Source organism: Crinia signifera, chromosome 9 (genome assembly GCF_055691185.1).
Source record: "Crinia signifera chromosome 9, ASM5569118v1, whole genome shotgun sequence".
Taxonomy (NCBI): Eukaryota; Metazoa; Chordata; class Amphibia; order Anura; family Myobatrachidae; genus Crinia; species Crinia signifera.
Window position 1 is genome coordinate 74512569 of NC_139225.1, and position 60948 is coordinate 74573516.

Here is a 60948-nt window from a genome sequence, read left to right on the forward strand (position 1 = left end):
CTCTGCCTCCTGAACTCTGATCACATAGTCCATAATACCATCTGGTAGGTGGGATTCTCTAGTTTTTAATTCCATTAAAATCTAAGAAATCTATTTCTGGGAACTGGAGATATCTGCAGTCAAGCAAGCTGTCCTCCCACCAGAAAATTATGAATAATAAGCTCACTCCACTATACACCCCTCCTCTGCATATTAAACATCCTCTACCACCCTGGAAGTTATGTATCAGGGCCCCTTCATTCAGCCCAATGCCCCCTTCTCCCACCCCATCTCCCACCTTCTGTGCAGTAAAGGGGTAATTAGTGGAAATTACTGATCCAGGCCCTGCATGCTGAGCGGTTGGTATAATACCCCCTACCACCTGCGGGACATCAAAGCTTCCCCCACCACTGGAGGATTGGTAGGGGCCCCAATACATTGTTATGCCCAGGGGCCTACACTGCTGTTGATGCTCCTGTATGTGTATATATATATATATATATATATATATATATATATATATATATATATGTATATGTATGTATATATACATATAATAATAATAAAAAAATAAAAAAATATATATATAATTGCCAACAGGATAAGGCACTAGTAACTGACAGCTTTCAATAGACGATGCAAAATAGCTGTCAGTTACGAATGCCTTATCCTGTTGGCAATTGCATATCCCCTGTTGGGGTAAAAGCAGCACCGTACGAGTTGTTTCCTTCAAGCAGAGTGCCAGGCATCATCATCTGCGCCAGGTACACAGAATCCCAGCATCCCCTGCGAACATTACCCGGCGCATGCGCAGTTTTAATTTGAAGCTGTCGGAGACCAACAAGTGGCGCCAAACATGGAAAACTGTCCCCCTTATAGCATGTCCCCCCACCTGCCTAACTGTGTCACCATGTTCTGCACTACATAACTACTCTACATTATACTTCATCCCCCTATACTCTGCCCTACATTACTATACTACATCCCCTACATACTGACAGACGGATGCTGAAACACGGACCGAGGAATACTGGCATATATACGGATGCTGTCACATAGACACTGACTGATACTGACACAGATGCCGAAACTTGGACACCATCACATGGACAGATGCTGACACACAGATACAAGGCGGCTGACACACAGAGAGATGGATACTTACACACTGTCAGACGCAGACAGATGGACACTAGCAGATGCTGACAATGGACACACAGACTGAAACACGGTTTCTGACAGACAGTGACACTGCCACACGAATGCTGACGCAGATACTGATACTGACAGATGGGCACTGACATATGGACACACAGATACTGACACATTGACAGACGGGCTCTGACACATGGAGATATGCTGACACAAAGATACTGACACAAAGCTAGATGCTGACCCATAGAAACTGACAGTTGCTGACAGACAAAATACAGCTTACACATGGAAAGATGTTGACACACTGACAATGACATAGATAGACAGGCAGTGACATTCAGACACAAGGATAGACACTGACAGACACTCACCATTATTCATCTCCACATATGTTGGCCATAGCTGCCGGGTACCTGGGACACAGCAGGCTGATGAGAAGAGTGCAGGGGGGCCCCTGTGGGACACTCTGTGCCTGATCTTGTGAGGACACAGCCACTGGGTGCTTCAGCAGGGGGGGGGGGGTGCAGTTGCTGAAGAAAACACCGCCAATGAGGAACACAGCCACCACCCTGAGCTTGGAGGGGGGAACTACCATAACAACAGGGGGAAGAAACACAACCACCAGATACCATTAGGGGGGAGTCGGGCTGGGAGTGCAGCCGCTGGATGTGTGCATGAGTGGAGACGCCAGTTTGTATAGAGCACAGCCGCCGGCAGCCTGAGGGGGGTGGGGGCACAGCCACCAGCAGCATGAGCGGGGGGGCGCGCACAGCCACCAGCAGCCTGAGCGGGGAGGCGCGCACAGCCACCAGCAGCCTGAGTGGGGGGGTGGAGCACAGCCACCAGCAGTCTGAGGGGGGAGAGCACAGCCGCCAGTAGACTAATCGGGGGGAGGGGGGGGCACAGCCGCCAGCAGCCTGAGCGGGGGGGGGGGGAATGGCCACCGGCAGTCTGAGGGGGGGGGCACAGCCGCTGGCAGCCTGAGGGGGAGGAGGTGTCTGAACGGTCTGGGAGAGAAAGCGTGGAGGTGCTAGGTTAGGACGGCAGGTAGGCGGGTCCCGGCTCATTTGCCGCCCTGGGCCCCTTCGCCACCCAGAGCGTGTGCTACACTGGCTCCGCCCTCCCTACACCTCTGGCGGCGAGAGAGAGGAGAGCAGACAGAGGGTGGGAATGGGATTATAAATAGGCCCTGGCATTTAAAGTACACAGACCCACCTTGGCGACAAAAGTGAAGGATGTAGTTGTGCGCTTGCCAAAGGCGCACTCTGGAAAAGGAGGTGTGGCCACTCAAAAGGGGGCATGTCCTTCAGTGTAGTTTACCATACCATATACAACTTCTACACATTATGCAACAAAATACTAGACCCCATTATACTTGCCCCTTACACATAATGCCAAATGGAATGAGCCAAAATTCACATAATGCCACAGGGATTGAGCCAAAATTCACATAATGCCACACGGATTGAGCCAAAATTCACATAATGCCACAGGGATTGAGCCAAAATTCATATAATGCCACACGGATTGAGACAAAATTCATATAATGTCACATGGATTGAGCCAAAATTCACATAATGCTACATGGATAAAGCCAAAATTCACAATATTCTTCATAAACAGGAACGCCAAAGGCGCGCATTAAAAATTTACATCATAATGCCTATTACATGTTAAGCCACATATAATAATGTCCATTACATATTATGCCAAACACCAAAATGCCTATTAAAAATTATGCTACATAAGTACTGCTTACCTACATGCTCATTGCCAAGGGTTCCAGACTCATTGCCAGGGGTTCCATGCTTGTTGCCATGTGGGATTACATGAATACATGCTCACGGTAACTGGGTGACAGCCGCCACCGGGCAGAAGTGACAGACAGGCAGAGAGTGGGAGGCTGATCGACTGTATTCAGAGCATTGCAGGTCCCGGCTATTTGAAATAATACCCTTTTCACACCAGAAAATGCAGGGACTTCCACGGGAATATGGTCTCAGGATCATGCAGATACATTCCCTGGTTGGCCCCTTTTACACCAGACCAAGTCCCTGCATTTTCTGGTGTGCGGGGCAGAGAAAGCCTCCTCCACACCCTTTTAACTGGCTATATCTTCAGAACCAACTGACCCAGTATCATATTGAAGAACTTTTGAGTGGGCTTTGAATGATTTTGGTCCCGTGAAACTGGGCCGTTTGGTTCCAGAGAAATCTACCCTCAAAGAACATGAACAGCCATGAAATGACATTTCAGAAATAAAAAAAATCTGTTTACCCGAGACATCTCCGGAACCAATTGACCCATACAGACCAGGTATCAGATTGAAGGCCCAGCAATTTGTGTTTGAATTAGATCAACCGCAAGTTTTTGCGATGCTGGGGGGAGGAACTGGCAGCTGTTGGAACCGGGGGGGGACCGGAATTAATGGGTCCTATGTTATCCTATGGGGAAAACGTTCCAGTTTTGCCAAGCAGTATCTCTGGTTCCCGGCGGGCTAGCGACGTGGGGATCGGTTCGTTGGAAAGCACCGGCTACAAAATGAGTTATGTCAGAAATGACAAGGTAGGGCACGTACCTGGGTGCAACCCTCCCCCCCCCCCCCCGTATCAGCTGTAGTGTTAAAATAAATAAATCATTTTTTAAAACGGTGTGGGGTCGCCCCTACGGCCATAACCAGCCCCAGGCTCACAGAGACGGTCCTGGTTGTAAAAATTCAGGGAAAAATTTGAATAGGGTTCCACTGATTTTTAAAAACGAGCAGCAGGCCCAAGAGCCGGTCCTGGTTCCTAAAATATGGGAAAAAAATTACTAGGGGTCCCCCATATTTTAAGAACCAGCACCAGGCCCAACCAGCCAGCAGGGTAATGTCACAGCCAGGGTACACTTATTATAAAAGGTTCCGGGGCCAAAATATTATCCCCTGACCGATCAGCCTGGGCAGGGGTCCTTGGGAATGGGGACCCCCCAATGAAGGGGACCCCCCCTCCAGAATTTCCCTATGCAGGTTGAAGCCTGGGGCTGTCCCAGGTAGCCCTGGAGCGATGGCCTCCGGGCTGATAAATGGTGTAAAAAAAATAGATGAAAACTATTGCATATTGCTCAACCCAGGTAAAAACACCTGTTTTTAACACAACCCAGGTTTTAACACCCAGGTTAACAATTTCAGAAATACCAAAATCCTGAATTGATGCGCGTTCATGTGCAAAAACCTAGGATTTTGGATTTTGGATGAATGGGTTAGTAGCCTTTTATGGAGGGAGCATATCAAAGCTTGTAGAGAGATACATATTAAGACTAAAAGATCTTAATATGTACAGTTTAGAGCAGAGAAGGGAAAGGCGGACATGATAGAAACTGTTAAATACAGATGGAGCCGGCGTTGACTTTGCATTGGATGGCGGCAGAATCGCCAGCCGCCATCCCCCGCCATCCGCCATTTGCTCTGCGAAAGGGGACGCATGCGCACGAGATGCGTGCGCGTCCCCTTCCGACGGTGCTTCCCCCAGGTCCCCGCCGGCTTGCCGGCTGTCACCCGGGGTCCCCACTCCCCCTCCCCACCACCGCCTCCCCTAACCCTGTCCGTCTCCCTGAAGCGGAGACGGACAGGGTTCCCGTCGCCCCGCCGCCCGGAAACTGAGACGCACATGTGCGTGAGATGCACGCGCGTCTCAGTCAGATGGAGCGCCTGACTGCTGGCGGATCGCCAGCGAAGACCGTCTGGCGATTCGCCAGCAAGAGGGAGCCCGGCTCCATCTGTATATCAAGGGTTTAACTAGGTACAGGAGGGAGACATTCTTTACAGGAAGAAGAGCAACAGAACACGAGGACATGCACTGAAACTAGAGGGAGGAAGATTCAGGGGAAATTTGAGGAATAATTACTTCACAGAAAGGGTAGTAGATAAGTGGAGGAATCGGTACATCTGTCAGACCAGACTTAGGTCTACAGTCATTAGGTCGACATGAGTTTTTCACAGTTTTTTTACCTGAATGTCGACACAGCCGACATGGACACAGTTGGAGTTGAACCGCAGCCCCTCGTATCGCTCGCTTCGCTCGCAATGCTTCGGGCACGGTGCCTCGCTACGCTCGGCACACTATTTTATTCTCACACCACGCCCTAGTGGATGGTAGGGCATGAAATACCGCCTGTCGGCACATGTCGGCTCAAAAACAGTGAAAAACTCATGTCGACCTAATGACTGTCGACCTAAACCCATGTCGACCTTGGCCCATGTCGACCTTAAGTCATGTCGACCTTGACCCATGTCGACTTTTAACCCTGTCGACCTTGGGGCCAGTCGACCTTCCGGGGTCGACCTAATGACTGTCGACCTAAGAGTGGTCTGACAGATGACCGTTTCCCATATTGATATCCTTACAAAGAAATAAGGATCAAATATGGTTTGTGGTAACATGTTTAAAAAAGGAGCAGACTAGATGGGCCAAGTGCTCAGGGCCGGCTCTACCATTAGGCAGCTTTAGGCAGCTGCCTAGGGAGCCACTCTCTGGGGGGCTCCAACAAGCCCGCCTATCAAAAATTAAGGATGTCTATGAGGATCCTTGTACTTAATGCAGGTGGCATTAAGTACCTCCCTACTTTTCCTTGAGGCATACTTCCCTACTTTGCTGTCCCCTCTTCCTTGTACTCTGTTGTGGGTGGCAAAGGGGGCCTCTAGGGAAAGTGGGGAATTGCCCACCTTCCCGAGGTGGGGCTGGAAGGACCACCCAACTTTTTGTAGCCTCCCTGCTATTCCAGAAAGTTTGTCAAGTATGCCTTAAGGCAGTGGTTCCCAAACGTTTTGAATCACTGCACCCTACAGTATCAGAATATTTTTCACGGCACCCCTAGGCAAAAAGTTTATTACTGAGAATTTCAGAAATAAATATTAAATTAAAATAAATTGGGATTGAATTTTATCCGTGGGTCCAGTTATGTGGTGAGGAACATGATTCAGTTCTGTTTACCCACATATTTTATAATTGGAAGCCACAAGCACTGATTTTGCCTATTTCATTGACCATAAATACAGGGGCGTAACTAACTATTTAGCGCCCCCCGCCGCACGTTTATTCGGCACCCCCCACACACACACACCTAACCTGCCCCCCCTTCTTACCCGCGGTCTGCGTCTCGCCCGGCTCTCTGTCGGGACCTTCCTGACGTCAAGGTCCCGGCCGGCTCCTGCTGCTACAATGAAAACGGACTCTTAGAAAATGGCTGCCCCCATACTGCAGACAGAAAACTGTCTGGGGGGGGGGGGGGCGCTAAATAGTTAGTTAGGATGGTGTGTGTGTGCGTGTGTTGGAAGGGGGCCACCAATTTTATCTTGCCTCCGGGCAACTGCGACGAACTTACGCCACTGCTGATACCGGCCCGTGGGCCACATGCGGCCCGCTAAGGACATTTATATGGCCCGCCGGACTTCCTGCGCCTTTAAATACAAACACAGCCGCTGCCCGTATTTATTCCACCAAAAAGATGGCCACTGGAGGGCTGCACACATGCCTGACTGCACGAAGCTCCTCCCATGGACCTTTTTCTCCAGTCCATGGGCAGGACTGCCCACCTACGTGCGGTGTGTCAGGCTGCAGCAGGAGGCAGGGAAACAGCTCCTGCCATACACCAGGCTCCGCGGCCAAGCAGCCCCGACGCTGGGCTGTATGTCTGGTGGGCTGCAGCAGGAGGTAAGAAGGGAGAAAGCTCCCTGCTCCCTGACCCCCCCAACATGAAGATGCGCTGAGAAGTCGAGGAATGGTGCGCGGCCACATAAAAAAAAACGCACACCACTTTCTCAGTGCATCGGCGCAACACCTCCCTCATGTTTTCCCGTGGCCACTGGCTGCTGCTGGCCTGGGTAGCCTTGGCAGAACAGCGCCAGGCTGGTAGTATGTGCTGGCATGTATTCCTCCGTGCTGTGGGCAGGTGAGGCAGAAAGGTCTGCAGCTGTGGCGGGGGAGCTGTGTAACTAACTAGAGATGGTACACGCAGCTCCCGGCCACTGCTTGTGATCCTAGACATGAGCAAGCGCTGGGGTGGGAGACTGAAGAAGGCAGCAGTGGTGTTTCTGCTGGGAATGCAATGAGCATTTAACCCTTGGGGTACAAGCATGTAAACACCCTGTATAGGCAGATAATAAGATATATGCAGTGTGCATAGGAATTTGTTCTTAGTTTTTGTTTTTACTATAGACCGGCCCTCCAACGGTCTGAGGGACAGAAAACTGGCCCCCTGTTTAAAAAGTTTGAGGACCCCTGCTCTAGGACACCGTGATTCAAGAGAGTTTGGGAACCACTAGCCTATAATACAGTAAGATTTATTTAACAATATTAGTGCACTGTTTCTCATCTATGACTAACTGGTGATTCCTGTTACACAGCAGTTATCAGACTGAGGAAATAAATATAAACTTAAACGAATGTATGCGCTATTAGCTAAAGCAGCCTGGCTGACAGTCCCGCACTGGCTCCACCAGAGGGCGCCGCCTCTTGATTGAAATGACGGCTCATGCGAGTTTCACTTCGTTAATCGAATGCCGATAAGATAAGGTAGTCCAGGCACAGCAGCAGAGGAGAGGAGTGTCGATCAGAAAGAGCAGCAGGATGCAGATTGGCTGCAGGATGGCTCTGTCCACGGGGCTGAGGTGCTGCCAGCGGCTGATCTCCTGGGTGCCAGTGGTCATTATAGCTCTGGTGGTGCTCTGGTCGTACTATGCCTACGTGTGGGAGCTGTGCCTTGGTAAGAAACGGCTGCTTATGTGTCCGGGGGATGGTAATGGGCCACAGCCTGTACCTGTGTCTGTAGGCATGTACACTGAATGAGGAAGTGACCCTTCCGCCTGCTTGCCTCGGCCTGTGTGCCCCCTGTGTCTCTTCCGTCTGTCAGTTACATATGTGTGTACGGCTCTGCATGTGTAGTTCTGTATTGTTGTCTTGTACTATAGACTGCATTCTCTGTAGCTCAGCGAAAGCCCCTTCATGTGGTACAGAAATAATATTTTTTTCTCTATATTGGCTATTTCTACATATCACTATTTGTGATTTAATTCCTCCACTTGTATTAGAGGCTGCAGTCTACCATCTTCCACCTATATATCTTTCACTGTGACATTCAGTCTTCCAAAATGAACCTAGATGTCTGGGGGGGGGGGGGGGCGGGCTAAGTAAAAACTGGAACCAGATGAGACCCCCAGAACACCGGACATCAAATTCTGCATTCCGGAGCTTGTAGGGTCCTGTTGGGGGGATGCTTGTGATAGCTTTCACCGGGAACATGGGGAAGGAGCAATTACAGCCTCCCTGTGTGGTCCGGATCGTTCTGGTTTTTGCTACATGCCCGGATCATACAGGGCATGTAAAGCAAAGCGGAGGTTTTATTCTCTCCCAGGTGACAGATGTCACAGGCAGCGCCCCCTCCCCCCCCTCCGGACAGGACCCCTCCTGACAAGCACCCAGAGACCAGACACAGCAAGCTCCGGAATGCAGTTTGATGTCCAGTCCGGCGTCCCAGGGTCTTGTCTGTTTCCGTTTTTTGCCCATACCAGGGACCCTACAACATCAAAATGAATTCCTTCTGCAGACAATCTAGGCACTAATGGATAGAATATGTGTACAGCACAAACAGTGGGGCAGTTGTATTAAGCCTGGTGAAGAGATAAAGAAGAAGGTTATAACACTCCAGCCAATCATCTCTTAACTGTAATTTTTCAAACATAGCTGATTGGCTGCTGTGTTATCACCTTCTACTTAATCTCTAATTTATCTCACCAGGCTCAATACATCTGCCCTATTGTCCAGAATATGTAGATGACTTGTACTAGATTAGAGGCAGTACCAATTGAGATGATTTGTTTAAAATTGTTTTATTAAATTGTGATTGTATTATTATTATTGGTTACTAGTATGAATATATCCCTTCGTTTTTTATATTTTTATTTTGCAGTGACTATAGAAAACACCTTGGAAAAAGGTAAGCAGCGCAATCATTGCTTGTTTCTCCTTTATCACATGCAAGTTGCTTACTTCGAATCTGTAGACATTTGTTTTAGTTCTTCAGGGCCAGCGTCTTAAATGAGTTACTGCACAGTAATCAGTCAGCACTTTTGTAAGATCCAGGTCTCACTTCCTAGTGTGTGTGAATGTGAAAATCCATTGTAATGGAAAACGAAGCTGAAACGGATCACCTTTTTGAAATCGGCGGCTCACTTGTTCTTGAATGGGATCCGTTCAAAAGATCTGGTTCGTTCGCGAACGAACCATCTTTATTTGTAATATTTTTTACTCTTCAAAGTAGCAAACTTTTTATACTGTAGATCTAAAGCTTAGGCCACAATTAGCCAAAGTGAACGTATACACACTGCAATCTATCTACTGACCGAACATAGTGGCAAGTATTCAATGCGGCTGGCGAGGGGGTTAAACAGTGAGGATTGCAGAAAACCAGCGATCCTCGCTGTTTAACCTCTGCGCCGGCCGCTCGCTCTATTAAATGTTCTGGGGAAATCCTCGCCGTCACAGGACGGCGAGAATTCCCCAAAACAGCGAGACCCGCGGCTAATGCAGAAAACTCGCTGTATTTAGTGGCGAGTCTCGCTGGTTCTGGAGCCGCATACACCAATTCCCCCTCGCTCAAAAAATGGAGCGCGGGGGCGGCATTGAATACTGACAGGGTGAGTGGTGACAGCGAGCAGGAAGCTATGCTCGCTGTCACCGCTCGCCCACAGCATTGAATACCCCCCAATATATCCCATTGTTTGGTACATGTGATTTATCATTGCTGCACTGCTTTGCAACATTTTATTTTAATTTTTTTTATCTATGTAGCATTTTTCTCACACATTCACATCTATAACAATCCTAACATAGTAGCTGCTCTCACTTATTGGATGCTCTTTAATACTTCACTTTCCATCTTTCACAAATGTAATGCCTTATGGAGGTTTGGTTGGGTGACTTCTGGGTGTTCAAGCCCTAGACTTGAACCCCCTAGAATGTTAGACGTAACGAGGGTGATGAGGGGTATTCAATGCGGCCCGGGAGGGGGTCTGTATGGTGAGGGTGGCTTTTCCTCTCCGAAGACGAGCCATCCTCGCCGTAAAACCCCCTTGCCGTATTCAATATAAGGGACAAATCCTTGCCTTGGGAGGACTGCGAAGTTCACCGCAAATGCAGTGAGTCCACTGCATTTGTGGTGAGCCCTACCCTTTTAATGGCCACACTCGCCGTTTCCACCTCGCCTCAGGGAACAGGCAAGATGGAAACAGTGAGTGAAGGGGAGGGAGTTTAATATTGATGGTGAGCTATCGGCACTATTTTGCCGCCACAGGCATTGAATAACCCTCTTGGTGGGTAAGCCTATTATTTTGACCAAAATTATGGAAAACAAACTCTATTTCAATGTAAAATTTATTGTAATTTGTAATATTTTCATAGTGCACCTGCATTATTTCTTTTTTGTCTGCTAAAAATTGTAGGAGCTGGAGTAGCAACTAAGGTACAGGAAAATGGGGTTCAGGAACAGCAGGGAACCAGAAACCAAATGAGAGTTTGAACAACAGATCAGTCTCCATGGGCCTTATTTTGGTTCACTCTTTCTGACAAAATACTTCTTAGATGGACAAAACCATGTGCACTGCAGGGGGGCAGATGTAACATGTGCAGAGAGAATTAGATTTGGGTGAGTAATTTTGTTTCTGTGCAGGGAAAATACTGGCTGCTTTATTTTTACACTTCAATATAGATCTTACTTTGAAGTAAAACCCCACCCAAATCTAACTCTCTCTGCACATTTTGCATATTCTCCCCTGCAGTGCACATGGTTTTGTCCATCTAAGAAGGATTTTGTCAGAAAGAGTGAACCAAAATAAGGCCCCATGTAACCAGCACAAAATAACAAGCAGAGAGGCCTATCTTTCCCCAGGAGACAATCCCAGTGACTGTAGAGCAGTGGTTCTCAAAGTCGGTCCTCAGGACCCCACACAGTGTATGTTTTGCAGGTCTCCTCACAGAATCACGTGAAATAATTAGCTCCACCTGTGGATCTTTTAAAATGTGTCAGTTAGTAATGAGTGCACCTGTCAGGTGACCTGGACTGAATTGTGTGGGGTCCTGAGGACTGAGTTGGAGAAGCACTGCCATAGAGAATCATGCCCCCGAATCCTGCTCGGGGACCATGATCACGTTTACATTTGTTAGCAGTGGCAGGCTGCAAGGAGAGCCATCCCGGCTGCTTTTCACCAGTGCGGACCAGCAGCCAATACAAGCTGATTCTTCATTGTGGCGGCTTACAGTGTTTCACTTGCTTAACAACAGCCAGTACAGAAGTGTTGCTGTGCAATCTATTAAAAGACCAAACTAATTTGGTTATATTTTGGCTGTACTTTTCCAAATTGAGTAGAAATCCCTTATACAGAAAACCCCAGCACTCCTATATAGGGACCCTCGTATCTGTATTTCACCCTCTATGTCATTGACATACATTTTTGATTATATTTATTAATTAGTTAACATTTTTCTAAATATTGATATTATTCTACAACCCTGGTAAAAAATTATTGCTCAGCTACCATATGCTAAAATGTTATTTGTTGCATTATGGCGATGGAATAAACTGACTAGAAAGTAGGTGGACCTCTTCATAGGAGGTGAGGGTTTTATACACTGTATAATTGTGTTTATTGTTAATATGTTCTCTTCTAATACACTTTATTTCTTGTTGGCAGTTGCTTACCTCTTCATCTTTCATATATTTTTCCTACTTTTTGTTTGGACTTATTGGAAAGCAATTTTTACCCCTCCAAAGCAACCAACTAAAAAGGTGAGATTTTCCTGTGGCTTAACAGTTTGTTCCAAGTGATCTATTTTCACTTAGGTGCTATCTGATGTATATATTTTAGCGTGTGTGTATAATATTCTTTCGGGGGTTTACACATGTGTAACTATACATGTAAATGGGTGCGGCATGATATGACAGCCCTGCTGATAGCTGTAGCAGCAGCTTCTGGATCCCAGTGGTCATGTGACCATCACTCTTGGTCAGATCTCCAATCCTCTGGTGTTCCTGTAAGTATTGTTTCCCTAATCCATCCCGCACTCAGTAATATTAATGTTGACGTTTTGACTTTGTAATATTCTAATAATTACTACATCCCAATTAAATGTATAAAACTTACAATGCTGTTTAATGAAATAAAAAACCCGGTTATAAAACTGACATTTTACCAGTGAAATAAAATTAATTTTTTCATAGCCAGCTATTAATGTTGCTCATAACCTGGATGCACATTTCAGTATTGTGTGTTTGTGACCTGAAATGTACGCCAGTGCGTGGGACTATATAAATATACCTGTGTTTCCAGTACTTGCTGCCCTATGCAGAAAAAGAGCGATATGACAACGAAGACCGTCCAGAGGCGCAGAAACAAATACTAGCCGAATTTGCTAGACAGTTGCCAGTTTATACCCGGACAGGGAGTGGAGGTAAGACGCTCCATATATAATTAATACAGATGCCTGCTTTTATCCATGCATCTCACCGGTGTTTGTCCATTTTATTCTTACCTATGAATAGATTTTCTGTTGCCACAATATAGTTTTAATGATATCCCAATTTAATAATCATAAGGCAAAGGTTTTTAAGTGATCCATTTGAATATATTTTTGTTAACCTTGCTGTAGAATATTAAAAGTGCACCAAAATCCTTATCTTTTCTGTCCAGCACAAGTTTGCTAATAAGTTACGCTACTTGCAGGGAGGTTTATTCTACATCATATAAGATTCCAGTGGCACGATTATGTAAATGTGCCCTCCCACCTATGTTTTTAAACATTCAAATGCACAATGTATTAGAAGCCTTCATTATATATTCTCCCTATCTGAAGGTAAAACAAGCAGTAATTTAGTATCCATAAGTATCCAGAAAATGTAAAATAATGAAGTACACTTGGGGCAGGCCTGGGGAATGATCCTCACTGAAGTTGCATGTACTGTGGGAGGAGATGGAAACAGCGCACTCAGAACCTAGAAGAATGAGAGATGGGGATGGTTATGGGTAAGGGAATTGACAAGAGTCGATGTGTGTGTTTTAATGATGAGTGATGCATAGTATTTAGCTAAAATAAAATGTATAAAATGTATTTATCAGTACAACTGTAATGGTTGGTGAATTCAATGGTCTATATAAAGTCCGGACTACTGAGACTGGCCTGTGTCTCCGCAGGAGGGTCTACTGCAGTGTCACTCTGGGGGGATCTAGAAGAGCTGTAAGGGAATTCTTTAGGGAACCCCAGCAACAGCAGCCCCAATCCCTCCCACTCTTTGCCAACCATCCCCAGGTAGAGCACAGTACAAACCCCCTATATTCACTGAAGTTGCAGCTTTCTTTCTAATTAGAAAATACAGTAAAGTGTCTGATATTTCTGAAGCTGAGTAGACCCTAGACCAGGTACGTCCAAACTATGGCCCTCCAGCTGTTGTGAAAGTACATATCCCAGCATGCCTTGCCATTGTTTTATCATTCCCAAATAGCAAAACTGTGGCATGACATGATGGGACTTGTAGTTTCACAACAGCTGGAGGGCCATAGTTTGGACATGCCTGAACTAGACCATATAGTGGACATTTTTGTCGCTTTGAGCTGAATTGGTGTGTACAGGCTATTGCGCTTCTCCAGTGCGATGTCGGATCTGCCTGCACTGCAGCATGCTCCTGGATGTGGTGACTGAATGATATATCACTGTTGTGCAACATATTGCACAGTGTGTATGGCTGAACGACAGCTTGTTCCATCGGACGTGCTCTCGGCCACAATACAAGATTGCACTTTGCTCTTGAAAAGAACACAATGGGGCGTGTTGCACTGCTAGGTATAGTAAAGCTCTGAATAATTCTGTTTGTACAAAATGAAGTCCGACACACTGTTTGAATAAAGTAACAATTTTATAGTTTAAAAAATATATAAAAACACAAGCACATGACAATTCAAAACAAAAAGCTAAAAATAAAATAATAAATAGACCATGAGGTAACAAAATGCAATTGGGTCTCCAAGTTTAGTGTAATTGTATGCTATAAGTGTGTAATGGCATACGGTCACTAAGTGTCAGCAGTAAGAAATCACAGAAATCCACAGAACAATGGGTTAATAAAAAAGAAGTCAAGCAGTGAAGCCAGTCCTTTTAGCATGTAAGCAGACACTCACTTGTAATATCTTGGCCGTATTAGTAATGTGGATAAGGTAGGGTAAGTAACAAGAAGCAGTATGTTTCAGCTCCTCACCCTTAGATCATTTGCATACCCTCCAACAATTCCCATTCCATTAGGTACAAAATGCTCTGTTTCTGGACTTCCTTACCAGTGGCAGTTGTAGAGGTGGGGCTGCAGCACAGTCCACTATTCAAATAGGGGAGCCACACCTAATGCCACTCCAAACATCAATGTCCTGGACTCACTGACAGTTGATGTGACACCCCCCCCCCCCCTCTTTGAATTTTGGATTGTGCTGGAGTCCAACCTCTGTAACTGCCACTCGCAGGGAAGTCCAGGAACAGAGCATTTTGTTCCCTCATGGAATGGGTCATGTTGGAGGGTATGCATTTGTGAATCCTACCGATAAGCTGATCTTGGTATGAAGAAATAATAGTTATTGTATCTCACCCCACTGTCGGCAGCATGCGCCGCTTATTTGTAAGCAGTCTGCTCCATGGGAGGCAGTTGGCAGTCCTCCCGTATGTAGCACGCTTAGGAGTGCCGACAGCAGGTCCTTCACCATGTGCAGTGGGGGAGAGAGAAGCCGGCTGTTCACATCACCGCTGGACGGAGCCCGGGATGTGCCGTTAGGGACAGCGTGTAAGCTGACAGCGCGAGTAGTTAGAGGAGACCCAACGCAGGATTTTTGATGACATTAACGCGTTTCATTTCCCCAATTGCACTTGACATGAGGATTTTAATAACTTTCTTTATGGCAAATAGTGGCCAAGGATAGGATCTCTCAATACACTATAGAGAAATCCCATGCAACTTTGTACACAGGTCGCACAGCATCTGCAGATTTCTGTGGACATGTAAATTTACCTCAATCACCCATCAGAGATGAAAGCTGCTCATGTATGATTATAAAGAGAAAGATTGGTAATGTGCTGTAAGTGAGAGGCTGCTAGATTGATTTATAATGAAATCTTTGGTCAAATGAGGGGCTACTCTACCCTCGCACAATGAAAAACCAGAATATCTACGCTTGAAATGAAGCACAAAATGTTTTTGCCTGGTTCTGACCGCTCCTTTTATTTCAGCCATTCGTTTCTGTGACCGATGCCAGGTGGTAAAGCCTGATCGCTGTCATCATTGTTCTGTATGTGGAATGTAAGTAAATCCAAAGACATTCAGCTAATATTTACTAAGGTTTCATTTTATGTGATTAGAAAAGCTAAACTTTGTGACTGGGGCAAAGTGTAGAATAGTTGGTTTTAAATTGTTGAATGTAGTCTTATTTTACCGTAGTTGCACCAGCAGTCCCATGATCTGCTTTTGACTTAGTTCCGTCATTCTACCGTTTGAAAATTGTACACAGCCTAATGCTGGTGCTGATTATATTCCTCTTTCATTGCATGGACAGCTGGAACCGTTTCCTTAATGATGCATGCTTGTATTTGTTCACCTTAATTGATCTGGTAAAGGCAGTAAGTGTAAAGTTTTCTAAATCTTGTCGTAGGTGTGTCCTGAAGATGGATCATCATTGCCCATGGTATGTATAGCACTTCTCATCCTATTATCAGTAGTAATTCATTGTACCCTTCAAAGTAGTTTATGTTTAGTAATGCCATGCAATTTATCATAATAAATAATAACTTTTTTAAATATGCACAAACAATATTATGTTGCTGTGTAATTTATTAACCTACATAATCAATATAGTTTACTGTATTACAATTTCTTTCCCTTTTTAGTATGCAATCAATTTTGAATTTTTTTTTTTAATTTCTTTGGATAGGAAGTCAAATATTTCACACTATGTAATAATTATGATTATAGATAATGTACAAGTCAGATTCCCCATAATTGGGGATATTGGCCCTGATTCTGGTTAGTGAACGGGAATGCATGGGGGTTCGATGTTGAAGCTTTGCGCTGTGTAGGGCTTTTATGTGGATGCCTACTAAGACTTGCATTGTCTCAGTGGGGGTTGTGGGGGGGGGGGGGGGGGGCGTTCTTGCATTTCCTGGGCGCACCTAGGAAAACACTGGGTGCGCAAAGAAAAATGCTGGACATCCCCATGTGAATCCCCGGGGCAGGCGGCTGACTTAACCGGACCTCAGATGCCCGCCCCACTGTTTCAGAGTAGGATGCCGCAGATCTAAGTCAACAAAGACTGACAGATTTGCAAGCACTACAGAAATCATTTGATGGTCGGCGAGACAACCAAATAGATTTTTGTCCTGCACACTAGCCTGCGAATAGATGTTTATGCAAAACATCCGTTCTCTGTGCGGGGGCGGGCATTCGCATGGCTGGAGGCCGGGGTGGTCTGCGCATGTGCAGTTAGCGCTGACCGCACTGCCTCCTGGGCAGTGCAGTGTGTAGCCTATAGGCTACAATGGGCTATCGCCATCTCAGAATGGCGACAGCCCAGTGGTGCAAACCCGGGCTGCCCGATGTTCATAGGCAGCTTCGCACCCCCCCCCCCCCCCCCCCCCCATAGGAACCTACATACATTCAGGGGATACTTACTATTTGTGGCAACGCCTTTTTTCGGGGATTTATCCGCAAATATTCTTTGATAAATGGGTCTCTCAATCTTTCAAATGGTATATCATTGATTGATTTTGGTAAAGTTCTGAAGAATTGCACATTGTATTGTGTTTTTAAAAACCGAAGTTAAAATTTTGATGTGTAAATACAGCAAGGCCAAGACGGACTTGTACTTCTTTCATCCTACTACAAACCGCTAACCTTGCTATAAAATGACTCATATTTTATATGCATGCAAAATTTTCGCACATGCCACCTAGTATTATACTTCATATTAACTACAAATTAGTGCCATAGATATATAAATTCAGTTGTTCTTCATCTTTCATTCGTATAGTTTTTCTTCAGATTTTGTTGACAGCCTATTCTCTTTTTTTTTTTTTTTTTACATCTATAGTCACTGCCTCACCGGTTATGGAATGTGCTTTAAATTTAAATTGCTCTCATGTCTGTTACTAGATGCTGAGAAAGTTAATCATTGCAGGGAGGTTGAATGGGGGTGTTACTGTTTGAATAGGTTTATAGATGCTGTGCGGGAAAATCTTTATGGGAGCTGATAGTGAATTAAAATGTTATTTTGTACTGGGACATACGCCATGACAAGAGCCTGCTCCGGGCGTCGTAGCTCCACGCCTCTGCGAAGGAAACTGTTTTCTACCTTAGGAAATGGAGATTGCAGTATAACTGCAAAATATATATAACAGCGCCCCTTTGTCAAGGCATACAGTGGTAAAAAGCAATCGATTTTTGCCTTGACAAAGGGGCGCTGTTGCCCCGAAATGTTGGCTCTTCTATTTGCTTGAAATACATGCTTGTTTTCCTTATTGAAAAGACCCTGGAGGGCCATTTGTATTGTTTACAACCTCATATTTATTTATTTTTCTTTTACTTTTATAGTTCAATGTCTCCCAACAATATAATATTGTAAACAGAAAATTAGTGATTGAAAATAACCATTGAATTCTCACATTTCCAGTACAAATTACATAATGTGCGGTACTTGTGTATTATCACGGCGCCCATCGCATACCACTAAATAAGGTATGCGATGGAATGCGATTTTCACGTCAAAACGGAAAAATGTACAATTAAATATTGCATGCCAGCAAATGGCGTGCAATGCGATCGCATGCGATTTTTAATTGTACAAGCACCCTGATGGGTGCATACAATGTTAAATGCCCCCCCCATTGTCAACACGACCCCCCCCCCACTATGAACGCCAACCCGAAGCGTGGCGAGCACAGCGGTACGCATCCTCCGACCTTTTCATACCCCCACTATCCACGTCGGCGTGGAGTTGATTTTAGATAGTGTGGCGAGCGGGCGCTGAATACACGTGAAGTAAATACCGTCCCCTCGCGGGGCTCGCTGCGCTCGCCACACTATCTAAAATCAACTCCACGCCGACGTGGATAGTGGGGGTATGAAAAGGTTGGAGGACGCGTACCGCCGCCCCTCGCTGGGCTCGCCACGCTTCGGGTTGACGTTGATAGTGGGGGTGGCGTTGACAATGGGGGTGCATTTAACATTGAAAGCACCCATCAGGGTGCTTGTACAATTAAAAATCCCATTGCATGCGGTTATATCGCATGCGATGCGATGTACTAAGATGAACATCGTGGGCGCCGTGATAATACACAAGTACCTAATGTGCTAGCACAATATAAGTGAATACTATTAAAATTAAAAATTTCAGCAGTCTTAATTTAACTATAGCTTTGGTCCCTGTACTAAAACCTCTTGGACAACACCCGATGTTACTTGTTAACACAAAGGAATTTAAAACCAGTATAACAGGCACTTACAAAACCAAGCCCTAAAATATTTAGAGCATATATTTTTACTAGTAGATTTACCAGTGTACTTACCCTGAGATGTATCAGTTTTGCTGGTGCTTGCCTCTCCCTGTTGCTGAAGGTATATGATGCTCTGATTCTTATCTGTAGAATAGATAAATTGATCAGAATTAAATGTTCCATACACCATATAATTGCTCGGAGAGGGTGAATTGAGGTATATTCTGTCAAAATAGTCGGCTATATAATAATGGTGAGCAGTAACTTGGCAATGTCCGACAGGATTATAAAGATTTATATTAACAAATCTATACTAAGATTGCAAGGAACAATAAAGTAATTTACCGCTTAGGATGGGTACAAACCTGGAAGACCCACCAGATGACCATGTGACAGATTAAGTAAACTATACATGTTCCAATCATCTTAAATAGCATCCATCACATCGCATGCCTTGTGCATGCGATGCGATGTGATGAAAAGCAAGTACAAAAAGTATGTGCAGCACATACTTTTTTGTGCTGTGGGAGCACGCACCTCAAAGCACACATCGCACCGCCGCTATCGGAGCGTGTATGGGCTCCTTTAGTCTCATCTAATCCCCACTGCTATTTCCAACAGGGGAAATACAGGCGGGCATCTGTTCAGTGCTTTGGTTTCTGATGGCATTGATGGCGGATCTCGACAAAACAGATCCAACTTTTTGACCAGTCGGATCTGTTTTGTAAGAAACGATCGTGGATTGTGAATTCCGCTGCTGATAAGCTGGCCGAAAATGGGTCAGGATTCTGACTTTTGGAACGTTCCAACGGTCGGAAACCAGGATTGAATACCCCCTAAATGTGTTCAGTTAAGTTTTTAGCCATTTAACTGGCTAATATTTTACTCACAGTATGTCCCAAAAAATTGGCTTAATTAAAAAAAAAAAAGTGTGTGTGTGTGTGTGTATATAGGGGTCTACTTTGCACCCTGATATCTCCAGTTATAGGTGTCATAAAGTTTCAAAACTAATACCACATGAAAGAGGAGACTCTTTGTTTTTGTGCAGGCTTCTATTTTATGTAATACCTGCAAAGGAAGCGGCAAGCAACTGCGGATGGGGTCCCTTCCAATTGTCTGCCCAGCTTGCAGGGATCTCTGGCTGGGGGACTTGGATGTAATTTACAGTATTCAGGCTGGCTTCCTTGACTGAAAAAAGTTGACTAGCGTAATGAGACACACCTTCAGCAATCCCCGTAGACATGTAAAACCAATGCTGTTGCTAGCTCCATATATGTGGGCTTCCACAAAGCCCTGGTTCTTATACGATAGCCAACATTAGAGTCTGGCCTGCTCGTACTGAATATCATTCATACTGTAGCGTAATTCTGTGTCTTAACCAGTGTAGTGTAATGAGACTCACAAATAGCAGTGCCCTTACACAAGTGTAACCTATGCTGTCCATAGCTCCATATATGTGGGCTCTCAGGAACCCCTGGCTGAATCCCAGTTGCCATTTTGTTAACCACCTCGGCGCTCAAGTCTGGCCTGCTCGTACTGTCTGACATTCGTACTGTAGTGTAATTGTTTAACCAGTGTAGCGTAATGAGATGCACGGATAGCAGTGCCCTTACACAAGTGGAACCTACAGTATGGATCCAGTGCTGTCTTTGTTGCTCTCACTCCGCAGCAACCCGTCCCGTCTCGGAATGCCGTTTGCCGAGCATAGGACGCATCAGTGTCTCACATGCACGCAGGTCCCATTCTCTGCTAAAGTACTGTACTCGCTCACTTATCCTTATAGCCTGTTATAAATAGCGCAATGAGACGCACGTCTATGTAATAGACACTTTTTTCCTAAAATACTATCTAACATACATAGTTCAGTACTGTACTGAAGTACACTTTTTTTTCCTAAAATACTAACATACTGCACTGTACAGAAAAGAAGTTCTTGCATTTCAATGGACACTGCATGCACCAAACCAACTTGATGAGGTATAAGCCTGAGGACTATGCTGGCTTTTTTTTTTTTTGTGATTTGAAGCCTGCCGTTTTGTACTTTTTGTTCTGACATAGCATAGAGTTCTGTTTAGGGCCATTAACTCCCTGTATCATGAACTCTTAACCCACTAGATGTAGACCAGTTGGTGTTGCATGTTTCTGCAAAATGCTGTGTTGGCCCTTTCAGGGTGCAAATGTTTGGATCCCGCATAAGAGGCCCAGACCATCATATCTCCATGTTTAACATTTGGTGTCACAAGGGTTTATTTTAGTAAGTATCAGCTTGCAAACACCACCACTTCCTGGCTTGTTGAAACCTGAAATTTAAACGGACAATGCCTTTAGTAGCAAAACATGGGGTGTTTTTGCGATTAAAAACAGTGCCCTTTTAAATTTTGGACTCCTCCTTAGTTTTGGTCTCTTAAAATGCAGTAAATTTAGTAAATATAAAGGGAGTGTTTAAAACCTTTCATTATTTACCTCACATGTCTGTTGGCTTTTACTTATTCCACCCAAGACCATAATATCCATTTTGGGTGACATTGAATCCTGTAGCATTATCTGAATGGAATTTAATCATAATTCTTACATTTTTCAGGGTTAATAACTGCATTGGATTCTCCAACTACAAGTTCTTTCTCCTGTTTCTGGCATATTCAATGCTGTATTGTTTGTACATTGGGTCTACAGTATTCAAATATTTTCTTCTCTACTGGACAGTAGGTGTCTCTCTAAATTTTATACCTTGAATAATCCAAAAATATATATATTTTTTTTCTAAGCAAGCTTTAAAGGTGCCCACAGACGCATCAATTATCGAATGCGTTTTGTACTTTTTAAGCACAAATTGCATCTTATGTACAATTATTGGATGGTGTTTATGTTCCCGGGAGCCCGATATTGTATGTCTAAAAAAGTATGTGCTGCACGTACTTTTTAGACTACATCTGAAATTTAACATTACAAACATGGGTTCATCACATGCATCCAAGTGCACATCTCATAGCAAGCTGGAAGAAAAATTGTATAGAACCATTGTACAGTCAAAAACGCATAGCACAGTACAATTGTAGCGTCTGTGGGCACCTTAACACATTGTATTGTAAAGTTTTTTTTGTTTGTTTGTTTTTATTTATTTGTTTTTTATTGTTCCTGCTACTAATGTTTAGCAAAAGCTTATCCACACCAGCAGTATCTCCTATTCCAATCAGAACTCGTAGCTAGAAAAAGGGCAAGCTAATGATCTGTTTGTACAAATTTCATTCCTGCAGATTCCCCATTCTGACCATGCCAATCTGATCGACCAGTTGGTCATCAAAAATGCTGCTTGGTGGTATCTGGGAACCAGCGGAAAACGTTCTAATACAAATACCAAATTTTCTGGTCCCGATCATTGATTGGGTCTGAATTGGTGAATAGTGTATTTTTAACATCTTGGATTTCTCTGATTTCCCTCCTGACCCAGTCATAGACTGAACAGGGAATTGCCCCAATACTAGACTGATGTATGAGCTCTATAAGTATCTCGTAGTTTCTCAGTACTTTTCACATAGGAATTAGACTAGCAAGAGAGTTGTAGAAAGCTATAATCTACCAACCAATCAGCTCAAGTGTCATTTTTTCAAACGGGTTGGGATTGTTTGGTCTACAACTAGGTCGACATGGGTCTAGGTTGACACAAGCATATTTTTTACCCGAATGTCGACATGGACACAGTTTGAAGTACACCGCATCCCCTTGCTTCGCTCGCTATGCTTTGGGAACACTATTTTATTCTCCCACCACGCCCTAGTGGATGGTAGGGCATGAAATACCGCCTGTCGGCACATGTCGGCTCAAAAGACAGTGAAAAATTCCATGTCGGCATTTTGACTGTCGACCTGATGCTTGTGTTGTACTAATGCCCTGTCGACCTAGACCCATGTCGACCTTGCTGCCTGTCGACCTAATGCTTGATGACCTAGTTGTTGTAGACCCAATGACCGTATCACTTTAAAACACAGCCCATAGCATGGTCTTTAGGCGCTGATTGGCTGGTACTTTAGCTGTCTCCACTTTTTCACTCACTTTTGATACATATCCCCGCTATGTACACACAAACTGGGCATTGTTTGCAGTAGCATGAAGTGTTAGTGGCAGGTGTTGAATATTGAGGGATGCTGTCTGCATTTCCATTATATAGGTGAATACATATACCGTATTTTTTTTTTTTTTTTTTTTTACGGTAAACCTGCTTCTGCTATCCCACAAACTGTGTATTCTGGTTTTTTTTTTTTTTTTTATGTTTCAAGCCTATAAATAATTTTCTTTATTACTACAGGCTGAGCTGGCAAATAGTCGTGCAAAATTCCACGTGCTTTTCCTGCTCTTTGTCTCTCTAATGTTCTACATCAGCCTCATGTTTCTCTTTGGATATCACTGCTGGCTGGTGGGGCTAAATAGAACTACCCTTGGTAAGTATTTATTATGAGGATGTAGATCTTGTCCGAAGAGAACATCCCAATGTGTGTAAGCCCGGGATGTTAATTTCTCATATGGGCTGTATTCTATTGCTTCAGGTCACTGCTCCTAGCTCTTGATAGAACAATAAAGGTCTTTATGAGTGGATATAGTAGTCCGCACTTGCTCACTATGACTAAAAGTAATTAGCTGGCATATAAGGACCTCCTTTGTGTCAAGGCAGCTGCTTCTCTAGCCAAGTGCTTCTGTTGCTTGATTTTTAAATCCATAAACACGCACGTGTTTGTAACTTAAGACCCGGCTTTTGGTGATGTGCCCGCGATGCTGTGTGCTGAGTGATTGCGCTGAACGGAGCTATTTATAATAGGCAAAGCATCGCAATCTACGGAAAGCCAGTGCAAGCACTGGCTTTCATTGCTGGCGATAGCGACGCACTGGACTGCACATCACTATCGCTGCAGGGCATACACACGGAGCAATCCGTACCCCTTTTCTAAGCGATCCAGCCAGGAGCTGAAATCACCCCGTGTATATGCCCAATTTATAGTCAACACCATGTTCTCAAGAAAGTTATGTTAAATAAAATATTTAGGCTACACTAAAGTTAAAAAGAAAAACAATGGTGAATAACAGGTTGGAAGTTTTGTCTTAAAAACCTCAAGTCTACCTTTAGACTTGCTTCTGGGATCACTGGAGTTGCTAAGGCTACCAATAAGTACATGCATTAAATGAGCGTTTGTATAATGTTATGCATGTGTGTTGGTTTTTGTTTTTTTGTTTTTTTTATCCTCACACAAGGGGTGGGGGGGGATTTGGGGGTCTGGGGCAACCCTCGAAGACCCAGTTTTAGGAGAAACACAACCTAGGAGATCCATCAGAGAAATGAATTGTTTCTACTGCAAGTCCTCTGATTCTGACTGTTCACAACTTTGTTAGAAACAGGCACAGGTTTTGTACTGTCCCATCCACCTCTATGTTCTTTTATGTGCTCATGTGTGAAACTGCACATCAGAAGGCATTTCATCGTTAGAACAAGGGGCCTTATTTTGGTTCATTCTTTTTGACAAAATCCTTCTTAGATGGACAAAACCATGTGCACTGCAGTGGGGGCAGATGTAACATGTGCAGAGAGAATTAGATTTGGGTGAGTAATTTTGTTTCTGTGCAGGGTAAATACTGACTGCTTTATTTTTACACTGCAATATAGATCTCACTTTGAAGTAAAACCCCACCCAAATCTAATTCTCTCTGCACAAGTAACACCTGCCCCACCTGCAGTGCACATGGTTTTGCCCATCTAAGAAGGATTTTGTCAGAAAGAATGAATCAAAATAAGGCCCAAGGTGATCTCTAGGTATCAAAAACTTACTTTGCACTATTAAGTCCTCTGAGACAATACTATGCGCAGTGCAGTGTAAGCTCTGGAAAAGCTATGAGCTGTGTTCCTGTAAGGTGCCTTTCAAGTGTCCTTTGTGATTTCAGGTTAGTCTTATCCTTCTTTGGATGCAGAGTGGGTCCATTTTTTTTGCTTGCAGTTTATAAAATATTTGACTGCCTACACTTGGGTATTTTGCATTGCACCATTCCATTAAGATTATGATCTTTACAGGAGACCATCCTGCCCTCTTTAACATCTTGTAGCTCATAGCTATTTATCATTATTCTAAAAATAATAGTGTTTATTTGGTACCAAAAGTGTTCTAAAATGCCTAACAAAGTTAATAAATTAGCCAAACAGGAAAAGAATGACTTACAGTACATGATAATGTAGGACAAGTACATGGTATATAAACAGGGGACAGGATACTGAAATTAAATTATTGCTTCAACCGGGGCACCAGAAATCCTAGTTTCAGTCCTGGTTAGGATAAGAGATGACTGGGTCTGATGAAGTGGATCTTGAGAGTGCAATTGAAGTTTTGTGATAGAAGTTGAGAATTCGAGCTGTAGGGAGCACCAATGCCAAAATCTTGGAGGCAGGAATGGGAGGAAGTAATTTAGTTGGTAGGAGAGGCAGCATGTATTTGTGGAGTGAAGAGGGCAGGTGGGAGTGGTAAAGAAGATGGTCAGATATGTAAATGAGTGAGTGCTTTGTGAGTTTAATACCTCTTTTACATAGCAAAGCAGATACAGAGGGTGACCTGAGTTTACCCTTCTTATAACCCGAGTCGGTCGACTGGGTTATAAGCTTAACCAACCTATGTCCGAGGTGCGATGTTAAAGGGGCATAAGAAGCTTGAAATGGATTCAGAAGGTGAGCCAGTGTAAGAGAGGGGAGGTGGATGCAATACAGTACATTTGGAGGGGATGCGGTCATTCGTCAGACTGCATTTAGGTCTACAGTCATTAGGTCGACCCCACTAGGTCGACTGGCAGGAAGGTCGACCTGACTTAAGGTCGACATGACTTAAGGTCGAATTTGCATAAAGGTCGACATGAGGAAGGTCGACTGGTCATAAGGTCGACATGGGTTTTTCACTGTTTTTTGAGTTGACATGTGCCGACAGGCGGTATTTCATGCCCTACCATCCACTAGGGCGTGGTGGGAGAATAAAATAGTGTGCCGAGCGCAGCGAGGCACCGTGCCCGAAGCATCGCGAGCGATGCGAGGGTCCGATTCTCATTGCCAACTGTGTCCATGTCGACTGTGTCGACATTCGGATAAAAAAACTGTGAAAAACCCATGTCAACCTTATGACCAGTCGACCTTCCTCATGTCGACCTTTATGCAAATTCGACCTTAAGTCAGGTCGACCTTCCTGCCAGTCGACCTAGTGGGGTCGACCTAATGACTGTAGACCTAAATGCAGTCTGACGAATAATCCCATTCCATTTGGAGAGGAAGACAGCATTGAGTATAGATTGGAGTGGGGTTAGGCATTTGTGTGGGAGGCCAGATAGGAGATTACACTATTGCTGTCTGGAGATGACCAGTGAGTGGATCTTGGCTTCATCTAGCGTGAGAAAGGGGCTGATCTTGAAAATATTTTTGAGGTGAAAACAAAAGGACCACGAGTTACTGGCAACATCTGTCCTTGATAAAGGACAGATAGTCTGAAACGCATTGGCGGAGGGGACCTTTGGACCAAACATCAGGACTGAACATCTGTGGCCAGCATTCAGGGACGCCTGAGTTTACCATTTATGCTGTGTTTGTTCACTTTGTGCAGTGGACATATATTTCCAGTGAGAGTCCATTGTTATACACCCATTCGTGTTATTATTGATTTTTAAACCATTAAAACTGCATTTCACCATGTGGAGCTTCTTTTCTTGAGGTTTCCACATATCTGATAAAAGTGGAGAATCCAGGAGGATCCATTTGATGACCTATTCCTCACTCTCAAAAGCCTATATTGTCTACTTTTAAGCTAAGTGGACAATTATAAAGGGTACGATTCCTACCATAATTAGTTATCTTGGTTAACCACCTTGCATTTACGGTATTATAATAAATTGCGGTTTCTCTTTTCACATGGGCAATCATCAATGATGTATGGGATGGAATGATATTGGAGTACACACATTGAAGGAGTGCATAAAAACTGTCAGTATCTTTTTCTTTATACTCTGTGTGGTGTGTGAGGTGACATACCTACTGTACAGGTTAAGCTGCTCCAAAGCACACAAATGTAATCCCAAAAAATCTTTGTATCCAGTTGGAGATAAGAGTGTTGAGAGGTCAGAGGAGGAAAGGTAGATTTTAGTATCCACATAGATATGATATGGGAAGTTGAAAGTGTGAATGAACTAGGGATGAATAGGGAGAGAAAGAGAAATCCAAGAACATCTAACAGTAGGTGTCCACCAAGGTCCTGAAGTGCAAAGGAGGTGGATTCACAAAAGGAGCGGTAGGAGGTCAGCAAGGAGAGGGCAGTATCACGCAGACAAATTGTTTAGAATGGTTATCTGGTTGTACCTTTTTAATTATTGTTACGTGTTACTGTATCTTTATATATTTGGTCTCTCAATGAACCAAATCCTTCACATCCATAGATACCACCTATTATGTATTGTATATGTCCAAAGAAACAAAATCTCAATTTTTAGAGAGATGGAATAATGCACAAAACTTCTAAGTAACATCCAAGGAATGGAAAATAATCCACTCTATAGTCCTCTTTATTAAACACCATTACATATTCGATTTTTAGTACATACAATACATGTATGTCACATATGCAGTATTACATTTCTCACACCAGCGTTGCAGAACCTCAACCAAAAGAAAATGCCAATGGTATCCATTCTTTTGAGGACACTAGTGAAGAATGTATGTGTTGTTTCTCTTTTTTAAGTCGCTAGTATTATCATTGTGGCTCTTTCTTACATGGTCCAGTTGGTCACTGGCTTCTCGAGTTGCTAAACTTGCAATTAAGGATGCTACTGTATGTTGCTTTTCGCTTCCATTTACAGCTGACCAATCCCATTCATGGATGTCCAGACAGCTGAGTAGCATTAACCAATCCTGGCAAAGCATCTTAAAGAGAGCCTGTTTAAATAGCTCCTCATTGCCTGAACTTCATCTAACCTACATGGTCAGTAGAACTATGACTTCCTGGATATCTTTTGTGTCCAGTGTTTCTGCCTGTTCCTTATGAAATCCTACTAAAATATTCAGTTTGGGAAAAGGGTTCCCTATCCCCATCTATGGCTAAAGCCTTGATTGTACTGATTCCTAAGCCTGGAAAGGACCTTCTTTCCCCAGACTCATATCGTCCCAGCTCTCTGTCAACCAACATTAAAATATTGGCGTTGCGCCTGTACGGTGGGTTGCTAGAGTTGGTGCATCCCAATCAGACGGGATTTATGCCTGGCAGATGTACCACTTTCAACCGTAGGCATTTATTTACATACCTACAGATCAGTGGCGTGGGGTGAGGCAGGTAAGGCACAGCCTTTCCTGTCATACTAGCATATATGCCGACATTTTGAATTTATAAAGCATGTAAAAAATACAAAGATTATATTTAAAAAATTCTTATTTCTATTATTCTAATAATTTTTACAGTCAAAACTCGAGAGTAAAAAGTCAATGGTAGGTGAGGCAGTGCCTCACCTGGCTACCTTTTCTGCACATCTCTTATCAAAATTCAGCAAATCTCCAGCAGTGTATACTGCTGCACATGTGAATAATGCCGGCATGTACCCCATGGCCCATATATTGTGTGCATTTCTGACTCTGGTACTTGCCAGGGACTCTTGAGCCATTTACCTGAACGCACGTCCCTGCTACAGATGGATGATGCGGTTGTCCCTAGATGCAGCCCGTGCATTCAACTGTGGAATGGACATATCTCTAGGAATTCCTAAAAAGGTTTGGGTTTAGTCCCACCTTGTTGGCATGGGTGAAATTATTAAACTCTTGTCTAGCGGCTAGAATCAATGTTAACTGCTTTGTCACTGATGCTTTTCCCTTGTTTAGAGGAACTAGACAGGGGTGCCCCTGTCCCCTCTCCTCTTTGCGCTTGCGATAGAGCCTTTGGCTTTTAAAATTAGAGGCTCCACCGCTATAAAGGGCATTCAGGTTGCGGGACGTGAAGAAAAAATCTGTTTATACAGTATGCGGATTACATGATCCTCTATCTGTCAGATATGTTAATTTCCCTCCCTGCCCTATTGGATCTGGTTAAGGAGTTTGGTTTTTATTCGGGTATTGGCATTAACTGGGATAAGTCCATGGTGTTCCCATTGATTTCTTCTACTCCTCAGCCCTCTACATATGACTTTCCCCTGAGATGGTGTACCCAGTTTAAATGTCTCGGTATACAGATATCACCCAGCCCTTCAGATTTGGTAACTCTAAATCTGACTCCCCCCAAATTGAAAGACTGAGGGTCAAGACTCGTGTCTGGCTTAAACTTCCACTGTCAGTCAAGGGTTGAGTCAATCTTAAAATGATTGTACAGCCAAAGTTTTTTCGTATATACTTCAAAACTCCCTGTCCTACATCACAATCATTTTAAAACTATTTCCCTATATATTGCTTCTACCTGGCTACTCAATTAGCTGATTGGGTTACCCCTGGGGAATATGTCAATCTTCCTGTAGCTTTATTAAGCCAGATTAATTTTTCTCCAATTCAATTTCTTTTGGCAAGTACTTCACTTTCCCACTTAGTTTCTTTGCTACAACAAGCTTGGAGAGTGTGGACTGAGGTTGGGAAACTGATGGGTAATTGTACTGTAGACCACTGTTCCCCATTATGAAATCTTAATTTTCCTGAACTTCACAAATTAAAGGGTAGCTCGGGTTGGTATGCCTTGGGGATATCTTCAATAGGACAACTTTATCAAGAAGAGGTCCTTCATAACTCTCATGTATGCTTGGTCTGGAGCATTGCATGTAGCCTTTTATATATTTGTTTTATCTCTTTTATTCTGTTGTGGTGTCACAAGTAGAATTCTCCATTGACCTGGAAGTGTTCGTCCCCTGAATTTTCAGCCCAGTAGCACCCATTTTCACTATTCGGATGGCTTATAGACCATGTCTAGCTCAACACCATATGGTTTATCTGGTAAAAAAATTCAATATGATTTTTTTTTTTTTTCCATCTCCAATTTTTTCATACGTTACCATCAACATGCACTGGGAATGGTAAAGTGTGCCGAGTACTGAAGTGTTGACATTGACATAATAAAAAAATACTGTTGACTTTTTGCTTGGGCCAACTGGTTTTCAGCGTCAACCTTTTAGGGTCAACCTAGACATTGTTGACCTAATATACAGTACCACACCCCCCACTTTCCTAGAACTCAGACCACAGTTGCATATATTGTATTGTATGTTGTAGTGTCCTGGTCTCCTCCCACTGCCACCATTCTTCTTTGAAAAAAAATATCTGCATTCATATTACAGTCTTTATGTAGCTGTATGTTACAAATGTTATTTCTTTGCTTGAAAACAGCAGCAACCGAACTAATATTATAATGGCAGGTTGCTGTGGCAACCCTCACAGACTTCTCAAATGCCTGCGTAATTATCAACCTTTATTGCAAGGGATTATTGCTTAATTAGAAGCATTCTGTGAGCAACGTCTGAGGTTGTATTTTCAGGGCTATGCCTAGCTACTGTACAGCAAATTCTCTTACAGACAATAAAAAGCCCTCTTGCTTGGAGCCTTCAGGTCTTACACCTCCAATGGTTGTGTCCCATAGTACAATTGGTTGCTTATCATTTTGGGCAGTCCAAGCCTCTCTAAAACACCTTTGTAGAATACAGCGTTAAGGGCCTAATTAAGTATGGATCGCAAAATCTTTCTTTAATAGGCAAAACCATGTGCACTGCGGGTGGGGCAAATGTAACGTGCAGGGAGATTTAGGTGAGGTATGAACTATATAGAGGGTGGTATATTAAGCAAAGTGTCCATCATCGCAGATGATCCTAAATTGATTATAGTGATTAAAACCGGTTAGGATGTATCCATGCGACAGCAGGACTTAAACTGAAGGAGTGGGCAGTTAAATGGAAAATGTTTCAATGTTGCTAAATGTAAAGCTGGCCATGCACCAGGACGACCTGCATACAACCTGATCGTATGCAGGTCATGGAGAAGTCGAACAAGCTATCGTATGTGCTTACAACTGTAATGAGAGCCGACGGATGAGACTTGCAGCACTTCTCATCTGAGGGCCGACCTCACAACCCACGGGACCATGCAATCATACTGTGCACACAATCTGTTGCACAACACTTGAACGTTCGGGTCCAATGTTGTTCTGGTGTATGGGGGTCTTAAGATTATATTAAACAGTGCACTAGTTACAATCTTGATGGGGTAGAGTTAGGAACAGCGGAAATAGAAAAGGACCTAGGAGTACAAATTGATTATAAACTTGGGTGCATTACTCAATGCCAAGCGGCAGAAAATAAGGCCAACAAGAAACTAGCATGTATTAAAAAAAAAAAAAAGGGGGGGGGGGGGTACAGGATGAAGGGATGACACTGTAATTGTGCCACTTTTTAAGACACTAGTTTGGCCTTCTCTTAAGTTCACAGTACAATTCTGGGCCCCACACTTCAAAAAAGACATTGAACTGGAACAGGTTCAGTGAAGGCTAACTAAATGAATTAAAGGCATGGAGAACATGTGTTCTGAAGAAAGATTAGACAAACTAGGAATCTTTACACTTGAAAAAAGATGTTTAAGAGGAGATCAGCTTAATTAGTTCCTTATGTTGCCCCTTAATATATTAACAATCAGGCACCCTCTTTACCAAGACAAGAGGGAATTTATTTAAACTAGAGGAGATGAGGTTTCATACCGTTAGATGGAAGGGGTTCTTTATGGTAAGGGCAGTAAAGGTGTGGGACTCACTGCCTGTGGAGGTGGTGGCAAATACATTAAAAACCTTTAAGACAATGTTGGATAAGTAGTTGATGGATCATAACATTCAGGAATATAAGCAGCGAGTTGTGGTCTGGGGGGGTTAAATGAGGCCATATCCAACAAGCTAGTTAAGCCGACGATTAAATCAAAATGTATAATCCTGGGGGAGGATATCGCTTCTATGACTTATTCCAAAGAGTCTAGTTAAAACAGATTGAACTTGATGGACAGATGTCTTTATTCAACCTTACCTACTATGTTACTATGGGGGTTATTTTGGTTCACTCTTTCTGACAAAAATCCTTCTTAGATGGATAAAACAATGTGCACTGCAGGTGGGGCAGATGTTGCTTGTGCAGAGAGAACTAGATTTGGGTGGGGTTTTACTTCAAAGTGAGATCTATATTACAGTGTAAAAATAAAGCAGCCAGTATTTTCCCTGCACAGAAACAAAATAACTCACCCAAATCTAATTCTCTCTGCACATTTTACATCTGCCCCCCCTGCAGTGCACATGGTTTTGTCCATCTAAGAAGGATTTTGTCAGAGTGAACCAAAATAACCCCCTATGTATGTTCAAACTGAAATCTAGACTGCAGTGTAGAAATAAAGCAGCCAGTATTTACCCTGCACATAAACCTTATAACTTACCCAAATCTAACTCTACATGTTGCATTGCCCCACCTGCTATGCACATAGTTTTATCCATTAGAGAAACCTTTTGATTTTGCAATCCATGTTGTTTGATTATTGACACCAGTTATGGGTCACTGGAATTACATTTAGACACATCTCCATTGGACTTTTTATACGCAGGGCCGTGCATCAGGTCCGATGTCAATCACATGCAATTTGTGTGCTTATCATTCAATTTATCACTGCAATCGCATAAAAAATGACCAAATCGCATGTGAATCGCCCTAGAGTATGGCAACCTTTTTAAAGGTATTGTTTCCTGATTTGTTAAATATTTGCCCCCAAAATTACAGTTGTGAGTCCGTTTTCTGCATTGTGCTTTTATTGCTGGTGTAAGGTATGATAACAAATTTAAAGGCTGGATTATTTATGTTTTTATTTGTAATTGCTTTTGTATCCTGCTTTTTAGTCATAGGATAGCATTACATAAGTAATTTTATATAAATAATAAAATGTTCTGGGAGAGCAATCCTAATGAGGCCTGGGCTGACTGCACTAATGGGTCTCTACTGTTCCTGCTATTGGTGCTGCCAGACCTGGACCTACATAAAGATGGTTACTTAATAGCAACCTTGCTAAAACTTGCTTGTAGCAAATGGCAGCAGGCTGCTGGGCAATAAAAATATATTGTAAAGCAATTTAAATATTTTTCGCATCTCAAGCATGGTTTAAGTTCCCTGTTCTGGTTTGCACTTTTGTAGAGGCCTTCTCAGTCCCTGTATTTCAAAGTGGCCCTGACAAAAACGGCTTCCACTTGGGTGCCAGAAGAAACCTTGAACAGGTGTTTGGAAAGCGAAGAAAGCTTTGGTTAATTCCAGTTTTTACAAGGTAGGCTGCAAGTTTATGTTCTTGATTTATATCTACTACATTATATTTTATAAAGGCCATGTTCTCGCTTGCTATAGCTTTCCAAAGTCCATTTTCTCATTACCCCTTCTAATACATACCTGTCCTTCTTCTTTTTTTTAATGAACGTATAATCTTTTTTTCAAGTATGGGGGATGGACTTTCATTTCCAATGAGAAGAGTTTGTGAATCACAAAACCCACTTCTAGCCGTAGAGAATCAGTGGGAAGAGGATGGGACAGACGAGGAGAATTCCGGTAAGCATTAGTAGAGGTGCTCAATGGGGTCGATCCTATTTGACCCGAAGGGTGCGGATGATTAGCGAGTTGCGAATCGTCACAACACCAGGCGCACTTCACAGCGGGCCGAATTTGCTGAAAAGTGCTCGCATCTCCACAGGGGTGCTAGCAATTTTCAGCTAATTCGGCCCTGCGAAGGGTGCGAGTTAGGCTTAATTTGGGTGTCGTTTTCAGCATTAAAATGGCATCAGAATGGCAACTCACACCCTTCGGGTGTAATGGGATCGAACCCAATGTGTGTTGCTGGGACTTTTGTGGCAACATACAAGTCATTCATTGAAATTTACTAAGATGAGCGTTTTATTTCACATTGGATGTTGCCATGGGCAATCAGAATATACTTTTTATATATTTAGCACCTTCTAGAAGATAATAGATAGCATCTGATTGCTAATAGCAACATCCCATGTGACTAAGAACTCACATCTTAGTAAATGTTTCCCATTATGCTAAAATAATGCTGCTTTCTTGTACAGCTGTAGAACTTGTGTACTTATTTTGCTGGCAATAGTCCAGATAAAATATTATCTATGCTCCTATAGTAGAACTTATACTGTAATATGTAACCGTTTGTCACTGTCAGCGACATGAATGTTTAACTAGCAGATCAGGTGGACAGCGTATTGTTGGTAATATCAGTCTTTTGCATTTCAGCTTCTTATGGAACCTCACACGTAGCCATAGAAATGGACAAATAATCATGTGTCAATCAAAAGCTGAGCAATTCTAGGTAAGGTGAGTCTGACCTTTTAAATATGTTATGTTAGATCATTGGTTAATAATTTATCATTTTTAAATTTTTATATTTCAAGTAATATAAATATTTCCTTTTAAAAATTGTGGGGCAGATGTATTCAGCTTTAAAAAGCAAAAAAAAGGGAGGGTGATAAACGTCCAGCCAATCCGCGCCTTAAGGTGCCCTTACACGGTATCGCACCCGTTCTGTGCGGGATCGCATCGTATGCGATCAGAAGGCAGTACAAAAAGTGTGTGCAACACATACTTTTTGTACTTGTACTGTCCGATGCGATGCCCGCAGGAACGCGCATCGCACGGTGAAAACACACCTTAACACATAGGATATGTTTGAAACATGGTAGTTGGGAGCTGATTGGCTGGACTTTTATCACTCTTTATCATCCTCGCGTTTATCTCTTTTTTTTAAGGCTTAATACATGATCTGCCCCTGTGTGCTTTATTTGGCACCTGATTTGATCGATGTCTGCAGAGCAGTGTTTCCCATTGTCTTTACAGCCCATCCCATTGACAGAGAGATTATGGTAAAGAGAATGACACAAGAGCATATTTCCCCTCCGTTCCTACTTATCCTATTGTATTTCGTTCGTCCACCCACCTATTTTTAGTATGTTAACTCTTAGCTGGGCCCTCCTTCCTCACGTACTCACCCTACCTCATTACCTCACTTGTCCTCCTGTCCTGTTCTTCCCTTCCTCTACTTCATCTTCAGTCTCCTTGACAATTTTGACACCTACTTCTGAACTGATGCTGATTTTAGTTCGACCAGCTATACCCCTATTTATACTATATCTTTCAACACACCCTGTACGTTACCTTGTAATTTGTTTTTTTTGTTTGCTATGTACGGCGCTGCGGACACTTTGCGGCGCCTTATAAATAAACGTACTACTACTACTACTGTGACAAATTGGGAGTGTTTAGCTAATAAGCCCCTGGAAAGTCATGCATTTGAGGGAGAAAATGTCTGTTTAGCTGCTGGTTGGTTTCTCTGTGCCTCTCCCTGCATTTTAGCAGCCTGATTGATCAATTCAGAACACATGCAAATGCCTTTATTTTATTGCTGCTACAGGCCATTTGTTAGTATAACCAAGGTCAGATAATGGTACTTGCTTAGTAAATATCCTACTATGCAAAAGCTACAGTATGACCAGAAATCCACCGTATCTACTGTAGTGTCACCAGATCTACTGCTGCTGTGCATTTGCTGGTGTTGCTGTGGTGGTCCAGTTTGTCCAAATTTATATATTTATAAATAAATATATTTGTGTCTGTATAGAAGGGTTTGTTTGCTTAGATGCAAATGAAAGACAAAATGGCTTTGTGGCTCTTGAAACAATGATCAATTATTAATATTAACATGTAACTTTCAATTAACCTCTAAAAAATAGCAAAGACAATGAAAATACATCGATTATCGCATAACAAATGGTGGCTAAACATTTGTCCACAATTGGACTGGATTATAGATCCACCCTTTTGTATAAGGCAAAAAGGATTGAACCTCTTTGATTCCTAAATGGCAAGTGACACATCAAGCGATTAGGACACAATCTGGTTCATCGAAGATTCAGTTAGTTTATTCGAATAAGTAATTTGTGGGGGTCTTGGCTCTGGCCCCCAGCATCATGTGGTTAGTGTACAGTAGTGATCCGAGCATCAGAAAGAAAATATATACCCAGATCAGATGGCGGCTCCTTTTGTATATGCTTTTCGTAGTGAGCAGATGTTGGTTATTAATTGGTCGTGCGACTACCAATGAATACCAAGTGTAATATGACACCAAGCCTGTCACTGCTTGGCTGCCAAGTTCGGATGGATTTGGGCAAACCAGTGAAGTATGTTAGTAGGAATCAGACGAGTGTTGTCTACAAATGAGAGACCAAGGGTTATTTTGTGGAGCTGAGTGAGAGGGAAACTGTACTGTACTTCTGCTTCTCACCGTACATTTAGTGCTCTTATTGTTACAGCATTACAACATCTTGCTAAGGGAGTGAGAGAGTACACAGGTAGGCAATATAACAGTACCAGACGAGATGCTTGTTTATCTTCTGCTGTTGATTATCTGCAAAACATCGAATAATCGATAAGAGAGATGACTGAACCCATAGTTGCAGTTGGCTGGCAAAAAAAAAGTGGAAAATAACTGAGTGGAAGAGCTACGTCAGGAGGTGATATCACAGAATTAGAGGCTGTGGTTAGTTACCTCTGATTTACCTCTGATTGTGCTGATTGATAAATGCAATATTGTTATAAAAAGGTGGCATGGAAATAGTGCTGCGTTTTCCACATAGGGGATTCAATTGATAATCATTGGGCTATTTAACCTAACCTGGAAACAATCTTTGAAGTTGGGTATGATAACCTGTTTAATCATACATTGATTAATTGCCAGACTCCATTGCAAACATGTAACAATATTTGACCTTGCATCCTTCATAGAATTAAACCCTTTGTAGCTAAGTTCATGAGATAGATCACAGTTTGGCAATGGCATTTTGTGGTTTTAGGGTTAGCATACAGGCTGCGCCTGCGAGCACTGTATGCGGTTACCCCCCCACCCCCTTTCAGGAGCAAATTTCCCTGGTTCTTAGCAATGTGAGCAGCGGGGACTGTATTGATAGTTCCCGGTGAGAAATGGGCAGACCAGAGCGGCCGACTCAGCAGGTGTGCGGGATCTGCGAGGACTGGGTCCGAGTGCGAGCTGCCAGGGGCCATGGTGCAGGGACATGTTTTGCCATTGTGGCTTAATCAATCCAGAGCCATGTCCTTGTGTCTGCCAACAATAAACATCCGAAAACTCTGCAATGAAACCCTTACGAAGCAGATTTGTATTTATCGTGCCTTTTTACAGGGTTATGGTGTTTTACACAATCCAGTGTGACTTTTGCTTATGCTTGCAATCATTGATCTGCACAAATAGAAATCTTCTCATAAGTCTTAAGCATTCTATAGAGGAGGCGATTTCCCTAATCCGATCGATGGCTGCAGAACACCGTTTCCATTGATCGGCAATCCATCAGGAAAATGGGACAAATGCTTCACATTAAAAATCCTCAATTTGCTGATCCCGACCCTTTTAGGCTCAAATCAGGGAATTGAGATTTTTCAACATGTTGAGTATCATGGGTCATCAGGGGTTCAGAAAATTGCATCAATCATCCGCAGAGGTATGGGAGCCTTTAAGCCCCTAGTAGACTGGAGATATTTATTTATATATTGCTCCATCGTCTATCTTGTCCCATCCATTTTCCCCTGAAAAGTTTTCCAGGCCCTAACCCCCTCCCCGCAGCCTAAAGGTGGCCATACATCTACAGATCGATTGGGCTGGTTGGAACAAAAACCTGGTAGTATCTGAATGACCGTTTGGCAGTTTTCCAGCAATTCAAAGCAAATGGTCAACTGTCATTTGCTTTCATCCATTACCAGGATTTTGTTCCAACCAGCCCAATCTGACAATCGATCTGTAGATATATGGCTGGCTTAACCCTAACCTTCTCCTCCCCACAGCCTAACTCGAAGTCCCGCCATTAGTGCCTAAACCAAACTCTCTCTTCCCAGACTTGACCCTAACCTGCATACTCCTCTATAGGGATGCTGCCAGTATTCTGGAGAGGGGCATCCTGATATTTTCCATGTTCCGGTGACAGTGTTTTGACTGGCCAGTCTCAATAACAGCTGAAAACCTAGAGTAATTAAAAAATAATAATTAAGGAACACCCTATATGCGAAAAAACTATTAATCTGGTAAGAGTAATATAGTTTTACTGTCACAAATAAAAATATTTTAAAAAATGCACAAAGCGGACATTTAAGGCATTTCTTTTAACTACAAACAAATAAAGCAATCTGGTAAGAGTAATATAGTTTTACTGTCACAAATAAAAATATTTGGTACTTATGTAATATCTGGGCTCCTGTTTTTCTTATGAGACCGCGTCCCCTCGCGGGGCTCGCTGCGCTCACCACGCTTCGGGCACGGTGGCTCGCTGCGCTCGCCACACTATGTAAAATCAACTCCATGCGTAGTTGGATAGTAGGGGTATGAAAAAATGGGGTGCATTTAACATGGGAGCCCAGATAATACATAAGTACCAAATATTTTAAAAAATGCACAAAGCGGACATTTAAGGCATTTCTTTTAACTACAAACAAATAAAGCAAACAAAAAATTGATTTGGGGTTAATTTTAAGCAAATTAAAGTAGAAAATGAAACTTTATTTACATAGCTTAATTAATTTTAGTGTGCAAATGTTTATGGTGGGGTTATTTGATTATTTTTTTTTAACAGACCATTATGAAATATAATTATTGTACTAATTAAGCTAAAAAACTTAGAGTTAGGTTTCCACTGAGGAAAGTACTGACTTTTTAAAAAAAATGTACTTTCTTTTATTTTATTGCAGCGTAAAAATAAAATCCAATACAGACATTTAGTCCTGACATTTTTACCATGAAATTGTAATTTCCTGATTTCTCCATAATCTGGGGGCTGCAAGGAAAAAAAAAATTCCTGTTTAAATTAACATTGTTGAATTTCTCCTGGTCAGTTGAATAGGAAATACTGAACTGCTGTAAGGAAAACACTGCGCCACTGGGTTTTTCAAAATTACATCCACCATTAAATATTATTTTCTTCAAGTTATCTTTTATTTTGTCCAGCCTTCCATATGTGAGTTACGTTTATTTTGTCCCATGAACCATTTCTAACATAAAGTATATTACTTGCAGGACAGAAACTATGGCATTAGCCCTAGTTTTATTGGCAATCTCCCAAATATGTGCGTTTCTTGACCATTTTATTTTGTCATATTCTCTATTGCTCTTTCTTTATAAAGAACTTGACAGTGGCTCAGCATTACAAAAAAAAAGGCGGTACTTGTTTCCTAGCACGGCCACAATCGCGGGCATCGTGTGTCATTTTTAGTGGTATACGACGCGACGCCCCCGATTTTCCCATTGAAATGCATTGAAAATAGTCAAAATCGCGTCGGTCGCGTCGTATGCGGCTAAAAAAGCCTTAAATGGTCCAGACGCGATGCCCACGATTTCCCCATAGGAAACAATGTTAAATGGCTCAATGTACCCGCGATGCCCCCGATTTCTCATAGGGAACAATGTTAAATACCTCAATTTCACCAAATCATCATAGGGAACAATGGTAAATGGGCCAGAAAGCACCAAAAACACCCCAGAACAGTGAAATGTCCCCCCAAAAGTACTTTACGCCACCCCACGATCAACGCGAACCCGAAGCGTGGCGAGCGCAGCGAGCCCGCGAGGGGCAGCGGTACGCGTCCTCCGACCTTTTCATACCCCCACTATCCACGTGGCCGAAGCGTGGCGAGGGGACGAGGATACCTTCACCGGTAAACGCGTCCCTTCGCGGGCTTCACAGGTATCCGCGTCCCCTCGCGGGGCTCGCCACGCTTCGGGCTCGGTGGCTCGCTGCGCTCGCCACACTATTCAATTCTCAACTCCACGCCGACATGGATAGTGGGGGTATGAAAAGGTCGGAGGACGCATACCGCCGCCCCTCGCGGGCTCGCTGCGCTCGCCACGCTTCGGGTTCGCGTTGATCGTGGGGTGGCGTAAAATACTTTTGGGGGGACATTTCACTGTTCAGGGGTGTTTTGGGGGGGGTTTATGGCCCATTTAACATTGTTCCCTATGATGATTTGGGTAAATTGACCCATTTAACATTGTTTCCTATGGGAAATCGGGGGCATCGCGGCTAAATTGAGGCATTTAACATTGTTCCCTATGGGGAAATCGCGGGCATCGCGTCGCGACCATCGCACCCGATTTTTTACTGCTTGCGATGCCCCCAATTTTTCCTCACGATGCCCACGATCATGATCGTTGTGGCCGTGCTAGGAAACAAGTACCAAAAAGGCCAACTTTTTTTTATTTATTGTAAAATTTTCTCATTACAAGAGTTTTTTTTTTTTTTTTAAATAACACATAAAATTTGCTTTAATTGATCTTCATGAAGCTCATGAACACACTAACAAACTTTGGGACGCCTAAAATTGATGTATTATGTAAAATAATTGTAAAACCTTTCACTTCACATACAAGACCACTTACAATTGAATAAACCATGATATAGTATCTCAGCAAAATTGACACAGTGCTTAATTAGCAAGCTGTAGAATCATATTTTTTTGGTACTTATGTATTATCTGGACTCCCATGTTAAATGCACCCCATTTTTTCATACCCCTACTATCCAACTACGCAAGGAGTTGATTTTATATAGTGTGGCGAGCGCAGCGAGGGGACACTGTCTCATAAGAAAACCGGGAGCCCAGATATTACATAAGTACCATTTTTTTTTTTATTTCACATGACGAATTGTTTTGTGCTGATCGCTGGTAAGAATTCCTGAATTCGCTTCCAAAATGTAAGAAAATAAAAAGTGAAAAACTTCATAGTAACTGTAAACAAGCCCTTAATATAACTTACTAAAATGAACCCAGTTATAATAGAATAAGATATTCTCTGTTGTCTGAGATTATATATATATATATATATATATCTCTTATATATTTAGCCAGATCCGTCACTCAAAGCAGTGTGGCAAACGGTGGGCGGGGTTACACGGGTGATTGACAGGCCCGTCCACCGTCAGCCACACTGCAAAACCTGGCCACTTCCGTAATACACACCACCCCCCTTGGCCTCTGTTCTCCACACAATCCGCCCCCTCCTCGGCCACTAACCCCGCCCCACGGCTACACACCGCGCCCCCCCCCCCCCACACACACACACACACACATCATCCGGCCGGCACACAACCTCACACACTACCCCAGGGTTGCATACCCTGTACCTATTGTACCGGTTTTCTAGCCTTCAGGCTTCAGCTGCAGCGTGTCGCCTCCTTCCATTTCCTGCACTTCTCTGTCTCAGCCGAGGAGGCTAGGGGGACTCTTGGAGTTGTAGTTTCAGACTGCCGGCTATTCCCCAGGGAGCCTGAAGGGGAGCCGCCGAACCAGACTACAACTCCCAAGGTGCACCAAGGGAGGACACGGTCTCCTCCTGCTCGGGGATAGACGGGAGAAGAACTTCACTTATGCATGCTGTTTGTCAGTCAGAGACCTGATCGATGCGCAGCGCAGCAGGAGAGGACCAGCGGGGCAGGTAAATTATTATGTTCAACTCACACACGGTGGGTATTGAAACTATCGGCAAGACCACGCCCCTTTTCCCGAAGCCACGCCCCTCCCGGATTTTTTTTTTATTTTTTTTTTTTTTTTTTTTTTTTTGTACCGAATTCTGACCCTCACATGTTGGAGGGTATGGGGTTGCCGACCCTCCCGCATTTAGCGGGAGTATCCCGCTTTTTGATCCCTTCTCCCGGTCTCCCGGGAATCTATGGGATCCTCCCGGCTTTTAGGCTGCCTGTCAAAAAAAAAAAACCCCAGTGACTGCGCATGCGCAAGTTACAAAGCGCAGGGGCTGACGGTGACCTCGCGGCTTTCCTATTACATGCCGGCTGGGGTTCTGTACTACCGGACGTGGTCAGGTCACCGTCATAGCCCTGGCAGCGGCAGCACAGTGACAGCATGGGGCAGACACGGGAGCAGCAGAGGGCAGCGCCGCAGAGTACATGGTAAGCTAGCGGCAGGCTTCCCTCCTGCTTCTCTCCCTCTGCTCCCCGCTGTTTTCTTTAATAGGGCTCGGGCTCAGGCTGTCTCTTCTCCCCCCCTTCGCTACAGACCCCCACGCTGCCGCTGCAGCTTCATAAAAATTGCTCCCCTCCCCAGTCCCCACTACCTTATAACATATAAGGTGCAGGAGGAGAGGAACATTTCTTTTTATAAAGCAGCAGCGTCGTGGAGGGAGGGAGGGAAGAAGGAAAGATTTTCAAATTTGCAAAATGTACCTATAATGTACACTCTGAAATGTACTTTGCATAGCTCCGCCCATGGCCCGCCCCATTTACATGCCGTAAATGAGGCGGGACCATGGGCGGAGCTATCCAAATTACGTTTGAGAGCTCCCACGCCCCCTATTTCCTCTAACAAGCTGCTCTCTCCCGCAAAGCCCAGCTCAAAAGTCGGCAAGTATGCACTACCCACCCCCTCCAAGCCCAACACCCCCCCTATGGCCGCCCATACACGGCCAGCTCCAAGGCTACACACCGTGCTCCCCCCCACCATACACTGATGCCACCCCCCCCCCCCCGCTACACACCGCGCGCCCCTTCGCCCTCACTCTCATAACAGATGTAGTTGCTAACAAGCAACACTCCCCCTCTCAGCACAAACACCGCCACCATACCCCCCACCCCACCGAAGCACAGCACGCCCACACCCGCACCCCCTTCACCAATAAGCCTGCATCTCCCTCGGCCCGTCCTCACCACCCCTTCCAGCACTACACGCCCTGATACTAGCTGCCCCCCCCCCCTGCCCTCACTGTCGGAGATCCCGTCCCCCACACCCGCCAGCATCACTCAGACGCACAGCCTTGCTGTGCGCCCGCCGCTGGCACCTTCTTTACCCAGCCAGCCAACCAGTGCCTTCGCTCTGTCGGAGGAGCCGTCCCCCCACACCCGCCCGCATCTGTCACAGACACACAGCTCATTGCCGTGCGCACGCCACAAGACCCGCCCCTGCCCACCCACTACCGTCTCCACATACCCGGCAAATCAAGACATTGCCATGCGCCAGCCGCTGCCCGTACACTGCCATGCTCCAGAGGAAGACCCGTCTCCCAACACCCACCAGGATCTACAGAGCCGCACACGTATGGCACCCACCACCCCATACCACTACACTACCAACGCCTCTCTATCTATGGGGTGCCGGTCAGCCCCACCCTCCATAACCTGATCACGCTGCACTCTCACTAACCATGTACTACTTGGGTAGGCTTATGGCACCCAGCACCCCATACCACTACACCACCAACGCCTTTTCTAACACAACCTCCCTTAAACATTTCATCGCACACTATATTGTGTGCGTTTTGCCACACACACACACACACTTATGCCTCCAATACTCACAACTACTCACACACCCCTCCATGCCTCCTATATTCACAACTATACACACACCCATCCGTGCCAACAATACTCAAAACTACACACACACACATATCAATACACATGCACCTCACACTACTTCAACTAACACATCCCCACATCTATTTACACTCTCCACCCCGTGCTGCCACCAATCTTCACTCTCCAACACCATATGTAAGTACCACCCAGCAGCCCATACCACTACACATCCCCACATCTATTTACACTCTCTACGCCGTGCTGCCACCAATCTTCACTCTCCAACACACTCACAACTACACACATATACACCCCCATCAATGCCTCCAATACTCCCAACTACACACACACCCATTCATGCCTCCAATACTCACAACTACACACACCCATCAATGCCTCCAATACTCACAACTACACACACACCCATTCATGCCTCCAATACTCCCAACTACACACACACCCATAACCATACATGCCTCCAAAACTACCAACTACATACACACACACACACACATCTATGCCTCTAATACTCCCACCTACATCACACACCCTTCACACTACCTACCCTATATCTCTATTAACTCCAGCACCCTACACCACTCACTAAACCTCACATTTTACACTCACATCTGCAATACGCATGCACCTCGCACTACTGCACCTAACACATCCCCACATCTATTTACACTCTCCACAACCTGCTGCCACCAAACTTTACTGTCCAACACCATATGTAAGTACCACCCACCACCCCATACCACTACACCACCAACGCCTTTTCAAACACAGCTCTGCTCCCTTAAACATTTCATTGCACACTATTTAGTGTGCGTTTAGCCACACACTGACTTATGCCTCCAATACTCACAACTACACACACACATCCATGCCTCCAATACACACACCCATCCATGTCTCCAATGCTCACAACTATACACACACACACACAGCCATGCCTCTAATACAAACAAATACACACACACACACCCCCATCCATCCATGCCTCAAAAATACACACACCCATCCATGCCTCCATTACTCACAACTACTCACACACCCCTCCGTGCCTCCTATACTCACAACTACACACACACACACATCCGTACCTTATATGCACTTTCATTAAAAAACATTTATGCTCTCAAATGCACTGTAAGCACATTATTCAGCAAATTACACTACATTTCACACTCACATATATTCCTACTTCTAATGGGGCAAAGCCCCTCACGACGGTGTGAAGAGCGCCCGGAGGGCGCGATGAATCACCTAGTATATATATATATATATATATATATATATATATATATATATATATATATATATATATATATATATATATATATATATATATATATATATATATATATATATATATATATATATATATATATATATATATATATATATATATATATATATATATATATATATATATATATATATATATATATATATATATATATATATATATACTAGGTGATTCATCGCGCCCTCCGGGCGCTCTTCACACCGTCGTGAGGGGCTTTGCCCCATTAGAAGTAGGAATATATGTGAGTGTGAAATGTAGTGTAATTTGCTGAATAATGTGCTTACAGTGCATTTGAGAGCATAAATGTTTTTTAATGAAAGTGCATATAAGGTACGGATGTGTGTGTGTGTGTAGTTGTGAGTATAGGAGGCACGGAGGGGTGTGTGAGTAGTTGTGAGTAATGGAGGCATGGATGGGTGTGTGTATTTTTGAGGCATGGATGGATGGGGGTGTGTGTGTGTGTATTTGTTTGTATTAGAGGCATGGCTGTGTGTGTGTGTGTGTATAGTTGTGAGCATTGGAGACATGGATGGGTGTGTGTATTGGAGGCATGGATGTGTGTGTGTAGTTGTGAGTATTGGAGGCATAAGTCAGTGTGTGGCTAAACGCACACTAAATAGTGTGCAATGAAATGTTTAAGGGAGCAGAGCTGTGTTTGAAAAGGCGTTGGTGGTGTAGTGGTATGGGGTGGTGGGTGGTACTTACATATGGTGTTGGACAGTGAAGTTTGGTGGCAGCAGGTTGTGGAGAGTGTAAATAGATGTGGGGATGTGTTAGGTGCAGTAGTGCGAGGTGCATGCGTATTGCAGATGTGAGTGTAAAATGTGAGGTTTAGTGAGTGGTGTAGGGTGCTGGAGTTAATAGAGATATAGGGTAGGTAGTGTGAAGGGTGTGTGATGTAGGTGGGAGTATTAGAGGCATAGATGTGTGTGTGTGTGTGTGTATGTAGTTGGTAGTTTTGGAGGCATGTATGGTTATGGGTGTGTGTGTAGTTGGGAGTATTGGAGGCATGAATGGGTGTGTGTGTAGTTGTGAGTATTGGAGGCATTGATGGGTGTGTGTAGTTGTGAGTATTGGAGGCATGAATGGGTGTGTGTGTAGTTGGGAGTATTGGAGGCATTGATGGGGGTGTATATGTGTGTAGTTGTGAGTGTGTTGGAGAGTGAAGATTGGTGGCAGCACGGCGTAGAGAGTGTAAATAGATGTGGGGATGTGTAGTGGTATGGGCTGCTGGGTGGTACTTACATATGGTGTTGGAGAGTGAAGATTGGTGGCAGCACGGGGTGGAGAGTGTAAATAGATGTGGGGATGTGTTAGTTGAAGTAGTGTGAGGTGCATGTGTATTGATATGTGTGTGTGTGTGTGTGTGTAGTTTTGAGTATTGTTGGCACGGATGGGTGTGTGTATAGTTGTGAATATAGGAGGCATGGAGGGGTGTGTGAGTAGTTGTGAGTATTGGAGGCATAAGTGTGTGTGTGTGTGTGGCAAAACGCACACAATATAGTGTGCGATGAAATGTTTAAGGGAGGTTGTGTTAGAAAAGGCGTTGGTGGTGTAGTGGTATGGGGTGCTGGGTGCCATAAGCCTACCCAAGTAGTACATGGTTAGTGAGAGTGCAGCGTGATCAGGTTATGGAGGGTGGGGCTGACCGGCACCCCATAGATAGAGAGGCGTTGGTAGTGTAGTGGTATGGGGTGGTGGGTGCCATACGTGTGCGGCTCTGTAGATCCTGGTGGGTGTTGGGAGACGGGTCTTCCTCTGGAGCATGGCAGTGTACGGGCAGCGGCTGGCGCATGGCAATGTCTTGATTTGCCGGGTATGTGGAGACGGTAGTGGGTGGGCAGGGGCGGGTCTTGTGGCGTGCGCACGGCAATGAGCTGTGTGTCTGTGACAGATGCGGGCGGGTGTGGGGGGACGGCTCCTCCGACAGAGCGAAGGCACTGGTTGGCTGGCTGGGTAAAGAAGGTGCCAGCGGCGGGCGCACGGCAAGGCTGTGCGTCTGAGTGATGCTGGCGGGTGTGGGGGACGGGATCTCCGACAGTGAGGGCAGGGGGGGGGGCAGCTAGTATCAGGGCGTGTAGTGCTGGAAGGGGTGGTGAGGACGGGCCGAGGGAGATGCAGGCTTATTGGTGAAGGGGGTGCGGGTGTGGGCGTGCTGTGCTTCGGTGGGGTGGGGGGTATGGTGGCGGTGTTTGTGCTGAGAGGGGGAGTGTTGCTTGTTAGCAACTACATCTGTTATGAGAGTGAGGGCGAAGGGGCGCGCGGTGTGTAGCGGGGGGGGGGGGGTGGCATCAGTGTATGGTGGGGGGGAGCACGGTGTGTAGCCTTGGAGCTGGCCGTGTATGGGCGGCCATAGGGGGGGTGTTGGGCTTGGAGGGGGTGGGTAGTGCATACTTGCCGACTTTTGAGCTGGGCTTTGCGGGAGAGAGCAGCTTGTTAGAGGAAATAGGGGGCGTGGGAGCTCTCAAACGTAATTTGGATAGCTCCGCCCATGGTCCCGCCTCATTTACGGCATGTAAATGGGGCGGGCCATGGGCGGAGCTATGCAAAGTACATTTCAGAGTGTACATTATAGGTACATTTTGCAAATTTGAAAATCTTTCCTTCTTCCCTCCCTCCCTCCACGACGCTGCTGCTTTATAAAAAGAAATGTTCCTCTCCTCCTGCACCTTATATGTTATAAGGTAGTGGGGACTGGGGAGGGGAGCAATTTTTATGAAGCTGCAGCGGCAGCGTGGGGGTCTGTAGCGAAGGGGGGGAGAAGAGACAGCCTGAGCCCGAGCCCTATTAAAGAAAACAGCGGGGAGCAGAGGGAGAGAAGCAGGAGGGAAGCCTGCCGCTAGCTTACCATGTACTCTGCGGCGCTGCCCTCTGCTGCTCCCGTGTCTGCCCCATGCTGTCACTGTGCTGCCGCTGCCAGGGCTATGACGGTGACCTGACCACGTCCGGTAGTACAGAACCCCAGCCGGCATGTAATAGGAAAGCCGCGAGGTCACCGTCAGCCCCTGCGCTTTGTAACTTGCGCATGCGCAGTCACTGGGGTTTTTTTTTTTTGACAGGCAGCCTAAAAGCCGGGAGGATCCCATAGATTCCCGGGAGACCGGGAGAAGGGATCAAAAAGTGGGATACTCCCGCTAAATGCGGGAGGGTCGGCAACCCCATACCCTCCAACATGTGAGGGTCAGAATTCGGTACAAAAAAAGAAAAAAAAAAAAAAAAAAAATCCGGGAGGGGCGTGGCTTCGGGAAAAGGGGCGTGGTCTTGCCGATAGTTTCAATACCCACCGTGTGTGAGTTGAACATAATAATTTACCTGCCCCGCTGGTCCTCTCCTGCTGCGCTGCGCATCGATCAGGTCTCTGACTGACAAACAGCATGCATAAGTGAAGTTCTTCTCCCGTCTATCCCCGAGCAGGAGGAGACCGTGTCCTCCCTTGGTGCACCTTGGGAGTTGTAGTCTGGTTCGGCGGCTCCCCTTCAGGCTCCCTGGGGAATAGCCGGCAGTCTGAAACTACAACTCCAAGAGTCCCCCTAGCCTCCTCGGCTGAGACAGAGAAGTGCAGGAAATGGAAGGAGGCGACACGCTGCAGCTGAAGCCTGAAGGCTAGAAAACCGGTACAATAGGTACAGGGTATGCAACCCTGGGGTAGTGTGTGAGGTTGTGTGCCGGCCGGATGATGTGTGTGTGTGTGTGTGGGGGGGGGGGGGGGCGCGGTGTGTAGCCGTGGGGCGGGGTTAGTGGCCGAGGAGGGGGCGGATTGTGTGGAGAACAGAGGCCAAGGGGGGTGGTGTGTATTACGGAAGTGGCCAGGTTTTGCAGTGTGGCTGACGGTGGACGGGCCTGTCAATCACCCGTGTAACCCCGCCCACCGTTTGCCACACTGCTTTGAGTGACGGATCTGGCTAAATATATAAGAGATATATATTTTTTTTTTTTTTATTATTATTTATTCTTTATTGCAGGGGAATGCTGAAAAGTCTTGAACACAACAGCCCCAGCAGGAAGACCAGTGCCCCGACTTCCTATCAATTCCTGGCTCATCACAGTTACGGGATACCATCCTCCGGAATGGCTGAGACTGTGTTGATGTACTAAAACACTGCTGTCTGGTTGGGGACGTTACAGTATCTTTATTCAGTGGGTGGATAAAAGAAAAACGGGACCAATATACTTTTTTTTTTTTTTATAAGGACTCTGCATTCTTTATATGCAAGAGGAATTTTTCAGTAACTGGGTGATCTCAGTATGTACTTTTAACATTTTGATATTCTAATTTATTGATTGCCTTGGCAACTTATGGTCTTTGTATATATGCAGCTTAATTGTAATATGATGCTGGAGAAACATGTCTTTGGAATGCCTCTTTCTATTGAAAGTATTTTATTCTGTGTGTAAGGACTCCCATTACGGATCAAGGGTTACTTCCTGTGTTTGTCTATTTAATATTTGCACTGTACAATGATGCTGAGCGTATTGCAACCCTTCCATATAACCGTGGCACCCCTTTAGTTACTGGATTGTGAGTCAGCTGCTTCTAACGTTTTATTTTCATTTATAGAATCTAAAAGTAGGATTATTTTTGAGAAAATCTGTACCAAAGCATTTACTTTTATATGTTTTTTTAACCGAAGGGTCTACTGCAGAATGCTAGAAAACACTGTATTATACCAGTGTTGTCTTGATGCATTTTACTAAATGCACCAATGTTACCTGAAAACAGGGGTCTAATATTTCTGTGGTGCTTACTGTGTATATTTACCAACATTCATGTGCGTGCGTGCGTGACTGGTGTCTGGGCCTGTACAACAGTTGGATGCATTATTTGTTCTTTTATACATATTCTGTAGCAGTTTGGACAGTATTTGTCTTATAATTGATTCACATGGTTATATACAACAGTTAGATCTGGAGAACAAATGAGGAGGTGCAGTTCTCTAAACATGTTTACCATGCATTGCAAACTGCTTGCAAATAGTTTTAGGAACCACATTATTTAGGGAATAAGCAATTGTTCTGTCCACAATAAATCGAGGAACCAATATGAAAATTGGTGCATTGGGAACGCATTCCATTACCCATAGCAGCCAAGAAACATGCCATCCCTTATAAACAGCATTAGAAAAATAGGTTCGTACCCAATTAGTTGCTAATGCCTACAGCACTTTTTTCTGTATATTGTTTTACATAACTTTTTCCCCATTGTGTTTTTTTATTTTTTATTGTTATACAGTCGAAGAATGTCTCAGCTTCCAGAACCTAAAAATAACTTTAATTTATGTTTGCTTACAATATTTATTGCAGACTTGGGAACAATATCTTGAAAAAATGAAAAACTTCAGAAAGTAAATAAAATACAGTTATTTCTTGCAGATTATTCCATGCTATCTTTCTTTATACTTTTAATATTTGACCAAAATATTTTCTGTACCTCAAACTAAAAATCAGTTTATCTTTTACTGTAATAATCTACTTTTCAAAGGCAGTAACCTGTATTAGTTAGTGGAAATAGTTAAAGTACGTTGTGACTGGTGCAAACATTCATGATAATGCTGTCTAACGATTCATTAGAAGCCAAGAAATGAATACTAATTTGGCCAGATGAATATTAACCATGAAGTGCCTCATTGATGTCACTAACACTTGGCAATTAGCCTGCTTTTTCATGAATATTTGTTTGATTTGCAGAGTATCTAGGTAGCAGCTGCTTTAACCATTACATACCATATAATGTTTGAATGTCATTAATGATTGTGTTATGCATTTTGTTCCTAAGCAGGACTGGAACATCAGCAAGCCTTTTTATGTTTTGTACAATGGTTATTTTTATGCTGTTGCAGGGGATTTTTTTAAACTGGCAAACACTAATTTCCATATTGTATTGCTGGATTTTCTGCCTGTCCAATCAATGTGTATAATTTAGAAGTACTATTTTATTTATTGTCTTTTTTTTTTTTTAAGTGCATTTTGTAACTGCTTTTCAATAAATTTTGCTTTGATTTAAACCTTTAACTTCTGAGGATTTTTTTTTCTGTATAGAGAGTGGATGTCCAGAAGGAGGGACAAAGGGAGAACAAAACAGGTTTTTGGGGCACGCTTTATTACAAATGGAAAGGTAAGTATAATGATTAGATTAATAAATAACTTTTAATGGGTTTCACTTAAAATAGGTATGCACGTCAAGTAGGCGGCGTCAAAAATATGAGAATTGCAGACAAATTAATAGTATGTCAATTCTACAAAACAAAATAAATGGTAGAAAATAATATAATTCTTTACTATAATAGTAAGTCACAATCACTGTTGATTGGCGAAGATTTTTTACCTGGGGGACCACCCCCAATTTAGTTGGACGTCTGAAAATTAATTGAGTAAATAACATGTAATACAGTACAATGCAAGTGGGTATTTCTAATAGACGTAGGTACCTGCTACTGGTTTTAAGGGGTAGCGGGAGAGAGAAGAATAGAACAATGGTCTTTCCTGAGGTACCTGATGTTGTGCGGTCACCTGTTACTGATACGACACCAGATATTCCCCATCAGTCCCCCAATGAGTACTGATCTGGCCTATGACTGTTTAGCTGCTGAGATCAGACGAGATCAGGCGGCTCAGTGATGTATGGTCGTATACTCTATCTGGCGGAACAACACAGGGATGACATGTTGGACCGACAGTCAGTTCTGCTTTCCAGGGACAGCAAAAGACCACAGCCTGTTACATGAAGTATTGCAGGATGGGTCTAGTCTGACTGTGGATGAGAGAGTGATGAGTGGAAGAGGTGACAGATACTGAGATTATTGCAATAACCAGGTCCTTCTGCTATCCTCCATCATATAATAATATCAGAAGGGGGTTGAGAGTGATGACCTGGTAGTGCTCAACTCAAGAAATAGAGGACCGAAAAGTTGGTATGGAGAAAGGTAAGCGATGTGGGCCTTTGGTGGAGGGATGAATGTGCCCCCCCTATTCGATAGGTCTAACTGGTGACATGAAGGGATTACATGAACACCAGAGTAGATTTGGGGGTTGTGTGGTACATTTCTGTGTTAGGTCAGTCACAGAGGGACAGTAAAATAAGTCCAAGTCCCAGAGCAAGTGCACTGATGGTCACAGAGATATGGTGACAAATACCACAGAAAATGGTTATAGAGTAAATTATATAACAGAGATACGGTGACAAGTACCACAAAAAATGGCTTTTAGAGTAAATCTATAACCAATATAACCAAAGTTATCCTGTGCATTTAAAGTTTCCTGCGTGGGATACTCAGTTCAAGTACCAAGCGGAGTAATTCCTGCTGTACTGGTAATTACTAGATAAAGGAAGCATACATTGAAGACGGTGATATACTTAGAAATATTAGGCACAAATGCGTCAAAAGCTGCAATGCAGGTGGACTTAGAAATGTCCTATGAGATTTGAAAACATAAACATGGATGTTATTCTGCTGGTAAGTAAACGTTTAAGTGGGTACACAGATGAGGGAACTGAGAAAGGTTTCCCTATTGTCGTGTTCTGTTCACAACCTTGATTTCACTCAGCCAGTTAAACCATGGTGAAGTATGCATACAGGTGAGGGAACTGCAAAAGGTGTCCCTTTTATCGTATGCCGTTTAATCCCAATAATATAATATAGACCCCAACTTTAGTAGCATACTGGTATTTGTCACAGATAACAGCGTTGGTGATACTGAGATAGTATTAATGTCTGCGATAACGTTAAGTACAGGTACTGGAAAACAGTGGTGTATTGATAACACCAGCGCAGCATAACGTGAGAAGGAGGTTACTGCACAGGGGGAATACCCTGTGTGGTGACTGGAGTGGGTGTGAACGCGGGGTACCTGGCGGGTCCAAGCCCGCTGGTGCTAGTCCGGTCTGCTCGCTGATTTCCGTCTGCGGAAGGGTTTCACTCAGGGCAGGCGGGGAGGCGTCGTTCAGGCGCTGTGGAAGCTGAACAGCTGCCGTCGGATGATCCGTCTGTGGCGTCTATGGAGGACGGAGGTCCACACTGAGAAGTGACGTCAGGGGGTGGTCCCGAGGTTTACGTCTCTGACACGTGTTTCGCCGGGGAGGCTTGATCACAGTGACGCGCTGATCAGGGATTCCCCGGCACGTCTTATACGTGGGGCAGCCAGTGAGAGGAATCGGCTGGGTGACTGACAGTCTGGTGGACGAGTGGAGGCAAGGTTGGCTGGTGAGAAGGCTCAATGGCCGGTAACGAATAAAACAATAGCTGCGAGTGGGTGTGCGCATACATAGCGCTGTTGGAGATTAGTGGGTTGTAGTATGATTAGGAGGCTAAATTGAGTTGTGCCGTGAGTGAAATGGCAACAGAGGGGGTAGATCCCCTTCTACAATCTGATGAAGGTACTAGGATAAAGACAAAACATCGTGAAGTACTAAAATGAAAAAAGGATAAACATCGGAGAGATAAAATTTGGAGAGATAAAGGGAGGTGAATGGTAGGGACATGATGGGAGTGATGAAAATAATAAAGATAAAAATGAAAATGGTTAGGACCTGCAGTATGAAGAGAGGATAAAAATGGGAGAGATGAAACTTGGAGAGATAAAGAGAGGTGAATGGTAGGGACACGGTGGGAGTGACGAAAATAAAGATAAAAAAAGATAAAAATGATGAAAATAAAGATGAAAATGAGAATGGTTAGGACCTGCAGTATGCGCGGGACATACATGTTGTGCCCGAGTCAAACTACCTGTCATGCTGAAAATAGAACCTAAGTAGACCCCGTGAAGCCTAAAGTGCAGGAGCATTAGGTATTGTAAAAACCTTATGAAAAACATTGAAAGCATTACAGTAGATAATTGTTAGTAATGTGAATAAGCAAGAGAAGATGATAAGGTAGAAGAAATGAGGTATAATCATGTATCCATGATGATAAGAAGATGGGGATTTTTTTTTTCTCCCTTGTCCAACTTCATTCGTGCTTTTTCTGTTTAGGACTGTAACTACACAAATCCTATCCGCTTATTTTTCTCAGAAGACTTTGCACCATTGTTTATTTATAGCTCCTGCCGTTACTTAAAATCCGGTATATTTATTCATTACCAGTTTGTTATATAGCGCACACATATGCCGCAGCGCTTTACAGAGAATATTTTAACATTTGAACAGTCCCTGCCCGAGTGCAACTTACAATCTATGGTACTTGTGAGTTATCTGGGCTGCCGATTTTTTGATTGTATGCCTTAAGTTAAGGCATACAATCAGATGCGATGCGATATCGCATCGCATGCGACCATCGGATGCGATGACCCGATTTTTCCATAGGAATCAATGTTAAAATGGACTGAGTCCATTTTAACATGGAATTCAATGGGAAAAAGGGGTCCTTTTCATACCCCTACTATCCAAGTGGGCATGGAGTTGGATATAAACCTGTGGCGAGCGTAGCGAGGCGAGCGAACAGTATTCTGTGTCCCCTCGCGGGGCTCGCCACGCTTCGGGCTCGGTGGCTCGCTACGCTCGCCACAGGTTTATATCCAACTCCATGCCCACTTGGATAGTAGGGGTATGAAAAGGACCCCTTTTTCCCATTGAATTCCATGTTAAAATGGACTCAGTCCATTTTAACATTGATTCCTATGGAAAAATCGGGTCATCGCATCGCGATGTGCCCGATCCGACCCGATTTAGAAATCGGCAGCCCGGATAACTCACAAGTACCCAATCTATATTCCCTACCACATATACACACACAGACATTATGGGTTTAATTTGTTGGGAGCCAATTAACCTACCAATATATTTTTGGATAGTGGGAGGAAACTGGAGTAAACCCACGCAAGTACGAGGAGAATATACAAACTCTGCACAGTTAGGGCCATGGTGAGAATTGAGCCCATGACCTCAGTGCTGTAAGGCAGTACTGCTAACCGTTACACCATCCATACTGCCCCATCCAACTAAAACTCTGTTGTTTAATTGAAAACGCACAAGAATAAACTAAATGTATATACTGTATATAGATCCAGAATCCACTCTTTAAAAAAATAAAAATAATTTTAATTAAAATAATCAAGAGTCTACACATAGGTTTTCATAATAATCTTGAGTTACAGTTGGAAAACTGAACAACCGACCATCAAGGAACGCAATTACTTTAAAAGTTCTAGACCTGGGGTTCCCAAACATTTTTGAATCATGGCACCCTAGAGTATAACAATTTTTTTTGTGGCACCCCTCGACCAAAAGTTTCTTTTTGATACATTTTGAAAATAACATTAAGTAAATAGTGTTTATGCTTTCTTATGGGTCAGTTATGTGGTAAGGGACAGGATTGGTTTTGTCTATTACATTGACCATAAATAATTGAATTTAGTCCTGGACAACCATCCCAGGGCACCCCTACAAGTGTCCCAAGGCATGACCAGGGTTGACCACTGCTGTGAACTGGGTCCCGTTCACTCTATGGAGGAGGCAGCGCTTGGAGACAATGTCAGTTCCAAGCGCTGGCGGCTTCCCTGGCCCCCATGTGACGTCAGCGACACAGGCAATAGGCTGGGTCACTGCTGGAGCATTCAGACCACAAATGCTGGGTGAAGGCCAGTGGTGTGGTTTCTCCTTATAGCACTCTGCTTGCTAAGCTCCTTAAGGCCCCCATACACTATGCGATTTTCGGCCGATTTCACCCGATGTCGGCACTTTGGGCCGATAAATCGGGTGAAATCGGCCAAAATCGCATGTGTTTGACATCTGATCTGATCTGATGCGCGGTCCCGTGCGCATCGGATCTGATCAGGTGGTCGGACCTGCCGAACATAAGATATATCGGCATCTGACCCATCATGGGCACATCGTGGGTGCTTTTGCACCCATGATGTATCAGATCCGATATATCTTTATGTTTTGGACCCAAGCTCCCGCCCCCCGCAGTACGCAAACATTACCGGAAGCCGGCGCAGCGTCGTGTCCGGCTGTCAGTGAAATAACTGATCACCCACCAGCCTTACCGGCGCCGCTCCCTCCGCTGTGCACCTGTCACTGCCGCGTCCTCCGCTCCTGCACGCACTGACAGCGGCTGTATACTTTGCCAGTGCTGCCGCCTCCCTGGGTCACCCACTCAGCTCCTCACATCGCTCCGGCCGCAACAGACAGACCCCTAGATCCACACAGGTCTCTCTCTCTCTCTCCCCTCTTTTTTTTGGAATAAATATATATTTATAGACTACACAGTAACCATGTGCATGGTCCTTGTGACATTTTGCATAGGGCTCCGTGCCCTGTGTAGTTCAATTTATGAGCTTTCCAGGCTTAGCGGGTAGTATATAACTCGGAGGGTAGCAGTTTTGTATGTGGCCAACACTTTGGTTGTCTCACTCTGCTCTATCGCTGATTTTTTTATTATAGATTCAGCGTTTGGTACTCTGTCCAATGAATTGGATGGTGTGTGCGCACCACTAGCAATTTTATTTATGCAATGGATTTTAGCTGTTCATGCACATACTGTTTTACTCTGCACCTTTGTTAATAAATTTCAAGTAAGGTGACACATGGATCGTAGATATGAAAGGATAGTTGCACTCCGTATCATATGAAATGTGGCTTTCTGTTTGTTTATTTTTCATTCAACACATGATTCAGAGGCTACCAGTTTTGCATGTGAGCAGCACTTTGGTTGTCTCACTCTGCTATATCGCTGATTTTTACGATTATAGAGTCGTCAATTGGCACATCTGTCCGTACAGCTAGCAGTTTCATTTACAAAGGCTAGCGGTCAGTTCATATATGCAATGTCTTATATAGCGCAGCAGATTCCGTTAGTGTCTTATATAGCGCAGCAGATTCCGTTCTAGTGTCTTATATAGCGCAGCAGATTCCGTTATAGTGTCTTATATAGCGCAGCAGATTCCGTTATAGTGTCTTATATAGCGCAGCAGATTCCGTTTCAGTGTCTTATATAGCGCAGCAGATTCCGTTTCAGTGTCTTATACAGTGCAGCAGATTCCGTTAGTGTCTTATATAGCGCAGCAGATTCCGTTATATACCAGTGTTCGCGAAAACCACCCAAAAAAGTGGGTCCCGGGGACCCTTCACTTCTAAAAATTGGGGTCCTGCCTGACCTTTTCTGGGTCCCAACGGAATAAAGCCTCCTCTCCCCTTCTCCCCAGCATGGCACATGTGGGTCGGGGGGGGGGGGGGGGGAGTATGAATTGGGCCACTCGCCTAAAGATACATATATACTAGAAACTATCTAAACCTCTACACAGGGACAGTGTAGGGCAATTTTTTTTTTTTTTTTGGGGGGGGGGGGGGGGGGGAATGGTGTGGTCACATAGTTGTACCAATTCACATTACAGCACACACCATTATGCCCAGTAGACATTACAGCACACACAGTTATGCCCAGTACACATTATGGCACACACCGTTATGCCCAGTACACATTATAGAACACACCGTTATGCCCAGTACACATTACAGCACACACCATTATGCCCAGTAGACATTACAGCACACACAGTTATGCCCAGTACACATTATAGCACACACCGTTATGCCCAGTACACATTATAGAACACACCGTTATGCCCAGTACACATTATAGAACACACCGTTATGCCCAGTACACATTACAGCACATACCGTTATGCCCAGTACACATTACAGCACACCCCGTAATGCCCAGTACACATTATAGAACACACCGTTATGCCCAGTAAACATTATAGAACACACCGTTATGCCCAGTACACATTACAGCACACACCGTTATGCCCAGTACACATTACAGCACACCCCGTAATGCCCAGTACATATTACAGCACACACCGTTATGCCCAGTACACATTACAGCACACCCCATAATGCCCAGTACATATTACAGCACACACAGTTATGCCCAGTACATATTACAGCACACCATAATGCCCAGTATGTATTATAGTACGCACTGTAATGCCCAGTATATATTATAGCACATAAGTGCTGCTTACCTACAGTACATGTTGTTGCCAGGGGTTATATGCTCCTTGCAGGGGTTACATGCTGGTTGGCGCAGGGGGGGGGGGGGGGGTTATGCTGGTTGCCACAGGGGGGTTATTCTGGTTGCCGTGGGGGTGGGGGGGTTATTCTGGTTACTGGGGGGGGGGGGGGCTGGTAAGGCTGATACACTGGGGAGTGGGCTGTCTGCAAGGCGGGGGACTGGATGTGGGGGGGGGGGGCTGGTAAGGCTGATACACTGGGGAGTGGGCTGTCTGCAAGGCGGGGGACTGGATGTGGCTGGAAGAGCTGAAACGCTGCTCTGATTTGAGCAGCGTGTCAGCTTTTCCAGCCTCATCCAGTCCCCCACTGCGCTGACAGCACGCTCACCTCTTATGCTGAGAGTTGCCATATCACATCCCGTCCCCCGCTCTCAGCAGCAGAATGAATTTACACGGCGGGGGGCGGGGGATGCCACAAACACTGTGACCGTGAACCAGGCTGCCGCTGCTGCTCTGCAGCATTAATGATTGGCAGGGCTTGCACCTGCAGTGATTGGCTGCCGGGCGGCCACTGTGCAGTGATTGGGTCCCGGCGGCCGCTGCACTGGCTTTTACAGCGGCTCACGCCACGGTGGCTCAGCCTCACAGGCGCAGCTCAGCGCGTCCTCGGGGACTCCTTCAGTTTCAAAAACTGAGTCCCCGGTGAGCGTTTAAGGGTAAAATACGCGCTATAGCGCGTATTTGCGAACCCTGTATAATATATATACATATACCGCCATTCTCATTTTCTCAGAACAGTAATACCTGCAAGGTATAGCACTGTTCAGGCCACTCCCTAGAGCCATCCCATCAGATAAATCTCATGGCACATCCAATTTGCGTCAGATAAATCATGTGATTAATCACATGTGATTTATCTGATGCAAATTGGATGTAAAAAATGGCACGTCAAGTGTCAAATTGTATGTAGGCCTCCTGGGAAGCTGCCAGGGAAGTTCAGGGGAAATCAGATGCAATTTTCCAGGTCAGACAAATCTCATAGTGTATGGGGGCCTTTACACACTGAGCAATATATTGCTCAGCAGTATATTGCTCAGTGTCCCATTTTTATCAGCAACTAGAGATGGTCGCTGATAAAATGGAAACTCTAACAGGGAAACTGCTGGTCGGAGTAGCATGCTCCTACAATCAGCTACCACCCCAGGGCTGGTCGCGGGAGTGCGCTCATGGCGACCGTCGCCACGTTTAGCTGCCATATAGGCTAGAATTGCCTCGTGTGTACAGGGCTAAAGATTTACAATAGGACCACAGGCATAGTCCATAGAAGTCCCTATCAGGCTTTTTGTACAGTATTTGTCTTTCTGTTGCAAATAAATGTTTTTTATTTGGGAATAGACTGAGTGCCATGTGGTCCATTTACCTTCTATTGATTGTACAATTGCAACAACTTCACCTACAAGCAGAACCTTACCCTTCATGGTAAGAGTTACAACCCTGTTCGGTACTTGTGTACAATCACGGCTCCCACGATGTCCATCGCATAGGAAAAAATCGCATGGCATGCGATTTTTAACAGAAATGCATCCAAATGCATTGAAATTAGTATCAAACATGTTCAATGGCCCCCAAATGTCATTTTTGAGGCTGTACCACCCCCACTATCAACGCGAACCCGAAGCGTGGTGAGTGCAGCGAGCCCGCGAGGGGCAGCGGTACGCGTCCTACGACCTTTTCATACCCCCACTATCCACGTCGGCGTGGAGTTGAGAATAGAATGTGGCGAGGGCAGCGAGCCGAGCCCGAAGCGTGGCGAGCGGACACGGATACCTTCACAGGTATACGCGTCCCCTCGCGGGCTTCACAGGTGTCAACGTCCCCTCGCTGCGCTCGCCACACTTTCTATTCTCAACTCCACGCCGACGTGGATAGTGGGGGTATGAAAAGGTCGTAGGACGCGTACCGCCGCCCCTCGCGGGCTCGCCACGCTTCGGGTTCGCGTTGATAGTGGGGGTGGTACAGCCTCAAAAATGACATTTGGGGGCCATTAAACATGTTTGATACTAATTTCAATGCATTTGGATGCATTTCTGTTAAAAATCGCATGCGATTTAAAAAAAAAATGCTAACAAATTGCAAAAATCGCATCCCATCGCATGCCACTACATATGGCATGCGATGGTATGCGATGGGAGCCGTGAAAGTACACAAGTACCTCCTGTTCTATACAGTTCAGGGGAAGGCAGAGAATTGTGTAAGCATATGGAATATAGAGGGTAATTCAGACCTGATTGCAAAGCTGCTTTTAACTCTAATGGACAAAACCATGTGCACTGCAGGTGGGGCAGATTAACATGTGCAGATAGTTAAATTTGGGTGGGGTGTGTTTAAAACTGAAATCTAAATTGCAATGTAAGTATAAACCGGCCAGTATTTACCCTGCACAGAAACAAAATAACTCTCCTAAATCTAAAGCCCCATACACACTTGCCGATGCCAGCGGTGGAAGAGGGGGATATGGGGAGCGATGGCCATGGTTAACTAGGACCTCCCTCTTAACTAGATGTTCAGACGAGGGAGAGGGAGTTAACGATACTGTGTGTACACAATGGGCAAGATAGTAAAAGAGATCGCTCAGGAAGGCCCTTTTGAGTGATCGCTTTTCCTATCTCATCTAGGATCTTGTAGCAGACTTGTACACAACCTGTGCTTCGCTCCTCCATAAGCACTTATCTCCTTTTGTATTCCCACAGTAACAAAAAGGTACAATCCATAACAGACACCCATCCTGAATGAATTCACCTTGCACTTATCCAACTCATTTTTAATGGCAGACAGAATATGATTTCTGATCAAATAAATATTGTTGGATATGGGCATCTCTGCACAAATGCTTGGACTTTACTGAAAAGATAGTCTTACATAAGTGATGATCCAATAAAAAAAAGAATGATGGTACTTGTTTCCTAGCACGGCACCCATCGAATCGCATACCATAAGGCATATGATGCGATGGCAGCCGATGTTATACAATTTTAAAATGTATACCATCGCATTGTATGCCATGGTATGCCATATACAATGGTATACGATTTAAAATTGTATAAGCACCCTAATGGGTGTTTTCAATATTAAATGTGCTCCCTATAAGAAAATTAATTGTATAAGCACCGTAATGGGTGCTTACAATGTTAAAAGCACCCACACTATCAATGCCAAACTGAAGCGTGGCGAGCGCAGCGGTACGCGTACTCCGACCTTTTCATACCCCCACTATCCACGTCGGCGTGGAGTTGATTTTAGATAGTGTGGCGAGCGGACGCAGAATATATGTGAAGTAATCCGCGTCTGCTCGCCACGCTTCGGGCTCGGTGGCTCGCCACACTATATAAAATCAACTCCACGCCGACGTGGATAGTGGGGGTATGTAAAGGTCGGAGGATGCGTACCACTGCCGCCGCTCGCCCGCCTCGGGTTGGCGTTGATAGTGGGGGTGCATTTAACATTGTAAGCACCCATAAGGGTGCTTATACAATTAAAAATCGTATAGGGGCTTATACAATCTAAAATCACATCACATCGCATGCGGGCATATGGCATGCGAGGCGCTGTCATACAACTT

At 44.4% G+C, this 60948-nt stretch overlaps 1 protein-coding gene across 2 annotated transcripts; it reads left to right on the forward strand.

Moving 5' to 3' along the window:
• The first annotated feature begins 7685 nt into the window (after positions 1-7685).
• On the forward strand, positions 7686-49755 carry ZDHHC15 (zDHHC palmitoyltransferase 15). Of its 2 annotated transcripts, none has more exons than XM_083159245.1 (12): positions 7686-7875; positions 9079-9105; positions 11858-11952; positions 12494-12614; positions 15426-15495; positions 15845-15877; positions 21262-21382; positions 22984-23116; positions 32850-32976; positions 33142-33251; positions 33948-34028; positions 48344-49755. In XM_083159245.1, the coding sequence occupies exons 1-11, from the start codon at positions 7740-7742 to the stop codon at positions 33989-33991; spliced, it is 1017 nt and encodes a 338-aa protein (XP_083015371.1). In that variant the 5' UTR covers positions 7686-7739; the 3' UTR covers positions 33992-34028; positions 48344-49755. The 2 variants fall into 2 exon arrangements, with proteins under 2 accessions (XP_083015371.1, XP_083015372.1); XM_083159246.1 differs by having other exon boundaries at positions 33948-34023.
• Positions 49756-60948: the final 11193 nt, after the last annotated feature.

Coding starts and splice junctions, on each gene's coding strand:
- ZDHHC15 (XM_083159245.1), top strand. CDS start 7,740: ATGCAGATTGGCTGCAGGATGGCTCTGTCCACGGGGCTGAGGTGCTGC. Junction 32,977..33,141: donor TTAATTCCAGTTTTTACAAG/GTAGGCTGCAAG, acceptor CTTTTTTTCAAG/TATGGGGGATGGACTTTCAT. Junction 33,252..33,947: donor GACAGACGAGGAGAATTCCG/GTAAGCATTAGT, acceptor TTTGCATTTCAG/CTTCTTATGGAACCTCACAC.